Source organism: Mus musculus, chromosome 6, assembly GCF_000001635.26.
Source record: "Mus musculus strain C57BL/6J chromosome 6, GRCm38.p6 C57BL/6J".
Taxonomy (NCBI): Eukaryota; Metazoa; Chordata; class Mammalia; order Rodentia; family Muridae; genus Mus; species Mus musculus.
The window spans coordinates 51430141-51500680 of NC_000072.6; the positions used below are offsets into that span (position 1 = coordinate 51430141).

A 70540-nucleotide genomic window follows, 5' to 3' on the forward strand; every position below is an offset into this window, starting at 1 on the left:
GGGACTAAAGGTGTGTGCCACCACTGCCTGGTGGTATCTACCCTTTTAACTAATTAATTAATTAATTAATTAATTAATTAATTAATTTAGTCTTTCTTAGACAAAGGCTTACGTAACCCTGTCTGTGTTTGAACTCTTGCCTGATCCTTCTGCTTTTTCATCCGAGCTCCCGGGGTTGTAGGTGGACAGCAACCACCACATACATCTGTCCAGTTTATGTGCTGCTGGGAAGGAACTCCAGGACTTGGGCTGTGAATATGGCTCACTGGGGAAAGACACTTGCCACCAAAGCTGCTAGCCTGAGTTCAATCCCTGGGAGCTATTACGGTAAGGAGGAAACCAACCCTTGCCATCTGTCAAACCCGGGTTTGTGCATGCTTGTCAGGCACTCTACCAACTGAGCTACATCCCAACCATGGGGGAAATGAAACATTTTGGGGGCACCAACTATGTATAAGGTTCTGAAAGTTGCTACCATGACTGATGGCTCATCTATATTCTTATTTGGTTCACAGCATGTACTAGAGAAACCCATAAGTCACTTACATCACAGTGTTTTAGAACTCAAGTGCCATCCTTGTTTCTAAGAATTTCACAGATTTATATAAAGGGAGGAAGGGAGAGAAGGAGGGGAAGGAGGAGAGAGGGAAGGAGGGAGGGAGGGAGAGGAAAGGAGGAAGAAGGGAGAGCATCTTACGCCCCTAACGAGCTCCAAGCTACTGAGCTCAGGCGTCCCATCTCATATTCTTCGCAATCTCCAACAGCACACGAGGGAGAAAATCAGTCTATAAAAAGCTGAATGTGGCAGACATTTACTGAGCCAAGATCATCCCAGTATCACCCCCATCCCCATAAACGCACCCTCATTCCCAATCACTCAAGACTTAAAGCAGAAACACCTTCTGCCTGGCATGGCAGTACACTTCTTGTCATTCTCATACTAGGGAGGCAGGGGGTTGGAACATATGAGTCCAGCCAGGAATACACATTGAGACATTGTCTCAGAAAACCAAGGACTGGATATGTCTGTAGCTCTGGGCAGTCTATCCCTAGCAACTCCTAAAAACAAAAATCTTTGCTTCTACTTTTGCTGGACAAGATTTGTCATACTAGATAGCCCCTGGGGAGAGAGAAAAGGAGGAAGGGAAAGAGGGAGGGAGGAAAGGAGAGAAGGAGGGAAGAAGAGAGAGGAATGGAAAGAGGGAGGGGAAAAGGGAGGGAGAGACCTCCAGGAAGAAAGAGAGGGAGGGAGGGAAAGAGAGAGAGAGGAAAGGAGAGAAGGAAGAAAGGAGAAAGGGAGGAAGGGAGAGAAGGAAGGGAAGGAGGAGAGAGGGAAGGAGGGAGGGAGGGAGAGGAAAGGAGGAAGAAGGGAGAGCATCTTACAAATTTTCTAAGTTGACAAACCCTAAGTGGGGCTAGGTTCCCCAGGGGGAACCAGGAGGGCTTGGTAAAATCTCCACTTGCAAAGCCCATGTTGGGTACTGTGTAGGTACAAAGGTGAGCCAAACAGGTTCCTGGCCCTCAAGAGTTTACAAGAGTCAAGTCATACTAACCCTCGGCCTCTGTAAACCACAAAGTAGAATAGGCCAAGTGCTGCAATGCTGGCAGCTGGGGAAAGCTCTGTGGGAGAACAGATGGGAGAGAGATTAATCCCATATGCTGAATATTCAGAGGATGGAGCTTTAGGGGGCTACCCCTTAGAAGATGAGGGGGCAACAACCCACAGATAATAGAGTACTTCCTGCCTGTGCTTGATGGTTTGCCCGAATCTCCGGAAAGACACATAAAGTGAAATTTTGCCTAAGTTCAACCTAGAAAGCAGTGTTGGGGCTGGTGGATTTGAACACACACAAGTCCTGTAGAGCTGGTATTCTCAGCCCTCAGGTATGAAGCAAAAATGCCATGAGAGAAGACTAACAATTTGCAAAGTATGTCTAGGGAATAGTGAAGACTCTGTAAAGGTGTAGATATGTGCATGTGTCTATATAATATTCTTTCACTGAAAAGGAGGCTTGGAATCTGTATCGATTCCTGACTTTCGTAGATTTCATCTGATCTCCCTGAATCCCTATTTGGGGTACTATTCTCCTTGTTTTGCCGACAAGGAAACAGAAACACTGATTATTAAGAAACCCTCGCTGTCTGGTGATGGGGGTGCAATCTGAATTTAGGGTCTACTCCTCTTACCCTCCGTGCTGGCCAGTAGTTGCCCACCTGTGACCACTTGTGCTTAGTGCTCAAAACTGGCTACTTTCTCCCTAGTTTAAACATCCTTGTCTCCTCCCAACTTCTCCAACTTTCCTCCACTCCCACCCATAGGTTTTTTCAGCTAGAGTGGTCCAGGTCACTACCACAGGGCTGCCAGGGGCATCTGGGAGCTTTAAATCTGCTTCCATTCCAAAATGCTTTGAAACTCCTCCTATAAAGAGGCCTGGAGCCCAGAACAGATATGAGTGTGTCCCAGGGGCTGTGCCTGCGGCTCGGGGCGGGGCGAAGTTTGAAGGGGGCGGGACTTAACTGTGGGCGTTGCCAGGCAATGGGGCGGGTTCTGAGAGCTGGGTGTTGCAGGTGTCTCCTCCGCCTCTCTGGGTCCCCGGCCGCGCCAGGCACTGTGTGGGCAGCCGAGGGAGCGCCTTTGTGCCTGGCTGGGGTGAGGCTGCAACGGCCCCTTGTACGCCCTGGTCCATTGTCTTTTCGGCTGGTGCCACAGGGGCGGCTGTAGTGCCAAGCCGGGTGGACACAGGCATCCCCGGCGCACCGTGGGAGATGAAGCTCCCGAAGCCTTGGTGGGCGGGCGGCGGCCTCCTGCAACTCACGATTCTGTTGAGCTTGGTAGGGCTCCGTGTGGACCTGGACCTCTTCCTGCCGCCGCCGGCCGCCGCACTTTGGGAAGAGCTGCTCCCACTCTGCCCCACCCGCCCCGCCTCGGCTTCTAACCCCTTCTCGGCTTCGGAAGGCTGGGAACGCACCCCCCTGCTACCTGCCAAAGGCCGGCTGCTGCACGAAGTGCGCGCGCTCGGGGTCCCCTTCATTCCCCGCACCCGCGTGGACGCGTGGCTAGTGCACAGCGTGGCGACTGGGAACGCAGACGGGGCCCACGGGCTGCTCGGCACCGCCGCCTCGTCGGCCGTGGGAGACGGCGGCCAGTCAGCATCCGCGGGCGGCGGGGACCCCCGAGCGGCTCATAGCAGCCCTCTGGCCGCTGAGGAAGAGGAGGAGAAGGCGGCCGAACCGACGGCGCAGGTGCCAGATGCAGGCGGATGCGGGAGCCAGGTAACCTAAAAAAACGCAAGCGAGAAGCACGTCTACGCCCTCCAGGGCAGAAAGAACTGGCCCCGAGCTCTAGGGTCCCGATGACTAGGCAGGGTCACACCCGGGCTCTCTTTTCTCCCTACTCTAGGTAGTTACAGGTTGCGGGACAAATGTGCCCCGCCTCCTTTTGAATGAAGAGGGTGAGTTCTGGGGATTTGCTTTTAGGGAAAGTGTATGAAATCCATTGCGTGCAGAGACCACCCTTCCTTGTGTTTGATGGCTGTGGAGGGTATTTTGGTAATGGGGAAGCTAGAGGGAATGGTGCTGTCTGGACGTGGCCTTTAATCGTACCCCGAATGCATTAAGATGCCTTGATGGGGAACCTGTACCGGAGTAGAGAATATGAAGGAGGCCTCAGCCCCTGAGAAGATGTGCATCTCTCTGAAGAACCACGCACCTAAGCCGAGACACGATCCTTGCCCTGAGTTTAAACGTTTGTGGATGTGTTGTTGTGCTCCTGGACTAAGTAGGCTCGGTGTTCAGTGCAGGTGGTCTCTCTGTGATCTACCATCCCACCCTTGCCTGAGAATACTCCCTAATGGGACGTGTGAAATCCATAATTGACATAAACATGACACGTAGTAAGTTCCCTTTGGTTGCCGGTGCTCCCCTGCAGCTGAACTTTTTGTTTCTAAACAGTTCTGCAAGATCTGTGGGCGAAAACCTCAGGAAAGACCTGGCAACTAAAGCGCTCCTGTCTCCCAGGGGGTGCGGGTGGGGGGGGGGGGGAACTGGCTCCCTTTTAGGCCCAGTGCTTGAGGTTAACTGATGTCAATCCACAAGTGTTTGTAGGAGGTTGTTTTTGTGAAAAGCAGTCTTGTGCAAAATGGGAATTGGAACTAAACTGGTTTGTTTGCGGCTGTTCAAAATCACCGTTTGTGTAGGCAGTTGTCTGACGGGCTCCTCCACCCTTTCTTGGAGGGGTCATTGCGAGAGGTGCTAGTGATTCATTGTTAGGCTGTTCTGATCCCTTCCTCCTCTCTGGGAAGGGAGCTAATAGGGTGGGGGTTAGTGCTAGCGGTGATAGGCCCCTGATGGTTTAGAACTAACAGGAAGCCACTCCCTCTTCCAGTCTATGGATCTGAACTCCCAAGAGGGAAGGGTGTCACCCGAGGAGAGGCATCTCTCATTTTAGGAGAGTACCTGCTACCTCCACACCTTTTCTGGTCCTGCAAAGTGTGACTTTGAAACCCTGGGTGGATTCTGTACGAGGTGGTGCCACACCAGTCTCACAGCCAAATGTCATCCAGCTTGCTAAGTGTACAGACCTTTGAAGGGAATAGAAGATTTTCTCTCTGAAGGCTTCCTTCCTACCATTGCCTGGTTGATACCTATCTAGACTGGTGGGCTGGTTTTGGAGGCAGCTCTGATGGCCTGGGAACTGAAACACGGGTTTAAAAACTTGTGCAAGGTACCAGAACCAGCTAGTTATGGTGGGCAGAATCTGAACCCAGGCGTCCGGCAGCTCCTCCCTCTCCCTTCTTACCCTCTGTGTCAATGGTTCTCACAAGGACGACCTGGAGTCTGTCTTTCTTCGAGGAGGAGAGAACAAAGCCACGGTGGTCCCATGCCCTCCAGTCTTCCACCAGACCCCCAGCAACTCTCTTGACAGTGCCTTCCCAGGCTGGGCTGCAGGTGCTTCTGCAAGGCCAGGGTAACCGTGTGGGGGTTGTTTCTTTTCAGTCAAGCTGATCAGTTGCTGAGGCCTTTCCAGCGCCATGGTGGAAATGCCCTGTACTTGTCTGTCTGTCTGTCTGTCTGTCTGTCTGTCTGTCTGTCTGTTCTTGAGGAAACAATACCCAAAGAGGTCAGGAAACTCGGCTGAAGATATGCAATAGTTAATGGCGGAAGTGGACTGAGAACTGGATCTTCAGTCTCCCAGACTGGTATATTAATTAAGTACCATGCATGGGTTGCGCTCAAGCTCTCCCCATTAGAGTGCGTCTGCGATGGAGTGAATTAGCTTCTTATTCAGCCTGGCTCCTTGCCCCAAGACAACTGCTTTCTGGTGCAGAATTTGTTTGTGGTATGTTCAATTGGGGTTTGTTGTGGTGGTGGTGGTGGTGATGGGTGTTTTGTAATAGAATGTTGGTCTTGAACTTGCTATGGAGCCGAGGATGATCTTGAACTCTTGAGGTTTCCCCTTCCCCCTCTAATATAAGATTACAGGCACGAACCACACTAGCTTTATTGAGCATTATTGACCAGGCTGGCCTGGACCTCTTACTCCTCTTGTCCCAACTTCTCAAGTGCTGGGATTACAGGTGTGTGTCACCATGCCTGACTTGCATTTTTTTTTTAAAGACAGATTGTAGGCTGGAGATCTCAGTGGCTAAGGGCATTTGCTACCCTTGCAGAGGACCCAGGTTTGCGTCCATGCACTCACATGGTGGCTCACAACCATCTATAAATCCAGTTCCAGAGGGTCTGACGCCTTCTTCTGACCCCTGAGGACACTGCATGCACAGGGTGCACAGACAGACATGCAGGCACACCACCTCAACACATTAGGTAAAAATCACATACACAAACACACAGAAAGAGGGGAAAAGCGGGCTGTGCATTCATAATGAAGACCGTGACTCTGGGGGAAATGGGCTAGAGACATAATGCCATTCCCCATGGGCCCTTCGAATCACTCCAAGTCCCAGGGGCTCACTACAAGTGGGAGAGTGAAGTTTTCCTGGAGGGGAAAAGCAAGGGTTAAGTGCCAACAGGGTGTCTGAGTCGCCCTTGTTCTTTCCCCCTATATTTGAAATCTGCAGTTGAAAACATTTATTGTTCTCCTTCAGACTTGTCTCTATGCCCAGCTTGCTTATTAGGGAGTGGATGCGTATGGCCGACACCTGATAATTCCAGTGACTTACATTTGAGTCATAGAAGAGTCTTGTTTTAGAGTACAATTTTCACAGCTTTTATATGCATATACAAAAACATTTTAGAATAGGGGATTTTTCAAAGTATCAAAAGCAAGCACTGCTTTGATTTCATTTCTTAGACGGACAAATAATTATGAAAACAGACCCTGGAATTCCCCAGAGCTGACAGATACCTTTTATAACCATGGCTGTTCACTTAGAACTGACGAAGCCCAGGCTCAGCACAGGGAAGGATGGATCCTCAAGAAATAAAGCTATGGTGGCAGGAGAGATGGTACAGGAGTTAAGAGCACTTACAGCTCTTCCAGAGGTCCCTGGTTCCATTCCCAGCACCTACACAGTGACTTACAACTGTCTGTTATTCCAGTTCCAGGCGAATCTAACACCTTCTTGTTGCCTCCGAGAGCACTGCATACATTCCATGCCCTTAAAGAGGATGCAGTGGGTCCTGGCACTCACATAGTGCCTAACAACCATCTGTAACACCGTTTCCAGAGGATCTGCAGGTACCGCATTACATGCGGGGTATGCAGACATACATGCATGTCACTATGCAGATACCTGTACACATCAAAAGAAATAATAAAAAATTAAATTAACAGTTTTGTGGAGTTGAATATATATATCAAAGAGCTATATGTTTCAAAGAGCTATTGGGAAGTGAGTTAGCTTGTGGTCATCTTGTGGTTTCATCTCCTGTGACAGCAACCCTCTGCTGTGTGAGCGATCCTACCAAACATCCCAACTTCCTTTAGGATGGTTCCTTCAGGTCATAGACTCACTATAGTCCATATTTAATCCAAAATAGGAAGAGAAAGACCTAGCAGGTAGGCAGTTGGTCAGAGGTGGGAAACAAACACTTAGTAGTCACTAAGCTGTGGTGCAGACGTAGCCTCTGTTCATGGCAGTGTGCTTTCACACTGGGGTTTCCTTCTGCTAGTGGTGGACATTGTAAGGATACACTGTGGCCCCTTAGGTGGGAAAGAATGGCATTGGTCATGGGTCATTGTACCAGGATCCGCAAACTGGCTGCTTCAGTAGAAATCTACTGAGAGACAAGAAGGCCAAGGCCAGGTATCAGCTGGTTGATTGCTTCCAAGGGCTGACTGATGGGAGAGAGTTTTGGTAGTTTGCTGGGCTTGCTGGCATCCTGTGGCTTCTGCTCCCCAGCCTCTGCCTCCCCCCTCTCATGACTCCTCCCTGCATGTTTTCTTTCTATAGGAAGGGCAGTTACCCAGGGCCCACCAGGCTCTCTTGTTACCTAGTTACATTTGCAATGACCAGGTTTCCTAATATAGCTACATTCTTAGGGCTTAGGGCTTAGAAGTTAATGGACATTTTAGAGGACAAGGTCTATCCTATCACCCTTCTGTCAACTCTACTTGCTTCTACTGCAGCTCTTAGAAACTGAGTGAGTCAGTTCATGGGGCTGTTCGTGGCAGCGCTTGCTGTGTCCTGTTGAGAACTTATTTATTCCCCACTTTCTGTCTTCCTGCTTAGCTCACTTAGTAGGAATCCAGTACACAGGGCTCAGGATTCCGGGTAAGCCAGTCTAGGAATCAAGGTGCTGGAACCAAGCCAAGCCAACCAGGCTGTCTCCATTGCATGTGTGACCTGCCACCTACTTTCTCCCTTTCTGAATCCTGAGTTCTCTTTCCTGTAGAGTGGGTGCTAACAGGCTTGGGGAGCATAAATGACAGGGTGCCAGTCAAGCTGACCCGAGATGGTAAGCTATGGTCGGTCCTTCATGTTCGCTATCAGTCATCCAGCCAGGGTCCCAGAGTTCCTCCCACCCCCCACTTTGTTCTGCTGCCGGCGCTACTTCACCTACTTCCATTGAGGAGGCTCCACCAGCTTCTCATTACCTTCTTGTTCCATATTTTGTCATTCAAGGGTCCCCAGGTGTGGCCACTGTGACACCCTCCGACCTTGCTGAAGGAGTAGCCTGCTAACAAACTGCCTCTGACCTACTTTCCAGCCCAAACTGCCTTTCCCTCTTTTTCCCCAGACAACCCAGGATCACATTTGCCTCCCTTATCTTTGCCCGGAACGCCAGCCTTTCATTCCTCTCATGTTCAGTTAAATCCTCAGACTGGCTCCACTGCCACCTATCCACAAAACACCTCCTCTTCCAACACAGAGCACCCTCTGCTTTGAACTGCAGGATCTGCCCTGTGGCAACTGAGGATCTACAGGGCCACCCTGCTGGGGCTTGTACTTTGTGGATGCCATGGCTGTGACAGTTTCGGATCCTTCAAGGCCAGGTCATCAAGTAGAAAGTAGGTCAGCTCTGAGATCTTGACCATTTTGCACTGGCCACTAGAGTGCAAATAGGTCATTGAAGAGCAAACTTTCAAGTGTCACTATAATTGGGCCAGGTGGCAAGATTTGGGACTGCCTAAACTGATAGAGCAAGTTAGTGGCTTCGCCTGGAATAGAACTGGTTACTGTTCCTAAACACGGAGTTAGCCATGCCCCCAACTCACCCACCCACTTGGAAATTTCAAAGGGAAAAACAGGCTGCTGGCATTCAGGGCAGCCTCGTGTGGGAATGGCTCCGCAGAGGCAGCTATGAGGGATCTAGGAAAATTCATACACCTCTGGGCAGCTGGAGATGGCAGAGGCGTGTGTCTCGATTGTTGTGCTTGAGTAGCAGGTGGTGGCTGGCACAATGTGGCCGTGCCTTGGGAAGCCTCCAAGGGCTAGAACTGGCTTCCCATCTTCACAGCCAGGAGTTGTCGGGGAAAACAGAAAGCACAGAGTATGAATGAATAAACACACACACTTCTACAAATGAAGGAGTTGGCCAACACAGTTGTAGGAACTGGCAAATCCAGACGGCGGGACAGTAGAACACTCCGACAGCTCATCAGAGGTCAGGATACTGCCAGCTTTCCCCTCCTGGAAGCCTCAATGTTGTTTCTGAGGGTTTTCAATTGACTGGATGTGACTACTCAATTACTGATCATACTGAAAGTCAGCTGGTATACCCACATCTGTCAATTCCTACAGAGCATATAGCCTGGTATACCTACATCCATCAATTCCTACAGAGCATATAGCCTGTTCAGTTAATTGAGTCCATGGACACCAGAAGCCTTGACAAATAAAACCACTTCAGCCCCACCTCCTCTTAGGACCTCTGCAAACATGGCTTTCCAAATTGATGAGAAGGGAATATTAATGTCCTTTTGGGCGCATTCTTGTGCGGGATAAGGGGCATGTTAAAGATTCTGCTTGGTTCCTGTGTATTGATAGAAACCCTGAGTTCCTCGACCAATCTCCAGGAAACCTCATCCTCTCCAGGAGATTGCTGAAGCCTGTTGAACAGACTCCTTCCCTTCCTATAGAAGAACTCTTGCTTTTGTGAACTGGGCTGTTGGTGCTGAGGTCAGTCTGCCTGTGGAATGTGATTGCTAACTTTAGAGAGTCAAGGAGCTGCTTTGATGTATGAGGCAGATAGAAGAGAGGGAGGGTCAGAAATAGTGTGTCAGCCGACCAAGCAGGTGTTTTCAAGTTGAAACTCAATTTCTCAAAAATCCTCTGATGTCCCACATTTCAGGTAACATTTGCCTGGATGACAGTGGAATGGACTGAAGGATAAGGAGCTAGCTTGCAAATAAGTAAATACATCAGACAAGAGGACCTGAGTTCAGTCCCTAGGACCCTCATGATGAGAGGAGAGAACCGATTCCTGCAAGTTGTCCCCTGACTTCCACATGCACTCACACACACACACACACACACACACACACACACACACACACACACACAAATAGTAGATGGATAGATAGATAGATAGATAGATATCACTTTTGTTTTGTTCAAGGCAAGATTTCACATTGAAGTTTTAAAAATTTATTTATTATTATTTTGTGTTTTGCCTGCATGTGTGAGGGATCCACTAGAACGGGAGTTACAGAGCGTTTTGAGCTGTCATGTGAGCGCTGGGAATTGAACTCAGGTCCTAGAGAAGAACAGCCAGTGCTCTTAACCAGTGAGCCATATGTTTATCCCCCTAAGACAGGGTTTCTCTATGTAATAGCCCTGGCTGTCTTGGAACTCCATTTGTAGACCAGGCTGGCTTCGAACTCACAGAGATCTACCTGTCTCTGCCTCCCAAGTGCTGGGATGTGCCACTACATCTGGCTTTTAAATGTCTTCTTTGTTTTTTAATGTAAATTGTCAGAGCAGGAGAGAATTTTCTTAAGCATCTTATATCATGATTGGGGCACACGTTAACCAGGTGCCTCTATTTAACATAGTGAATAGCTGAGAGTTTGCATCTACATGTAAATCCTTTCCCCAAAACTGTGATCAAGGCATAATTGAGGGTTGGTGGAGTGCATGCCTAGGATGCAGGAGCCCCTGGGTTCATCACTAGCACCAACAAAGTGTAGAACTTCATGCTTGTAATCCCAATACTCAGGAAGTAGAGATAGGAGGATTGGGAGTTTAAGGCCAGCCTGGGCTACAGGAGATCTGGCATTTTGAGAACCAGTTGGGCTATTTGGCCAAAATAGTTGGAATAAACTCACGTTAAATAAATAGACAATAAAGGAACAACCCCACCCCCACCCCGAGACACACACACACACACACACACACACACACACAAACTCCCAATAAACTTCAGCCTGCAGAAGGGGCTGCATCTGAGAGCAATGGCTCTATTTAAAATGATCCCAGGGCTTGGAGCTCATGTCCTTGTCTTAAACATTCAGGTTTCTATTTGGAAGTTGGCCTGTATTTGGTTTTTGATTCCGGTTTGTTTTGTTTTGTTTTTGTACTGGACTTCTGGTCGTTAGCCATAGTGAATATGGGGCACTTGTGTCTTAGCTTCGGTTACCTAGAGGACGTCAGCTGTTATCAAGCTGGTTTATGGCCTCCTCCAAGGGCCTTCAGAAGTGGATTTGCATGCCTCGAATTTTACTACTGAAACCTTCTAACATAGGAGACCAGAGGAGAAAGTGGAGCTTAGGAAAACAAGCCTCTTTCCCACCATCCAGCATGTCTAGTTTAGAGAGTCCTGACTCGTTTGTAGCCCCTGCCTACACTGGCTTAACAAGGATGAGTTTAAGGGTCATACCTGGAACTGGAGGGTCATTAAGAAGCAGTAGCCAGGGGCTGGAGAGATGGCTCAGCGATTAAGAGCACTGACTGCTCTTCCAGAGGTTCTGAGTTCAATTCCCAGCAACCACATAGTGGCTCACAACCATCTGTAATGGGATGTGTGTCTGAAGACAGCAACAGTGTACTCATACACATAAAATAAATAAATTTAAGAAAAGGAGGAGGAGGAGGAGGAGAAGGAGGAGGAGGAGGAAGAAGAGGAGGAAGAGGAGGAGGAGGGGGAGGAGGAGGAGGGGGAGGAGGAGGAGGAGGAGGATCAGCATCCACCTGGGCAGTGGTGGCACACAACTTTAATCCCAGCACTCCAGAGAGAAAGGCAGGCAGATATCTGAGTTTCAAGGCCAGCCTGATCTTCAGAGTGAGTTTCAGGATAGCTGGGGCTACACAGAGAAACCCTGCCTCAAAAAACCGAAATTGAAAGAAAGAGAGAGAGAGAGAGAGAGAGGGAGGAATTAGTACCAGGCTTCTAGCTGGCTATGGCATGAAAATGCCCACAGCCAGATGCAAATCTTGTCACTGATTACTGTGTGACAGGCTCTTTGTCTAACTTCTGTGCCTCAGTTTCCTCCCCTCTGAAAGGAATGCTAACAGTACATACCTTGCCAGGATACTGAGCGGCTTAAATGAGGTAATAGCCGTGGGGCCCACAGTGAGAGCTCAGTAGACATGAGCTGTAATTATTGTAAACTGCTATTAAAACCCATCCAGGCCAAGCAGGACACAGGCTGTCTTTATCTGGCTCCTTGGTTCTCTCTTGGCCAGATGACTCCAGGTTGCCTGCAGCCTAGAGACAAGCCTCAGGATTCTCGGCTCCCTCTGATGTCAACCCACTCACAGACAATGCTCTGTTCTTTGTCTTTGAAGGTTCACCCAACTCTAAAAGTCAAAGCAGGTCTCATCACTCCCCCACCAGGTGAGGAAATGAAAGGGCCAGTTAAGCCAGCTGCAACTGCTCACAAAGGGCGTGACCGGCAGGAGCTCCACCCATCCCTCAGAACCCAGGACGGTGGAGTATGGCCAAACTGCCAGCACACAGGGTCTTCAGAGACTTTACGAGAGAAACAAACAAAACCTCATACAGAAAAGCCCAGCTTTGCATCTGTCTCCCCCTCATCCTTCTCTTCTCTGATACAGAAAGCCTTCCCTCCACGGACTGCTCCTGGTCTGGATGCCAGAGGCGGGTGAACAAGCAGCGTATGGTTATATAGAGCCTAGTAGAAAAGAGAAGGCCCAACAAGACGCCTAGGTGCCAAAGAGTAGAGCCTTAGCAGACAGGCTGGTCAGAAGGTCCAACCATGTTCCAATGGTTCACTGTACAGAATGAAAATGGGACATGATTGGGCAGGCCTTCCTCCAAACACCAGCACTGAAAATCACGTAAAGTACTACACACACACACACACACACACACACACACAATTTATACTGACTTCCTAGGACACACATGGAACCTTTCTTTCTTTCTCTCTTTCTTCCTTTCTTTCTCTCTTTCTTTCTTTTATTCTTTCTTTCCTTCTTTCTTTCTCTCTCTTTCTTTCTTTCTTCCTTTCTTCCTTCCTTCCTTCCTTCCTTCCTTCCTTCCTTTCTTTCTTTCTTTCTTTTCTTTCTTTCTTTCTTTCTTTCTTTCTTTCTTTCTTTCTTTCTTTCTTTCTTTCTTTTTCTTTTGTAGTGAGACCACAAGGGTAAGACTTAGCTACACACAAATAAAAGTAACTTAAAGACACATTTCCCTTGCCCATGCGGTCAGAGCTACAGACCCCCACAGAAGCACTCATCTGGGAGCCAGCGAGTCGAGAGAAGCCAGAGAGGGGAGAGGAGGGAGCAGAGGCAGTCACGCCGCCCATGACGGGGTCCAGCATCCATTGGAAAGACAGTTGAGGTGCTGACAGTGGTTAGCAAGATTAGCAAGGCTCCAGAATAGGAAGCTGTAGAGAGGAGTGATTCGTGTGTCTTGAAATGCACAAAGGGGGGCTGGTGAGATGGCTCAGTGGGTAAGAGCACCCGACTGCTCTTCTGAAGGTCAGGAGTTCAAATCCCAGCAACCACATGGTGGCTCACAACCATCCGTAACGAGATCTGACTCCCTCTTCTGGAGTGTCTGAAGACAGCTACAGTGTACTTACATATAATAAATAAATAAATCTTAAAAAAAAAAAAAAGAAATGTACAAAGGGGCATCTCCCCAATTACCTCAAGTGCAAATTCCATAATGGCCCCTTGTTGCAGAGTTCAGGAAACTAAGGGTCAGAGAGGGTCAGCAATTGGTCCAAGGTTACACAGCTGCTGGTTCAGGGTAGCTCCCTTCACTCAGCTCGTGGCTAAACCTGCCAGTACTATACCACTTGGGCCAAATTCTATCCTAGAGGCAGCTGGCTCTTTTCACTCTGTAAATACAAATACTGAAATGGCGGATCCTCTACCCCTCGGGCCCAGAGGCAGAATTGCTAGCTATCCCAGGTTTTGTTGTCTGGAAAGCAGACTCTGAGATCAATGTGCACATTTTAAAAGGGCACTCAGAAGCAAGGTGTATCAGAACAGTTCCACGCTTGAGCCATTATGGTCCTGCCTCTTCCCACCTTAACCTTCTCAGCCATAGGCCGAGGATGCCTGGCCAGCATTACCTGACCATAAATAAGAGAAGAGAGACAGCTAGATGTCACCAAGGTGCCCCAGGTCACCAACAGCCATTGCTAGCTAGTTCTTCCTTGTAGGGGATGCCTCCATCTTTATGTGTGTGCCACTCACTCAGGGTAATCCTGCCTGTCTTCATCACATCTGAGCAATGAGCTGGGTGAGTACACAGGATCTTCTGAGACAATGCCCATGAAATACCTATGGATGTGGGAGTGGGAGCCTTCCCAGCCCTGGTGGACATCAGTCAAGATGCTCCTGTCTGCCTTCCAGGTCTTACACAGTGGCTGGGCTCAGCGGCACATACCCGTAGCCCAGCACTTGGTTCTAAAGGCAAAAGGATCATGAGGTCAAGTCCTGTTTGTGCTACAGTAGTGAGATCCACGAGCTTTATTAATTAATTTATTTATGCAGATGCTTGGGGGTTTTTTTAAACTCTTTTTAAAAGATTTGCTTTATTTTATATGAATGAGTGTTTTGCCGTATGTATGTATGTATGTATGTATGTATGTATGTATGTGTGTACACGTACCAGGTGTGTGCCTGAGGCTAGAAAAGGGTATCTGATTCCCTAGAACTGGAGTTACAGATGGTTGTGAGCCACCATGTGGGTGAGAGGAATCACACATGGCTTGTTTGCAAGAGCAGCAGTCGCCCTTCTTAACAGCAGAGGAACCTCTCCAGCCCTTTTGTTCTCTTATAGAGTCCGTTTCCTTTCTTCTCTCTGCTGGTGCCGGTTTTGAGACTATGTCTCAGTGTGTACTCCAGGCTGGCCTGGAATTTGTGGCAACCCTCCTGCCTCTGCCCTATCTTCAGAGCAAAAAGTACTGTCTTGATCCATGTCTCCATCCCTTCCCATAACTGAATCCTGAAAGGATGGGCTGTCCAGTGGCATAATTATTAGTTGTCACCTCTCATTTTCTCTTCGCAAATGTCACTAGGCTTCTACCCTAAAACAGTGAAGGCCACCAGCCTGTTAGAAGCTCCCATTGGTACTTTGGGCTTGAGCCACCTTGAAGCATCACTGCAGCAGATCCGCCACCTCCTCCTGAAACATTCTTGGATTCCAGGACACTGTGATGAAGGAGAAGTTCTGCTTCGCCAAGGTCATTTTGCTGTCTAGGGCCTTTTAGGGCGATCCTTTCCCTCAAAACATAATCTAAATGTAAATAATAAGAATGAATATAACTTCAAACTTGAAACAGTGCAAGATCTGTGTGTGATAGTGCATTCCTTTAATTCCAGCACTAAGGAATTTAGGTAGAGTAGGGTAGATCTGTGGGTTGTAGGCCACCTTGGTCTACATAGCAAGTTCTGGGATAGCCAGGCATATACATAGTGAGACCCTGTCTCAAAAAAGGGAAGAGGGGTGGGTGTGAAGAGATGCCTCAGTGGTTAAGAGCACAGGCTGCTCTTTCAGAGGTCCTGTGTTCAATTCCCAGCAACCACATGGTGGTTCACAACCATCTGTACAGTCTAAAGGTATCCGATGCCTTCCTCTGGCCTCTGCGGGCATTTCCCACACATGGTGCACTTATACACATGAAGCAAAAATCTCAAAATAACTTTTAAGCAAGATTATTGAATAATGTCCTTTGCCCAGATTTTACATTTTCCCACTTGACCTTAATAACTATCCATATGTATAAATACATAATTCCTTTATGTTGTGACACATTTAAAGAGTGAATCAAAGCCATTTAATATCGGATACATTGTGTGTTTTCCTAGGAGTGAACTTTTTTTCTGTAACCAGTTGCCAAAGGAAGGACATTTTTCGTGAAGCTAGGAGTGTTGCCTTGCCTGTCTGTATTCTGAGTCTGTGCCCCGGTCCCATCGAACCCATCACACGCTGTCAGTCACCTTTATTCTGGAATGGCTTCTCCTCACTAGATTGAGATGATTTTTGACATAAAAACTACAGTTAGTACTGTTTTCTTCACGGCAGGGGGCATGGTGTCTATCTCCGGATTACTAAGATAGGCTTAGCCATTGCTTAAGATGGTATCCGCCAGGCTTGCCCTGTAGTGTTATTCTTTTTTGTAATTAACAAGTAATCTATAGAGTGACATTCTGAGGCTGTTTAAATGTCTTTGCATTATATTTAGCATCACCATTTTTTTTTTAGTTGTCATCTACTATGAGACATTTTTCCCCCACTCGTTTAGTTATTTTATACTTTTTTGTTCTTTGGTTTAGCTCTTTATTCAGTGAGTTGGGATCCATCATCATGTGACAGGACTCCTTCCGTTCCCCCTTTTGAGGTGGGAGGGAGTGGACGTTGAGATAGGATGTCACTGTGTAACCTTGGCTAACCTGGAGCTTGATATTGGCCTTGAACTCATAGAGATCCTCCTCCCTCTGCCTCCCAAGTGATGGAATTAAAGGTGTGGGCCACCATGCCTGCTCCCCCCACCTTCTATGTGTATGAGTGTCAATATACTAAGGAAGTCAATATACCAAGCTTGCCTGCATGTTTGCCAACTGTTAACCTCTTGCAACGGTATCCTGGTCATAGAGGATTTCTGTAACTTAAGTTCTTCCCTGAGTTTTCCAGAATGTCTCACATACATTTGCTACCAGCCTGTCACACTCTAAAAGATGACCCCTCCCCTACACAAACACACACAGAGAGAGAGAGAGAGAGAGAGAGAGAGAGAGAGAGAGAGAGCCTTCCCAGACTTCTGCCCAGTTTCTTTATGGGCTTGATCTAGCCTGCATGGGTTCTACATGATGGCATAGGCATGCGCTTCTGTTTACATATTTGTGTGGGTGTTCTTGTGTATTGAGTTACCTCACACATTTCAAATTTTACAAGTTCTGTCCAACCATAGCAGTTTTATAAACAAAATCAACTTTGTTGAGAATCTAGCATTTAGGGTTAACAAAATAAGACTTGCCTGGATGAGCAGTAGAGTAAATGGCAATCGGTAACTTCCTCCTCCTTCCTCCTCCTCCCTCCTCCTCCCTCCTCCCTCCTCCTCCCTCCTCCTTCCTCCTCCCTCCTCCTCCCTCCTCCTTCCTCCTCCCTCCTCCTTCCTCCTCCTTCCTCCTCCTCCTCCTCCAACACCCCCAATGTAGAGAACTCATCCCTGTGATTATGAGCAGAAATAATCCAAAAAGATTCCTCCCAAGTTCTAAGGATTCTGTGTCTAAGATTTGACCTCAACAGATATTTGCTAAAGAACAATAAGTGACAGGCTCTGGAGTAGACAGGAGGTATAGAGTCACTGCCTTCAGGAAACCACTGTTTTGTGCCAGGCCTGGTGGCTTGCTCACCTGTAGTCCCAGCACTCAGGAGTAGAGGCAGGTGGATCTCTGTGAGTTTAAGGCCAGCCTAGTCTACAGAATAAGTTCCAAAATAGCCAGGGCTATTTAGAGAAGAGACCCTGTCTCCAATAAATAGATGATTGATTGATTGATTGACAGACAGACATGAAAATAAGTTTAAAAGGGAAAAGAAAAGAAACTGCCATTTGGGAGCTGGGGAGATGGCTCGGTAAGAGTGCTTGTCCTTGCAGGGCAGTAGTGGCCCACATCTTTAATCCCAGCACTAGGGAGACAGAAGCAGGCTACTTGAGTGTAAGGCCAGCCTGATCTATAGAATGAGTTCCAGGATAGCCAATGCTAGCCAGAGAGACCCTGTCTTGGTGGAAGGGGTTTAGGGGGGCTTACTTGTCCTGCAAACATGAAAACCTGAATTCAAATTTCTATGTAAAAATTTGGGCACAGCCACTGGGCACCTGTAACCCAGTGCTGTGGGGAGCAAAGACAGGAGGAATGTGGGGGCTTGGCTTAATGGCTGTTAGCCTAGTTCCAGTTCAATGAGAGGAAATAAAGCAGAGAATGATATGGAGCAAGACACCCAACACCTTCCTCTGGCTTCTGTACACATAGGCATGAGTGCACATATGCAAAGAGAGAGGTGTGTGTGGGGGGAGACAGAGAGACAGGAAAAAAGAGACAGGAAGAGAGGGAGAGACAGAGAGACAGGAAGAGAAAGAAAAAATTACCATTCTAGTGGGACAGATAGCAAACAAATAAATATAGCTAGTACTAAATGGTACAGAAAACATGGCTAAATATTGGCTTAAGTTAAGTTGCTTTTTAAAAATATAGAGAAGGGCTGGAGATGGCTCAGTGGTTGAGAGCACTGGCTCACAGGCGATCTGGGCACACACCTTTAATCCCAGCACTCGGGAGGCAGAGGCAGGCATTTGAGGCCAGCCTGATCTACAGATCTAGTCCAGAACAGCCAAGGCTACACAGAGAAACCCTGTCTGGAAAAACAAACAAAAGAGAGTGTTGGCCGAGCTTCCAAACAACCTGTTTGATTCCCACTGCCCACATGGTGACTGCCTGCAACTCCAGCCCCAGAAGAACCCAGCACCCTCTGTGGAGGTCCATCAACACGAGGTACACATGCGGTACACAAACATACATGCAGATGAAACACCCATACACATAAAATAAAAAGTAAATAAATACTTAATATATCAGAAAAAGCTGGGCAGTGGTGGCACATACCTGTAATCCCAGCACTTGGGAGGCAGAGGCAGGCGGATTTCTGAGTTTGAAGCCAGCCTGGTCTACAGAGTGAGTTCCAGGACTGCACAGAGAAACCCTGTCTCAAAAAAAACAGAAAAAACAAAAAAAATTTTATATATATATATATATATATATATATATATAATCCATATATATCAGAAAAAAAGTGGGATTATATTTGAAGAGAGAGGGTGAATCTGAGGACAGAGACTTGAGACTTTACTCAGTTTAGAGATCTGAAGATGAAGAATCAACAACTTAAAAGTCCCTGGTAACTTAAAAGAAACAGATGGGGCTGGTGAGATGGCTCAGTGGGTAAGAGCACCCGACTGCTCTTCCGAAGGTCCGGAGTTCAAATCCCAGCAACCACATGGTGGCTCACAACCATCTGTAACAAGATCTGACTCCCTCTTCTGGAGTGTCTAAAGACAGCTACAGTGTACTTACATATAATAAATAAATACATCTTTAAAAAAAAAAAAAGACTAAAGTAGGGCATGGTAAAAAAAATAAAAAAAATAAAAAAATAAAAGAAACAGATGGGGTGCTGCGGTGCCAGATGTGGGAAGCTGTTTCCAGGAGGAGGCAAATTTATTGACAGGGTCCAATATAATAAGGATGCAGAGCCTTTAGATTTGGGAGACCCTGGAAAACTGTTTCAGGGGTGTGCCTGGAACAAAATTCCTCACTGGACTGGATTTGAGAGAGAACACACACACTGAGCGCAAATGATCACTCTTGGAGAATTTTCCCATAAAAATGGGCTGAGTAATGGGATAGAATCTAAAGGAGGGATATGGGGCCAAGGGAAGGGTTCTGTAGCTGGAAGGCTCCAGCCCCCAGTAGGTGGCTAATGGTGATTGTCCATAGATGGGAGAAAAGGAACAACCAATGACAAGGGAAGAAAGCAGTGGGATCGATCATCAGTGTCCTGAGAAAGCTTGCTCGTGGGGAGAGAAGCAGAGTACCACAGAGCCATGTACAGGTAGAGAAGCCAAGAAAATGGAGGGGGCCTCTAGGGCTGGTTTTCTGTCCTGCTCCCCATCCCCCACCCCCTGCTCCCCACATTGGTAGATCGTCATTTTGTTGACATTTCCATTTTTCAAACATTTCTATGCGTTGGTGGGGAGGTGGACCCTTGAGTTAGTCCTGTTAGCATTATGCTCCTGTAAATTAGAAAACCATCCTGGGATGGTGGCAGGTACCTGCAATGCCAGCGCTCTGCAGGTTAAAACAAGAGGGTCGCAAGTTCTAGACCAGATGAGGCCACATAAGGAGATCTTGTCTTTAAAAGGAGAGGCGAGAGGCGCGGGGGCAGCCTCTTGTCTGTGCTCCCAGTACTGGGGGCGAAGGCTGGAGTCTAAGGGTCAGCCTGAGTTCCAGACTACAGAGCGAGACCTTTGTTTCAAAAAGACAAAGAAATTGAAAACACATGTTTGAGTGATGTTACAGTTGAGCGAAATGTGCCTTTTGGTATCATGACTGAAAGTGTCAGTAGATAGTGCTTGCTTCACTGTGATGTTACAAGAGTCTCTCACCATTTAAAAACTTTCTTAGGGGCTGGAGAGATGACTCGGTGGTTAAGATCACTGGCTGCTCTTCCAAAGGACCCGAGTTCAGATCTCAGCACGCAGGTGGCACTGTGATTCCAGTTCCAGGGGGCCAGACACCCTTACACAGACATACATGGAGGCAGAACACCAATGTAAATTAAAAAGAAAAAACAAACTTTCTTAGATTAAGTAAATTAAAAGCGGTGTTTTCTGAGTAAATAGAAATATCTGAGCCAAATAAAAACCAAGTTTCCCTGATTGTACAAGGAATATATATTTGGTTTATAAAGTGAATCTAATCCTGTCCCAACCTGTCCCTTCCTCGTCTGCCTTCCAGAGAGAACATGATGCATGATTTTAAAATACCACTTCCTGGATTTTTCTATAAATATATACTATATTAATAAGTATTTGCTTCCAGTGTATGTGTTTGATCTGTTTTTAACTGAGAGCTAAATAAAAAACTGCCTCCTGGGAACATTGATTTCCAATTTTAATCTAATTTAATAGTTTCAATTCAGGGACATTATAAATATATATATAATTTCAGTTATACAGATGAACTGTCTCAGGAGTGCATCGGAAGGGCAGGGCATAAAACTGGCCTTTGTTTCAGCATTAAATGCTTCTTTGAGAAATGATGAAGCGCCAGCCTCAGCTGACAGCAACTGTGGGTTTCACCCAACACTAAGCACAGCGCCATTCTAAAGATGCTGCTTATTTGTAGATAATGGCTTTCTGCTTAGCACAGTTCTGGGTGCTTTTTACAGGAGAACGGGATGCTAAGAGAAAAGAGCGAAGCTGTGGATCACAGTTCCCAGCAGGAGGAAAACGAGGAAGGGGTGTCAGCCCAGGCAAAATCGCGACAGCAGAGTAAGACGGAGGAACACAAAATGGCGTGTGCCTCTGCCAGGGAAGCCGAGAAGATCACCGAGGCTAGGAACGAGGTAAGCCATGGAAGGTCCCAGGCTGGCCACCGGTCTTTCAGAAAGACCTGGTGGTGATAGTGAACTCTGCATGTAAGTATGCACTGTCCTTAGCAAATCTGACCTATAAAAACACACTTAAAGGTGTGTGTGTGTGCTTTAATTCCAGCACTTGGGAGGCAGAGGCAGGTGGATTTCTGAGTTCGAGGCCAGCCTGGTCTGCAAAGTGAGTTCCAGGACAGCCAGGGCTACACAGAGAAACCCTGTCTCAAAAAACCAAAAAAAAAAAAAGTGTGTGTGCATGTGTATGTTTGTGTATGTTAATTGTACTTACAAAGCAATTAAGCCGGGCTGGCGAGATGGCTCAGCGGGTAAGAGCTCTTCCGAAAGTCCTGAGTTCAAATCCCAGCAACCACATGGTGGCTCACAGCCACCCGTAATGAGATCTGACACCCTTTTCTGGTATGTCTGAAGACAGCTACAGTGTGCTTATATATAATCATAAATAAATCTTTGGGCTGAGTGAGCAGGGCCAACTGGAGCGAGCGGAGTTAACCAGAGCAAGCAGACGTCCTAAAATTCAGTTCCAAACAACTACATGAAGGCTCACATCTATACTATACTCATATACAGAAAATAAATAAATATTTTTTAAAAATAAATAAATAAATAAACAAATATAAAGCAATTAAACCATAGTATCGTTTTCTCTGGTTAAAGACAGGTTACTAGCAGCTTTGTTATTCCTGTTTGCCGAGACAAGGAGTAAAAGCCAGCTGGCATCCAGATTAGCCTGGCCAGGGCTAGGAGATCAAAGAACCAACCTTAAAAATCTCTCTCTCGATTTCCACTAAAGCTCAGACCCAGGTCTTCAGTCTGCTAGTGGGTCAGACGGAATCACTGGTGCCTGCTTCCAACCTAGGTCTTACCTAAGAGACCAGGGCCAGACTCCTGGAGGGCATCTTCCTGTACTTCTTTTGTCTGTACAGGGTGAACCCCAGGACCCAGGCTGAAGAGAGGGATTCTTTTTGCAGTCAGTGCTTTCCCCGGTTTCTTGGAGGCCATACCCTAGATTTGACTTAGCCCCCATATGGTCCTAGCCACAAGTTTGGCACAGAGGTGCTCCAGGTAAAACTGGTGGTTCACAGACACATAGGACACTTTTACCCGCACCTTGTCCTTGTCCTAGTGGTTGTTTTCACTGTGACCAGCCGCAGCACCTCCTTCTCTGGGAGATGGAGCCCAGGGCTCAGTCTGGAAAACCCTTAGAGGATGAGGAGCTAGGCCCTCATCACTATGTAACCTTACACCAAGGAGCTGGCTTTGCAGAGCTGTTGATGGAAAAAAACCACAGCTCTCATCTTAAAGGGAGTAAGAGTTCAGCCGGGCATGGTAATCCCAGCACTCGGGAGGCAGAGGCAGGCGAGCAAGAGACCAGCCTGGTCTCGAACTCAGAAATCCGCCTGCCTCTGCCTCCCGAGTGCTGGGATTAAAGGCATGCACCACCACGCCCGGCCGGAAGGTTTTTTTTTTGTATATAGGTGAGTTCAAAATTCATTCGTGGGTACGTCAGAGAGGCAGTGAGGTGAGAAGAGCTAGCTTTTCTATAGGTCCACACACATGCTCTCTGGACTTTTTGGTTGGTGGAAGCTAATTTATTAGCTCTCAAAAGGTTTTATCTGTTAGTCACAGAAGGTTAGTTCTGACACAGGTGGGCAAGCAATGGCTGTTCTGAGAGCTAGAAGTAGCCCAAGATCAGGAAGGTAACTACCTGTGGACCTGAACGTTGCGGTTTCTCCACAACACCAGAGTTGGAACCAGTCAGTCTTCAGATGCAGCTTCTTTGCAGGAGTTTTTGTTTTGCAGAAGATTTGCTGACTTGACTTGTTCACCACTCCGGTCCCACTTTTAGCCTGTTGTTTTAGGAACTCACTGTTTATACCAAGGTGAACTCAAGGCTGTGGCTTCCAGAGACTCTTGTTTAGACTGGATACAGGCCAGTGGTTGGACAGTAACCTAACACCGGGAGCCCCTAGTTCAATCCTCAGCGCTACTCAAAACCAAAAACCGAGAGCATTCTCAGGTCCTGGTCTGGTAGCAGCTGTTAAGAACATAATTAAACACCGCTGTCTCCTCCTCCTCCTCTGCTGCATCCTCGGACTGACAAATCACCTCCAGGTGGACCAGATTGCTCTCCCTGTGGTTAGGCTGTCCCCACTCCACTGGGGGAGACAAAGGGTAGAAAGAGCTTGGAAGGAAGTATTTGACTGCTAGCAGCAGGTGGAGTGTTCACTTACTGGTGGGGTGTATATAAAACTGTTGAATATTTATAGGCAATTGGTCCATATTTACGGGCATTTTTATTTGGTTGGTTCTCTGGGGGTCCCATTCCCTCCAAATCTAGGGCACTTGGCCTTTGCCCCCAGATGGTCATTTTAAGGTCTGTATGTCCAGTAGCATGCCCTCCCCTTTCCAGGTGGTCTTCTAAACCACTTAACAGCTGTCTAACATATGGCTCTGGACACTTGCTTTTTGCAGGGAACATTTGACTATAAGTGTCCTCCTTTGGCCGCATTTTGAAAGTAAGAACTCACCCAACCTCTGCTCCCTAACCTCTCTAGCTTCAACCCTCACTCTAAAATTGAGAAGCCCTGGTGCAGGTCTATACTCCCAGTGGCTTGCAAACTGGAGGCAAGACTGAAAGCTCCCGGGCAGCTGGGCAACTTAGCAAGACCCCATCTCCGACTGCAAAGATAAGTCAGCCCACTTTCCATAGTGTCTCAGTCACCTAAGAAAATGTTTTCTGCTGTTCTTTGATATGGCATTCTCCGTTACGATTTCCCCTTGCATGTTAGTGTCTTTCTCTTTACTCCCCCATTGGCCTTCCCAGGAATTTCTTTGAATTACTTAAATCGCTGTAAGACATGGTAGACTTCTTAAATAAAGCGAGGAGCTACAGTGTAAAACAGCAGTCTGGATCAAACTTTAATATGCAGAAACATAGCATATACCTGCTAAATGCTGGGATTATAGGCTTGTGCTATCATTCCCTGCCATGCCTTACCAGGCTTCTGCCCTTGGCCTGAGTCACTATGTACTACAATTGTACCCTTGTTCTCCTTGAGATGCTGTGTTGCTTATTAAGCTAGTCTCAAACTTGTGAGAGTGTGATCCACTTCAGCCTCCATAGTAGCAATATTCCTCAGAATAGCTCTGGCTTTTTTTCCCCTTCTTTTTAAATAAAAGCTCTGACTTTAAAACAAGTATGGGTGTTTTGCCTGCCTATATGTCTCTGCACCCTCTACGTGCCTAGTGCCTAGGGAGGTTATAGGAGGGCATCAGATCCCCTAGAACTGAATTTTAAAGCCACCAACTGCAGGCTGGGACTCTGCAAAAGCAGCCAGTACTGTTAACTGCCGAAACATTTCTCCAGCACTGTCTGCAGTTTTTGTGAACTTGACAAGGAAAAGAAGAGTCAGATCAGTAAGTCAGTTTTCCAGGCTCTTTATAAAAGAAATGTGGCCCGGACTAAGAGTGCAAACAGGTAACATGCTTTCCTGTGTAGATTAAGCGACCTGAAGACCAGCTCTTCTCACTTAAGAAAAATAAAGCTAGAGATGCTTACACAGGTTAAAAAAGCTCCATTAAAGGTTTCCTCTCCACATTTTTAAAGTCTCAATCTAAAATGGAACTGTTTTATAAGTCTAGGGAAAGGAATTTTAAAACTCGAGGTTCACATTTTCCAACAACATAAAATGAACTGAAAGTACCCTTTCAGTGTTTCTAGAAACAACTCAGCTGTCCATTACTTTTTTAAAATCCTAGACACTAAACCACCAAGGAACTACAAAGTTTGCAACTTTTTCCTCCCTGCAGACAGAGTCTCAGATAGCCCAGGCTGGCCTCATTTGCTATGTAGCCAAAGATAACCTTAATCTCCTGACCCATAATTGCACTCCTCACGTGCTAGGACGACAAGCCTGTATCACCACACCTAGTTTGTTTAGTGCTGGGGACCTAATCCAGGGCTTACACCAAGCAAGCACTTTACTAAGCTACATTCCCGGTCAAAAATGTTTCCTGTGGTTTTACTTAGATGGGACCTTGCCATTTGTGCCCTGGGGTTGGCCTTTTTAGTCTTTCTGTCTCTACCTCCCAAGTGGTGAGATTACCTCCCAACTGGTGACATTCCAGGAAAGCACCACTATTCTTGGCTTTATGTAATAGGGACAAATAGCCAACTTCTTTGAAGCCAAATGTCTCAATGTTGTATAGACTTTGGTGAAATTGACTATATTAAAGACAAACAAGGCCAGGTGTGGTGGCATGCCTTTAATTATAGCACTGGAGATGCAAAGGCAGGTGGATCTCTGAGTTCAAGGCTAGCTTGGTCTACATAGCAAGTTCCAGGCCAGCCAGAACTACATAAACTCTGTTTATAAAAGAAAAAGAGAAGCCGGGAAGTGGTGGAGCACACCTTTAATCCCAGCACTTGGGAGGCAGAGGCAGGCAGATTTCTGAGTTTGATGCCAGCCTGGTCTACAGAGTGAGTTCCAGGACAGCCAGGACTACACAGAGAAACCCGGTCTTGGAAAAAAAAAAAAAAAAAAAAAAAAAAATATATATATATATATATATATATATATATATAGAGAGAGAGAGAGAGAGAGAGAGAAAGCCTATGGTACTATGAACTCCCTAACAAATGTTTCATAGAACCCAATATATCTGACAAAGATAAATGTATTTGTGTATACTGTCAGTCCAATTCTATCTCTACTACAAAATCTTAAACATTTAGTGTAGATGTCATAAATAGCACATACTAATAGAATCCCGTGTATTCCAGGCACATGTGTGGAGGTAAGAGGACATTGTTGTGGGGTCTGTTCTCACCTCCCACCTTGACGTGATTTCTGGGGATTGAACTCAGGTTGTCATGACTTGTGCTGAGAGGGCTTTACTGTCTTTCCATCCTTGCTGAATATTTTAAAATAGTGATACAAGGATGAATTTCAGGTCAGAATTTAATTGAGAACTAAAATCAAAGGTTTGGAACCAGGTTTCAAGACAGATGCTTCCCACCTAAAATGTCAAGAAATAGGAAGCAGAAGCATTTGTCTACTAGAAATCCGAATCCTTAGATATAATCCCAGTACTGGGAAGGTGGAGGCAGGCTGATCTCTGAGTTCCTGGCCAGTCTGGTCTACTGAGTGAGTTCCAGAACAGCCAGGACTAAATGCCACCAAAACCAAACCTCTTTCAAGCCACAAAATTTGAGCCAGATGTGACAGTGCATTTCAGATTTCCCAGCACACAAAAGGCTGAGCTAGGATTGCCATGAGTTCCAGACCAGGTTTGGCTTGGTTACAAGCCCCTCTCAAAAAGGACAAAACAGAAAGGGGGGGGGAAAGCCTAAAACTAAGATTTCAGTGTTTTTCTGATGGTAAACATTTTCTGTTTATATACAGAGCCATCTACATTGGTCAGATACATCTTTCTCTTTGGAAGATTTATTCCAACTACTTTCATCACAGCCTGAACATTCTCTGGAGGTAAAAGGAACCTTGACTTGTATTTAACACCCACCCCACACTACCCCCAATAAGACCCTTGAATTGACAGACCTCTGTGGATTGAAGACTCTCCTACTTGGAAGACACAGCAATTTGCCAAGTACATTACAAAATACAAAGGCTTTTCATAGAAATAATCACTTTGGAGAATTAAAATGTATGCCATCTTGTCAGAATTAGACCATTGTTAACTTTGTTTTCCTTGTAGCATGAGTCTCTTAACACCCCATCCCAGACTAATGAGGACTGCTCATTAGCTTATCCTTGACCCTTCACAATGTGGGCTTTAGCTTCAAATGTATCGACTAAGAGCTGTATCTTAAGGTTACAATGCTTAATGTTTGAAATGATAAGCTCAACTCCCTAATTCAAGACCCTTTACCCCCAGGTTCATCAGCATATTCTGAGATAACATATTGTATCTCAAATAGGGAATTGTTCATAGTATATCTGTATTACAAAGAAATTTGACAAAAGTAACGTAAGACTATTAGCAATGGAACTGTTTGAAATAGTGTTTTTGTTCTTCAGGGCATCTCAGTGGAAGACATTCCACCTTTTCTGAGCAGTGTCTGTGAAAGTGTTAATTCCTCAGCACAGAACATAAATTTGAGCCAAGCTATAAGCCATGATGTCAATCTTCATGAAGCCATGCTGTTGTACCCCAACAACACATTTAGAAGAGATCCATCAGCAAGGTCTTCACAGGCACAAGAACCATTTCTGCAGTTAAATCCTCATACAAATCCTGAGCAAGCCACTCCTGCAATGTCTCTTCCACCGTTTGACAATCAAATGAGGAACCTAACAAGCCAAGATCTCCTGTATGACCTGGATTCAAATATATTTGATGGAATAAACCTAATGTCATTGGCCACAGGTTTCAGTCCATTGGAAGTTTCTCAACTTTTTGAAGAACCAGATTCCGGGCTCTCATTAAATTCAAGTTACAACAGCACCTCTCTCACAAATTCTTACCGTATTTATGATGGGACTGTAGGTTACAATAGCGACCTACAGTCTCTTTGTCATGATTTAGGTGCTGTAGGAGGCTGCTACCCAGAACCCCATAAACATTGTCATATGGACCATAGGACTATAGCTGGCTTTCATGTGTCCCTTGAATGTCAGCAAGTATTTCATGACCACACTTACCATTTACAGTCAGGTGCATCAGAGCCCACATCTGAATCTTTTGCATGGTCTGAGAAGTCGCAGAAAACCAGTGGATGCCTTGATAACCCAGATAGAAACTTGAGCCGTGATGAACAGCGTGCTAAAGCTCTGCACATTCCCTTTTCTGTAGATGAAATTGTCCGTATGCCTGTTGACTCTTTCAACAGCATGTTAAGCAGATACTACCTGACAGACTTACAAGTGTCTCTCATCCGTGATATCAGGCGAAGAGGAAAAAATAAAGTTGCTGCTCAGAACTGCCGTAAACGTAAACTAGACATCATTTTGAATCTAGAGGATGATATATGTAACTTGCAAGCAAAGAAAGAAGCCCTTAAAAATGAGCAAACTCAATGTAGCAAAGCTATTGACATAATGAGGCAGAAGCTACATGGCCTTCACCAGGATGTTTTTAATAGATTAAGAGATGACCAAGGTAGGCCAGTCAATCCAAGCCAATATGCACTTCAGTACAGCCATGATGGAACTGTTTTGATTGTACCCAAAGAACTCATCTCATCAGGCCACAAAAAGGAAGCCCCAAAGGGAAAGAGAGAGAGAAGAAACTGAATAGCTCCAGTGACCAGCATCACAAACTGTCCAACTATTTTAAGATTTTAAAAGTACTGGTACTTGAATCATTCAGTTAATTCTGATGTTTAGGAATCAAGATTATGCTTCTGTGAAGTTGGGAGAATCCACATGTTCCTGCACAATTCATAAATATCTATGTGAAGTAATCTCCAAGAACTACAGCCACCTTATAATACAGTGGTCACCTGAAAAAAATGCTTTAAGACCTTATGGCTTAAAATTGAAACAGCCTTAGTGTTTTCTGAAGGTTATTTTTAAATATTTAACTTGTGTGTAAAAATAAAATTTTGTATTTAAACTATTACAAAAATATTTTATTCCAACAAGTCCAAAGAATACTTGCCTTATATATTTAAAATTCTACTCAGAAGCAAACTATAAGTTTAATATGCAAGGTTAATAATCATTGACAAGCTTCTAACCAAAATACCCACATTTAAAATGCAGTTAGGTCACAGCCCTACATCCATATAAAAAATTTCCAACAGCAGTACTAGTCTGTGGTGACCCACTATTTTTAAACTCAGATGTTAACTGGAAAAACACCCAAGGCAGTGGTGACGCATGCCTTTAATTGCACAAGGGAGGCAGAGACAAGAGGATCTAAGTTCAAGGACAGCCTGGTCTACAGAATGGAGTTCTAGGGCCATATTGAGAGGGGGGGCAGGGAATAATGCACATGTACCACAAATAATCTTTAATACACGGACCATTATAGCAAGCTGCATTTTGTGGTACCTCACCTGTCATCAGTTTTAGGTTTTAAAAACTGCATAGCTAACATCCAAATAGCCTGTAACCAGTGTCACAGTCACCCAGTGCAGTGAGTCAATTAGTTTTTCCTAAATGTCAAAATGCTTGATGTTAATTGGACTGAAATCTGTGTGACAAATTTCAATTTTATGGTGAATCTAATTGTATACTATTACATTCAATGAGATGTATGAACTAGTGGTCCATACACTCATCAGGTGTGTAAATCCGGAGTACACTGTAGCTGTCTTCACACATCGGATTCCATTATAGACCTACCACGTGGCTGCTGGTTATTGGACTCCTGGAAGAGCAGTCAGTGATTTTAACCCCTGAGCCATCTCTACAGCCCTTACCTTTGTAAACCCAAGGTGAAGAGAGTAAGGGTACTCCTAGCATGTGAATGCCAGGTAAAAGCCAGGAATATTAAGCATTACGGCAAGCAACAATGGGTAGAATAGAACTGGGCGTTCACCAGCTGCTCTTAAAAGACCTAGCTTTATTCCTAGCATCTTTCATACATACACAGGGCAAATTTTCTTGATGGCCACCTGGTGAAACCTCCCATTTTTTCCTACTTTAGGCTAGTGTCTGAGTTGACTCTACAAGACCATTTGGACATCTGCCCTTCCTTAAACTAGTTCAACCTTGACTTCCAGATAGTGCCCTATTGGGAGACTTGATGTCATGGGAGATACATCATCCCAAAAGTTCCACACTATTTGAAGCCTACTTACACATTAGTATGCTCAATCTTGAGCACAGCTATCAGACAATGTGTGATTTATCCCTTGTAATACCAACTTAGTACTCTGGGCCAAAATTGCTTCAGAATTTGTGGAAGCTTTCATGATGAAAACCATTTGTTCCCAGTCGGAGCTCAACAGGTACCAGAATGCTTCCTGAATATTCCTGACAGTCAAGTTGGACTTCCATCAGTTTAATGAGAGCTACCATGTTAGCTCTTCTGCGTGACCCAAGCTCAAGTTTCCAGTGGCAGTTACAGACAGACCAACTCAAACCAACCTCCAGAGTATGCAAAACTTATGCGCAACTTACACTCGTTTGTAAAAGCTAAAAACCAGATGCTAAGACACCTCAGTGATCCCTCCACCCAGAATTTCCTTTTAAAGTAGCACATACAACAAGCACAGTACCATATCTCCCATGAGTCATCATTTTCCCTTTTATGGGACTGCCTTAATTTCACTGTTTAAAAAACAATTGTGTGAGACTTTATTTTGCTTTGAAGTCCAAAAACAAACTCTTAATGGCGACGGGTATGTGTATGAGACTCACATGCAGCCTTGTCTGGAACATAGCCTTTAACTTCCCAAGTGCTGGGACTGAGGGCATGCACAACACTACCTAATGGGTTTGCTAGCTTTTCTAGCCAAAAGCCAAGTATTTAGAATGACTGTTGATACACTTTACAAGATGTTAAGAGCTCACATTTTTTAGCCATTGACTTACCTGTATATATTGCTTTATTGGCGTAAGCAAATGAAGTTAACTCTGGTTGTTTTAAATCAATTTCCCATTACTCTTAAACCACAGTACCTTAACCACTGCTACCCATTCACAATTGGAATAAAAATCAGTGTTTTGGTGTTCTGCAAAAGTGGTAACTCAAAACACTATCTGGTTAAAATCCATGGTTTCAAAATGCCACCATTAGTGTTCAGCATCAAGTTGTAGCAGTGCACAATTCATAGTAAGGTATATTTTATTAGACAGTAAATAATGCCTATTAATGCTTTTTTCTCCTATTAGTATTGAATGAGAACTAAATGTATAGTTCTGTGCAAAACTAGTCTAGCATTTATAGTGTCGATCTTGTAGACAACTGATGTTGATAGAACAAGATTCACACTTATGTGTAAGCATTACACCAAGTAATTTGGATACAAAAGTATTTATTTTATAAAACTTGTATTTAAAATAGAGCTCTTATCTGTCTACTCACAAATCCTAAAACAATACATTATCCTTTGCTAATTTGATGTTACCCTTTACAATCAGCATTTTTGTAATTTTATTAAGAACCTGTACTAAATGAAGTTTTAAATCAGAAAACATTCCCTTTTCTTAAAAGTGCTTCTTAAATGAAGGCACCAACAAGAACTACTTTCAGATGGTACAGAATTTCTTATTTCTTGAAGACTCTGTGGTTGACCACTTCTTCATTAGTTACCTGCAGCAAGACACCTTCCTGCCAAAGGAAAAAAAAAGTATCTGAAGAAGTTTATCATGTTTGTCCACAGAACCTAAGTAACTTCAGTGGTGGGTTTAGGATTAAAGCAGACTCACTGATGTGTATAATAAGCGCTCAATATCACATTTCTGAAAAGGCAATAAAGCCTAGAAATCAAGAGGGCTGTTTCAGGAAATTTCAATAGCCAACCTACAACATTTTAGGGCAGGACAATGGGCAAAAAATTACCACATTTTACCCCAACTATTTAGTACAGGGTACATAGAGGGTTTTGCTGCTGCTGTTGCACAGAAACTTCTACTGTAAGAAAACACTGTCAGACTCATCCCTGATAAGCATGTATAGTTGTTACCACAATAAACACAATGCCTTTAAATGCCTAGTTGACTCAAACTGCTTGAACCAGGATAGGTGAATGAATACACAAGGGTGGAATGATAGGTAAATCTCATTTATTGAACTTGCAGCCTAACTTTTACCTACCATTTTACTACCAACACCACTGAAGGAAGCAAGAAAAGCTTTATTAATGATCACTTGGCTTGCCTCAGCTGTTGAAATGAAGCACTTTACAGTCTTTGTGGCAGCAGAATATACTTGTCCATGGTTCATATCAATGCTAAAATTCCAGCAGGGAAAAAAATGATATGTTAAGCACCTGAATCTTCATGGAAAGGGAGGGGGTGAGAAAGAAGGAAAAAAAGGGAAAACAACCAAAATAATTTAAGTAAATGACAGATTGGAAAACAGGGTTTATAAAATTATCTTGAGTTTATTGTTAAACTCAATTTATAAGCTATGTTAAACTACATAAGAACTATACTGAAAAGACCATTGAAGAGTTTATTAGTTTATCTTTTAAGGGAGGAAAATTAAGAAAGAAAAAGTAAATAAGTTCTTACCTAAAGAAGTTTAACTGAAGCTTAGAACTACTTTGCTCTACACCCTCAGCTTTCGTTGGCATCCTTATCAACTACTGTAGTTAAAGCTTTGTAGATACAGCACAGTTTTTTAAGACTGGCTGCGATTAGTCGTCAAGAGTTCTCTTGTACTAGACCTGTGTCCCTGAAGAGTACCTCGCTGGGGTTATTTCCTTTCCTTGCATTGAAGAAGCAGCATCTAAAAGATCTAAAAAGGTGTTTCTCTTTGCAGAGATATCCCTTAAGTTAACTAGGTAATTTATTCCTGATGAATTTCAGACAACACACTTAAATCTGACCAGCATTTTTATCTTACACAAATACAACAACAGCTTTGCAATGGACCTTAATTATACTACCCACTCCTTAACTTATTTAAAATAAAAAGTCTATAATTACACAATTTCCTTTAGAATTATTTTATTAAATCATAAATGTACAACAGCTTCTTAACTCTACACACGCACTTAAAATTTTTAAAGGAAAAACGTTATGTCTTATTACACCATGATCCTGGCTAATAGCTTTTCAAAACTTTTGAGAAAAATCTTAAAAAAGGTTTCACATGTCACCTGAAACTTACAAATTTAACATTATCAAAGAAGGAATGCTTCTACACTCTTACAAAGACCACTAGAAAGAAACAACAATTAAAAAGCTAAGAAACTGTCTCAAAGGCATTTTTTTTTACAATCCTTCCTCCACAGTAAGGTAATGTTATTAAATAATCCAATCCATTCACAAAATGGCTGTCTGCATCTGCTCTGGTGTCTTCTGCCATACCACTGCATATTTATGCATGACTGAGATAAGAGTTTCCTTAACATTGTTATTTCCATAACCTGAAGCTGTTCTGTTACCTCTGGGCTCTCATCCTCTCCTATTTATACAGTGAAGCCTGTTTCAACAGAAGTAAAGAGTAAAAAAAAATAGGTTATGAAATTATCCATCTAACCAGATTTTAAGGAAAGATAACATGATCCTAAAATGCTTTTAACTCCTGCAGCTAGTTCTCCCAAGATAATAATAATTGTAAAACTTAAAAACTACTTACCCATGGTAAGTAGGAAGAAGCTTAATATCTGCTCCTTCCACCATAGCCACCACTTCCTCCACTTCCTCCAGGACCATAGTTCCCTGCAATGATTGAAACAAGAAAGCACACTTAGAACATATATAAATCTGAAGGTTTATGTCTGTATTGTGGAAATTAAGTTCTCTTTCAGCCTTGTGATAGTCTGTACACAGACCTGGCTGCCCTACAATGTAAATAAAGTGATTTTACTCCTTTTGAGTACTAATGATTAAAAGCACGTGAAAAGTGTGACACACCTTTCTAAGTCTACTACTTTCAAACACAAGCAAGCTTAAAATAGGTTGGACCTTATGAAGCTAAATGGCAGAGCATATTTGAGACATGATTTCATATGAAGGACAAGGAAGACTGAAAAACATGATCTCCATCTCCCCATTGCCAGGATTACTGGGAGTAAAATGATTGCTAAATTCAAGAGCTAATCACTAAATTGGGTGTGGTAGAAATCCTAGAATAAGAGACCCTATCTAAAAACAATGCCCCTCCAACCCATACTACCAACAAAAATCATTTAACAGTTACACGAGGACACTCTCCTTAGCTAGCATCTATTAGATTCCTCGCTTTCTGAGATGCAGAACTGTATGGACTTCCATGACTTCCCAATCACCCAGAAGAACTGTGTTTAATAATTACCTCCACCATATGGTCCTCCCATGTTCCTGCTACCCCCAAAGTTTCCACTCTTCATTGGACCATAGTTAGAAGGCTGCTGGTTATAATTTCCAAAATCATTGTAACTTCCACTTCCATAATTTCCTGTAAAAGAATTGGAATACCAGCTAAACCTCTGAAAAATACAAGCATCGAAGCCAAACTAATGTTTAATTTTTAAGACAAATATTTTCCAAAACAAAAGTACACAATACCTATCTATAATCCTACAATTTAAGAAATCTATCTAATCGACAGTAAAATAAATGTCATTAATTCTAATCCAAATTCCAACATAAAGGTTGTAGATGAATTTATTACCTCCTCCATAGTTGTCATAACCACCTCCGTAGCCCCCACCCTGGTTGCCATATCCAGGTCCTCCACCACCATATCCTCCTCTTCCTCCTCCATAACCAGGGCTACCTCCAAAATTGCCACCTATTATAAAATAAGCCTTTAAGTAATTGCTTAAATTTTTCAATTCCATTTGAATTGTCTCTATTACACTCATTTCTGGTTTTTCAAAACACATAAGATATTTGTTATATAAAGTCTATTCTAGAATAGACTCCAAGGCAAAGTAAATACCTATCCTTGGGTAAACACATAAAGCAACTTAAGATCCCAGAACTCTCCTTTGAATTGCTAAGTATTTCAAATTCATATGCTTTGTAGTTTTGAGGAAGAAACTCTGGCAGGCAGACCTGCATTTAAAGCCAATATGGACTACATGAAACCCAGGACTATCTAAGAGAGAGCTCCTAATATTGGTAACTTGTATTATCCCATATCACACCATATTCCAATTCCAATATTCTAGCTTTTTTTTCTACAATGCACAGGAACTCCTCACCTAAATAATTTTAAGTTTTATGAGATGAAACTCACAATTTTACACTGGTACAGTAGTTAGGCAAATTTGTTAATAACTCAAAAAAAACAATCACCTTCCAAAGCCAAATAACCACTTTGTTAGGCAAAACAAGTGATATACAAATTTAACCAAGCACCAAATGCAATGTTATTAAATATATCAAGATACATAAATCAAAATTTAATTAAAACTAACCTCCAGGTCCTCCTCCATACCCATTATAGCCATCCCCAAATCCACGTCCACTTCCGTATCCATCTGTTTATAAAAAGTAGTAAAATTAAACTTAATTTTCTCCACATTAGTATCTATCCCGGAATGATGATGACTGGGATCTCACTAGTTGATTTGTTGGGGACATTGAGGGAAGGAGGGTGTAATATTAATTCAACTCTACTACCAAGGCAACACATTTTTATTAATACTAAGTTTAGACCTATCAGAAAGCCTTACTTCAAACTCAACTTTCTTAAAACGAAGAAAGTATACAAAGTTTTATCATACCACACCACATTCATTTATATAAACTGAACCTAAAAACACTTCTGACAGCATTTTTAGACAGGGACTTATAGCCTTAGCTTGCCTTAAATTCAATGTACATCTATGTGTGTGACCTTTTTCTTTAATCATCCTGCAGCTTGTTACCAATTACTACTAAAGTTGCAGGTTATCTTGTCTGGTTTTCGGATTCATCCTTGGGCTAAGTGCATGCTAAGCACTATATATGCTCATCATGTGTAACCTATATTCAGGTCATAATTTCCTCATAATTTCCAATGTGTGTACACGTAGCTGATTCCTGTGAGCCTTTAGGACCCTGCTATTTCTTTTGGCTCTTTTTGAAAGTGTCTTACTTATATATATCCCATACTCTCTGTCCATTTCCAGAATGCTGAGAGCTCAGGCCTATGCTAACAACATCCAGCAGTTTAGAACTGCTTTAAAAAATTTTAACCTTATTGGTGTGTTGACAAAGCATGAGTACACTACATGAATCAGTTTACATGATGGTGGTCAGAGGGCAACATCTTAACCTTGTCTGAGCACAGGGTCTCCTTTCTTTCTCGCACTACACACTACAGGCTAACTGCAAAATTTATCTCACTGAAGACATTCTATTCAAAATGCAATCACACCCTTAAGAAACAAACTTACCAGATCCCCCCCTAAAGTTGCTTCCTGGTCCTGGTCCAAAATTGCCACCGCCACCACGAGAATCCCCAAAACCAAAGTTTCCTAGAACATAGTAATCTAATTAGCAGCAAGAACAAGACAATCACATATACATACATACACACATAAATAAATAACATTACCTCCTCTTCCACTCCTAGAACTTTGGACTTCCTGCATTTCTTGTCTAGACAATGCCTTTCTAACTTCTGCATTGTGACCATTTATGGTGTGATATTTTTGCACTGGAATAAAAACAATACCAACAGTAAGCAATTCCTATAATGTAAGCAACATTTTTTTATACAAAGCACACCTCATGAACAGACACTTACAGACAATTTTATCCACAGGATCATGGTCATCAAAAGTAACAAAGCCAAAGCCTCTTTTCTTTCCAGACTGCCTATCGGTAATTATTTCAATAGTATCAATTTTTCCATACTCTTCAAAGTAATCTCTAAGGTGGTGTTCCTCAGTATCTTCCTTAATTCCACCAACAAACAGCTTCTTCACAGTCACATGGGCTCCTGGTTTTCCAGACTCCTGCAATAATTACAAAGTTATCCTGACAGAAAAAAACCTTGATTACATCTAACTTGTATTTGTACATCTTAGGACGAATTCCTCCAGATAATAGGTTTTAAGAGGTTGGTCTTGGAATAACATGTACCCAAAAAAAAACAAAACAAAAAAAAAAAAAAACAGTACAAGAAAGGAGATCAATGTGTTTGGGTTTTCCTTACCTCTCTTGCTACAGCACGTTTTGGCTCAACTACCCTGCCATCAATGGAATGGGGCCTTGCAGCCATGGCAGCGTCAACCTCGGCCATGGATGAGAAAGTTACAAAGCCAAATCCTCTTGATCTTTTGCTTGCAGGATCCCGCATAACCTTTAAATCCAAAAGATAAGCATTTAATTTCCCGGCATTAGGTAGCAATATAAATTAGAATGTATTGATACTGGTATTCCCTAGTATTCACACCCAAACATACAGCCAGACTTTCAGAGTTAACGTACGTACCACACAGTCTGTGAGCTTTCCCCATTGCTCATAGTAGTTTCTCAAACTTTCTTCTGTGGTTTCAAAGCTTAAGCCACCAATAAAGAGCTTTCGGAACTGTTCCTTTTCTCTCTGCAAAGGGAAATACCATTTCAATTTTTATTTACACTTTCTTTGTATGCAGGAAATTAAATTCTTAAATATGAGGTGACCTGCTGGTAGAGTACCTTTTTCCTCTCCAAAGGAACAGTTTCTAAAGTTTTCTGGGGGGGAGAAAAAAAACTTACATCAAATTTAAACCATATGTTAAACTGCATATTAGTTGTGTTACACCAAAAATTGCCTGAGCTATACAAGTTTCAAAGTCACTAATATTCGATCTAACTTCTAATTCACGTAAACTTTCTTAGATTTTCTTCAAAAAAATTCAGAAAAACCATACCCAGCTCTTAGGTCATTTAAAGGGTATTAAAGAATTCTTTTGTAATTCATTAAATTCTACAACCCAAGTCCAAAATTTACTACTTTTTAGATTTAAAAAAAATTTAAAAAACCTGTTTCCAAATTCACCACTTCCAAGATTCAGTTTCTGAAAAGTGGCATATTTGCTTTTCCCTGAGCTGCCCCCTCTGGTGTTAATTGTAAGTATCTCAAGATGAAAAAAAAAAATCCTGCAACTCTGAAACAAGCTCCATGAAGAATGCTGAAACTCCAGATATCACCTTAAATCTGGTTTTGTCAGGCACTTAATACTGGCTTTCCAATAGCTAAGTACAAAAACTTATCAAGATGTTCATAAATTAGGTCATACTATCCAGGACCTATGACTGCACAACGAAATGAAAAAGCAAAATTATAAAACAAATCCGTTATTTTACTGTATAGCCTAAATTTGTAAGTTTCTCCAAAATGTGCTCAAAAAGCCAATGTTTACAATTTTTAGGTTTTGAAATGTTTAATAAAAACGACCAAAATTGTTTTAAATAGTCAAAATAGTTACAAAAGCCTTAATCAGGACTCCAAATAGTGTTTCTGGTAGCTCTACTAAAATGTCAGTAAATTGGCTTTCCTTAAACTAAGTTGCAAGTATTAAATACACCTTGTTTTTTCATATCACTAACGAAAGCAAAAGCTCTTTACTTACCTCGGGTTTTTTCCAAACTTACCAGACGTCCACTATCGATTATAAACAAGGTTATTTTATTTATAAGTGTGCTTAGAGTCAAAGAAAATAACCAAGGAGACCCCTTTCAATTCGAAAGCTAATGCTTATCAGTGTAATGATGCATCATAATTTCAAACAAATAAAAAATAAAAAAACCGAATGACCACGCTCAAACACTGTGACCCCAAACTAAGTTTTTATATAGCCAGGACGTGGATTTTCGTCCACTGAACCAGGCTTTAAGCGAAGGCTAACTATGAAAAGTCAGCTATTTCACTTCCTTAAAGTGAACACCACGTGCTAAGGATCCGTTGACTTTACCAACAAATTCGAAGATTCCCTTAAAAATGCTTATAATTTGAATTATTTCGATCCGAGGATCCTTTAAGCAGATAAAAGTTCTGCAATAAAAGGAAAGTAACCCTGCACTCAACATAGCCTCCCTAGCTTCCTGATGAGCGCTCCCATTTTTTCCACTTTGACTTCCTCCTACTATACTAATGCTCAAGTGCTTTACTACAGCACCCGTAATCTTACGTATTATGAAAAATAAAACGGTCTCTTTGCAGCGACGCTGCCTTCAGCCACCCGCCCAGGCCTCGGTTGTACTACGTTCTCTCTGCCTGTTCCAGTAAAGCTCGTGGAGCGCCGCCACCCCGCCCCCACCCCGCGCCTCGGTGGCTTCAGAAAGCAATGGCGCCATTTCGTCGAGGGGAAGGCAGAGAGCCTTTAGCGAGGTGCGCAGGACGCTGAAGACCCAAGCTCAAAACGCTAAATCCACCTCGAAACGGTATGAAGACTTCCAAAAGAAAGGAAAATCGCTAAACACGTCTACGCAGTGGTGAAAAAAGAAAACCAAACTAGTAAACCTAAAGCGTTGAAAGCAAAATCGTGGCGAGGAAGGAGACGGGAAAATGGCGGCCGCCAAATCCGGTTCCCGGGAGAGGGGGGAGGGGAAGCTTCGCAGACTCGCTCCGGGAAGCCGGGGGGGCCCCAGAAACGTTCCGCCGCGAACACAACCGAGCCCCTAGGCCCGCGCACATCGAAAGGCCAGCGATGGCCCGCTCACGCGCTACTTTAGCGGTCCAGCCCGGTCGCGGCGGGCACTTCCCATCCCCCACCCCAACTGAGGGAAATGGCGCCGGGCGGCTGAGGGCGGGGAAGGCGGTCGGACAATCAGAGGCCTCCTCCAACGACCCCTCAGAAACTCGCCAAGGCCAACCGCCACTCGAGTGGCCGCATCCCCTCCGCCGGACCACGGAGGCGGGTGGCCGGTTTCCATTGCGGTGCCTACGGCCTCGCCATGCCATTTTTAATAACTCATTGATTTCAAACCCGTTACCTCCATCGCGGACTCAGTCGCTTCAGCCCGATTTCCCGCAGCCGAGCGAGATGAGAAAGACCTCCGCGGACGGACGCGCACGGGACTCGTCCTGGCGCTGTGGGGAGAGCAGGCGATGGCCAAGAAACTGGGCCGCAAAGGAGCTCCTGCACACGGGACCGGCGCCGCTGCTACTGCCGCTGGAGCCGAGACCGCCGCTTTTCTAGAACCTTCCCCCCACTAACGCGTCTCCGCTTACGTCACGCCGTTACGTAAACGCCCTAACCGCCGCCAATGGCGGGAAGGGCCTACACTCTCCTTACGCCAAGTACGTGACACTCCCCCTTTAGGTACAGCGGGACTGCTTTACATCACTTGCGCAACTGTGTTCCGTGAATTGCGGAAGGCTCGCGCTCGGCGTGTTACTACGTCCGGAACTAGGTCCGGCCCCCACCTCCGCGTAGGGAGCGGAGAAACGGTCGCGCAGTTTGAAATAACGCCGTCGGGAGGGGCTTAGGCCGGCGCTGGGGCGTGCGGCCCTCTCCACCCAAGCGTGCTCTCTGCAGCTACGCCTTTGCCAAGCCCGTCCGCACAAATATTCTCGAACCACACAAATATTTCTACACGTCCCAAAGGGGTTCTCACTCGGTCCCTCCCAGAAGGACTTTTAGTCCAAGTACCACCCCGGATGCCACAAGCCTTGGGATCCCGCGCCTAGTGAGAGGTGGTGCTTAAAGAACCCCGCTGTTTATCTCCCCGGCCTTCAAGATCCGGGCAAGGAGGTGGGTGGAGCCCCGCTTTGGCGCGCTCCGAGACGCAGAGAGGCCTCCGCGGTCCTTCCTGCCCGCCTTCCCCCCCCTCCCCCCAGCCAGGAGACCCCCTGGGCGCCACGCCGCGGACGGTGAGCATTGCGCGCGCCGCCCCCCGCAGGACGCGTTCCCGGCGGGCCCCGCGCGGCCAGGGCGTGGGCGGTGCTCCCCCTCCCCCCCGGCGGAGCTGCCCGCGCCCCCTCCCCTCGGATGTGGCTGAACCGAAGCGCGCAGGCGGGAGACTCTGCAGGATCCGCGGCCCTGAGCATCGGAGCGGTGAAGTTCGTGCCTTTGCTTTTTTTCGATCTTGCGTGTGGTGGGGTTTAGGATGCTCCGTGCGTCCGAGCTTGCGGGGAGGCTGCGAGCCCCGTGGGCCGCGGGCTGCGGGAAACCGGCTGGGGCCTCGCTGAGGCGGGCGCCGCGCCGGTGCGTGGGGGAGATGGGACAATTGTGCATGAGGGTGGGAGCCGGATGACAGCTACCGAGACTCCAGACAAAGCGCGGGCCTCCCCTCCCCCAGCCTCGTCGCAGGCCCGCAGGGAGAGAGCGGTTCAGGCTCTGCAGCTGCGAGGCCCGAGGCTCCGGGCTGCGGCGCGCTCCCGGCTACGTGGCCGCCGCCGGATGGGGGAGGCGCGGGCCCGTGGCGCAGTGCCCTTGAGCCCCCGCCGCCGCCTTTGTTTCTCCCCGCGGAGGCGCTGACCACGAGGCCCGCGCTCTCGGGTGGGGGACGGGCTCCCGACCGGGGAATGGAGCTGGGAAGGAGCCCTCCTCGGAGGGGAGCGTGAAGGAGGTCGACTCCTTCTATCCTTATCAGGACAGTACTTGGGAGCTTGAGGCTGGGGATTGCCAGGCGTTGAAGCCCAGACTGGACTATAGAGAGTGATTACCGCACCACCACCCCCGGAAAAAAAAAGCCAGAAAATAGGACTGGGACATCTTAATGTGTTCCTTTTTTTATACCGTGATTGAACAGGGAGGGCCTCTGAAAAAATAAGGATGGAATTATATGAGCTCCTTGGAGTATTCAGAAATCTAAAGAAAAAGATCTTATGGTAATTTGCTAACAAAAGATAGTCATTTCCTTTCATCCAAAATAAACACTAAAATTGTTAAAATTCTATATGGATTGGGAAAGTAACAATCCTCACCATGTAAAGTTGTCTGAGGTACCAGTGTTTTAGTAAGATTATTTTCACTAACATACTGAAATTATTAGTAACATACTAATAACACGGGAACTCAACTGTTTTCCTGCATTTTTACCCGAAATTTACATGTTGAAATCCACACAAAACTTGTAGCTGCCTTTTGTGTGTCATGAAATTTTAACTGTCCTACATTTTTTTTCTTGCAATAGCTCTTCAAGTCTCCGATTAAATTTAAAAAATGGCCTCCAATAAAACTACATTGGTAAGTTTGTGAAAACCTAGAACATAAGAATCTTAACTGAAGGATTTTTTTTTTTCTTTAAAATTACAATTAAGAAACCATGTGGTGGTGGATCTCTGAGTTCGAGACCAGCCTGGTCTGCAGTGTGAATTCCAGAATAGTCAGAGCTACACAGAAAAACCCTCTCTGGGCGTGTGGGTGGGGGAGCTAGAACCTGTGGTGGACATGGTTGTGCCTTCCTTTAATCCCATCATAAGTGGGTGAATTGCTGTTAGAAGCCAGCCTACCTAAGTCCTTGTATTTACCAGCATTCTAAAGAAAAAGGAATTAACACTAAGTAAGGCTTTTCTTAAGGAGGATCACAATACATTTTTTTGAAAAAGCGTTGTACAGTTTTTGCTGGATGCTTTTGAGGTAAAAAATGCATGTTTGTGGGTTATAAAACAGCTCAATCTTCAGAGCCCAAGGAAAAGTGGAAAGAAAAAACAAGTTTCTACCAGAGTGTGCCTTGATTTCCACACAGGAGCTCCATCATATTGTTAATGAGCTGAATGGGGGAAGAGTCGTGGACAGCTCTATAAAAGTCTTGTGGGTTGGCATGATTACCCTGGAAGCTGTGCTGTTCTGGAGACACTGAGCATTCATTAGTGCACAGAGAGTGAGTTAGATAGAGCTCACGTTGCCATGAGCAAGAATTACAAACTGTCTAGGAGTGATCTAAGACTGTTAGATCAATTCTGTTTCTTTTCAGCGATTTCTGACTGTTGCTAAATCCAGTGTTAGTTTTCTTGGGATTTCTAGTAAGTTAGACAAATTTATTTTTGTCAAGTTATATTTAAAATAAATAAAACTGGGTCAGCCAGGCAGTGGTAGCCCACAACTTTAATCCCAGTACTCCAAGACAGAGGCTGGTAGATAGATCTACACAGCGAGTCCACGGACACCCAGGGCTACACAGAGAAACCAAAAACGGAGGGAGGAAAAAAAAATGGGTCTGAAGGTGTATGTTTGTGATCCAGCCTGTGAGAAGCTGAAGCAAGCAGATTGCCTTGAGTTTGAGGCTAGCCTGGATTCCAAAATTCTGGGTAGTCGGGGCTGCATCCAAGACCCTGTCTAGAAAAAGATTCATGTCAAAAGAGTGAAATTTACAGTTGTGGTTTCTACATTAATTAGGACACATTGATCTCAATCATATGGAGGTGTGCATTAACAAAACATGGGTTTTTATCCTTGAATTTCTGACCAAAATGAGCAAGAGGGTATTTCTATCTCATATAGTGCATGACTTCAACTGGTCTGCAAAGTGGACTAGATTCTGTGATCAGAAGCCCTGATGGTCACTCTTAGATGACCCAATACAGTGATAAGCATGAATCATCTGGTAAACTGTGGAGATGCTGTGAGTGTGGGTATGGCCCTGGATGCTGATGGACTGAGTATCCTGGTTCTGAGGTGCTGCTGGTGATTTTTTTTTTCCTGCGTGATCCTTCACTTGGTGATGGTTAGAGGGACTAGGCATTTGATAGGGGGTTATTTTTGTGATTCCTTTAAAAAATTTTTAAGTAGCATCTGTAGTTACACATGGTGGTGCATACCTATAATTCCAGCACTGGGAGAAGCTGAATCAGGAAAAATCACTGCAAGTTAAAGACTAGACTGGGCTACTGTCTCAAAAATGTTAAAGGGTGCATAGCACTGTTGTGGAGGTGAAATGCTTGGGCATATAAATAGTGGGTTATTTTGGTATCCCATGGGGACTTCTAAATAACCATCTCAAGGTTTTTAAAAGCACTTCTTTAACAAATCCATCCACCCCTGATAGAATAAAAAAGAGACATTTTTGGTTTGTGGGACAAGGTTTTTCTCTAAAGCCTAGGTTGGCCCTGAACCCATGATAGTCACCATATTTCTATTTCCTGGATGCTATGAGTGTGTGCCGCATGCCCCTCCTCAGAGTGAGCTTAAACCCTAGAAGGAGAAAATAAACCAGTGGTGATATTTTAGCTTTGTTGAGTAGTCAGGAAAATTATCTAAATGTAATAATTATGGGGAAGCCAGTCTTATCCCTTTTAGTTTATTTGTGGTCCCCATGGTTGAGCCTGTAGTTGATGCTAGAACTCTGATTTTACTTTACAATTAATTTTTATCCTTGGGATCTAATTTTATAAATTGATACTGGAAAAGGGATGTCTGAGGGCTGAAGTTTTAGGTTTACCTTGTTGCACTTAGTAAGACCAATCATTTAGTGGGGTATTGTGAACCAAGCCATTCAGTACTTGAGGTATAGATTCTAGAGGAATGGGAATTAGGGGTCTTCTTCAGTTATATAGTGAATTTGGAGGCTAGCCTGGGCTACATGTGACTCTGTCTTGGGGTTTTGTTGTTTTGGTGTGTGTGTTTGCTTGCTTGCTTGCTTGTTTTTAACTATCATACTCCAGTCATAATTGCTGTTCTATTGCTGTGATAAGCTCCCATAACCAAGGCCACTTCTAGGAAAGTTTATTAAGATTTCCAGTTGAAAGCTGGGCGTGGTGGCGCACGCCTTTAATCCCAGTGCTAGGGAGGCAGAGGCAGGCGGATTTCTGAGTTCAAGGCCAGCCTGGTCTACAAAGTGAGTTCCAGGACAGCCAGGACTATACAGAGAAACCCTGTCTCGAAACCAAAAGAAAAAGAAGAAAAGAAAGAAAGATTTACAGTTGAAGAGGGTGAGGCCATGACCATCCTGCTGAGAAGATGGCAGCAGGCATGACATTTGAAGCAGTAGCTGACAGGTTGTGTTTGATCCACAAGTACAAGGAAGAGCTAAATGCAAACAATATTGACTTTTGAAACCTCTTAAGTACCCACCACCCAACCCTCCCACCCCACCCCCACCCCCCATCCAAGAAGGCCACGTAATCCTCAAACAGCTCTACCTACCACCTGGGGACCAACCATTCCTACATGTGAGCCTATAGAGGCCATTCTCTGGTAAAGTACTACTACTAATAGTTACTCAGCTCTCCATTGTTGTCTCATGTTTTCTAGTTATTTGACACTATGTTGTGATTAAAATGAGTGGTGACTCTGGTAATTTGGTCATGTAGAATCCTGGGAATAAAGCTGGGAAAGGAGAAGATTATTTCTCAGATGGTTGGGGTTTTTTGTTGTTTTGTTTTTTTATTGTATTGGTGAAGGGTATTTGGTTATAAATGTAAATCGGTGAAGCAGAACTTTTGTTTTATTGTCTACTGACTTTCTAGGAGGTGCTTACACTGGATCAAGGAAGTTTAAAGGGATAGAGGGTTAAAAGCTTAAAAAATATATGTGTGTCAGATGAATGAACAATTTGGCCTTAAAAATGTACAAGTTTTAAATTTTTCTTAATTTCTCTTTTGTTTTAGCAAAAAATGGGAAAGAAACAAAATGGAAAGAGTAAAAAAGTTGAAGAGGCAGAGCCTGAAGAATTTGTGGTAGAAAAAGTACTGGACCGTCGTGTAGTGAATGGGAAGGTGGAGTATTTCCTGAAGTGGAAGGGGTTCACAGAGTAAGAAACCTCAGTGCTTCATTTCTTACAGTTTTGTCGTTTTAAGCTAGGATGTCTCATGTAGCACAGACTAGCCTTGGACTCATGTTTCTTCTCCCAAGTGCTGGGATTATACTTGGTCACTATGCCTCATTTATGCATTTATTGTTTGTTCTGTTGTGATAGGGTCCCATGCGTCCCAAACTGGCCTTGGACTTGCTATATATATATGATAGCCTTGCCGAGCGTGGTGGCACACGCCTTTAATCCCAGCACTCGGGAGGCAGAGGCAGGCGGATTTCTGAGTTTGAGGCCAGCCTGGTCTACTAAAGTGAGTTCCAGGACAGCCAGGGCTATACAGAGAAACTCTGTCTCGAAAAACCAAAAAAAAAAGAAGGATAGCCTTAAACTCTGTTAGTCTGGTTCCACCTCCCCAGATCATAGGCATGCAGCACCACAACTGTGTTACTTGGACCTAAGAATCAAACCCAGGGCTTTTGTGCATGCTCTACCTGTACTCTACCACCTGCACCCTCGGTCCTTAAGTTAGTACCTTTAACGGTGCTTTAGAAGAGCATTACGTTTTACGCTTAGCTTAAATGGTGAACCAGTTTGATTTGTTTGAGGTTTATTTAAGGCTTTGAGGAATCTAGAGAGATAACTTGGTGGTTAAGAACACTTTTTCTTACAAAGAACTAGGGTTTGATTCCTAGCACCTACGTGGTGGCTCAAAATCATCTGTAGCTCAAATTCAAGGGTATCCAGTACCACCTTCTGACCTCATGATGTACCAGGCACACACATGATGAACATGCATGCTTATATGCAGAAAAACACTCATACGCTTAAAAAACTAAATTAGAAATGGTAAGGTTTTAGCAACAGTTGAAACCTAGCATTTTAGAGTTTATTTCTATGGACAAGCAAACTTAAAAAATTAAAGTACATTAAGGCAGAATTTTTAAAGTAAATACAGAGGATTAAATGTCATTGTGACATTTTTAAACAAAGCATGTTGTAATGGAGTCTCCTTCCCTTTTATCTCTCCCACCTGAAACAGCTTTTCCTACTTAGGACTTAATGTGGTCTTTTTCTAAAACATTTTAATGTTGTATTAAACATACTAGTTTGAATATCTATGACCAAGAACCTAACATTTACGGTATATTTGTAGTATAGAAGATAATACCGCAAATACCACTAAATTTGAGACATCGGCCCTCCTCCCCAAATTAAGTTTTGCCAATGTTCTGTTCTGAAGATATCACCAGAGCAAGTGACTGAGCCCAAGATATAATGGCACCGTTCCTAGGATCCCTGAAGTCACTCATTCCATCTATCTATAAGTGTATTTATGACCAGAGCATAAGACATAGTGAGTTTGTCATACTTCCATGTTTGTGAGGTACTAGTTTTCTTCATGGCTCTCTGGCTCTTGATGGGAGTGGTTACTTCAGCTCTGCTGAGGTGGGGCAGGAGTGGCAGTGTCACCGCAAAGCTGGTTTAGGCTTTGTGTGCCATTCATTGACTTGTCCGCACTACCTCTGCATGAGAGGCACAAAGGCAGCAGTAGATGGTACATTACGAGTCACCATGTAGGTGCTGGGAATCCATACTATGAGCCCTGGAAATCTTTTTTTTTTTTTTTTCCAAGAAAAAAAAATTGGGGGACTGGGGAGATGGCTCAGAGGTTAAGAGCACTGACTGCTCTTCCAGAGGTCCTGAGTTCAATTCCTAGCAACTACATGGTGGCTCGTGACCATCTGTAATGAGATCTGGTGCGCTCTTCTGGCATGCAGGCAAAATGTTGTTTAATTAATTAATTAATTAATTAGAAAAAGAAAGAAATTGGCCTGGGCATGGTGGTACAACATAGGCCACTGTGGAAGATGAGGCAAGATTAGGAGTTAGAGGGCGACTTAGGCTGTATCGTGAGACATTATCTTTTTTTTTTTCTTTCTTTCTTTTTTCGAGACAGGGTTTCTCTGTATAGTCCTGGCTGTCCTGGAACTCACTCTGTAGACCAGGCTGGCCTCGAACTCAGAAATCCGCCTATCTCTGCCTCCCAAGTGCTGGGATTAAAGGCATGCACCACCACGCCCGGCTTTTTTTTTTTTTTTTTTTAATGTATACGAATACACTGTTGCTGTCTTCAGACACAGCAGAAGAGGGTATCAGATCCCATTACAGATTGTTGTGAGTCACCATGTCATTGCTGAGAATTGAACTCTGGACCTCTGGAAGAACAGTCAGTGTTCTAAATGGCTGGGCCAATCTGTCTCTCCAGCCCAGAGAGTCTGTATCTTTAAAAAAGAGAGAGAAAAGGAAAAAATAGTTCTGATGCTTTACAAACCATGCAATAGGCTAGATTTGGCTTTTGTTTTTGTCAGTCTTTGATTTATATCATTTCCCAAGTTGAAAACCAACCAAAAATTGAATACATTTCACATTTAAGAATGTCTTGGAATCTTAATTTTCAAGACATCATTGGAGATCCCATATTGGAAATTTACATAATATCTAAGGAATTAGGAATCACTATTTTTAAAAGTCTTAAAGTCCCAGTACTGAGAGTTCATAGCTAGCCTATATATATATAGTACATGTGAACCTGTCCCTTAAGGAAGGAAAGAAAGAAGGTTAAAACACAAGGGATTGGGGTGTAGCTCAGTTGGGAGGGTGGCCTGCCTGGTATGCACAAGGCCTTGGGATAAACTGTGATAGAGTGCTTTTTATCCTAGTACTCAGGAGGTAGAGACAGGAGGATTAGAACTGGATTACATACAGTTTGAGGCAACTAGGGTTAGCATAAAGTGAGTTGCTTATGGAGCAGAAAAAAGCATTCAAGTGCTTTTGAGGTAAAATAGCAGATAGCTCACATAGGGATTGAAAGTGGTTGTGAAGAGAAGTGTAGACATTTTAAAGTAATATAGGAAATGGGAGGGCATTCCTTTCTAGTACTATTATTTTGTTAGTATTAGCCTTTGTCATATGGAAATTTTTTCCCCTAGATAGTTATAAACAGGTCCAGGTAATGGCAATGTTTTAATTGAATCAACTTTTTGTTTTCTTTAACTGAACACAGTGCTGATAATACTTGGGAACCAGAAGAAAATTTAGATTGTCCAGAATTAATTGAAGCATTTCTTAATTCTCAAAAAGCTGGTAAAGAAAAAGATGGTACAAAAAGGAAATCTTTATCTGACAGTGAATCTGATGATAGCAAATCGAAGAAGAAGAGAGATGCTGTAAGTATGAAGTACTGCCCATTAGACTGGATCTTATCAATAGTCACTGACTTAAATTTTAATTGTTTTGAACTTTTTTTCCAAGTAGAATACTTTTTATTTAGTTCATATTTTATTCTTTAAGTTAGCATCCCAAGTGGTGGGTTTCGTTATGGTATTTTCATACATAGTTACCATTATACTTTGTTGTAACTCATCTCCCTATCCCTTCCCCTTTGTTAGTGTTCTTTTGAGGGGTGGGTCTCATGTAGCAGAGAGTGGCCTTGCACCACTCATCCTGTTACCTCTGACTTTTGCTTAAGACTAGGTGAGGTGTCTTAAAGACAGGGTTTCTCATTGTAGCTCTGCCTAGCTTCAAAGTCAGAAACCTGCCTGCCTTTGCCTCCGGTGTGCTGGAATTAAAGGCATTCACTTTCATACCCAGCTCAGATGAGGCCCTCTTGGCCTGTATATCTGTATAGCTCATGCATGCTCAGTGTTCCCAGAGGCTAGATAATGCTATCAGATGCCTTGGGAATGAAATTATATGTAGTGTGGACTACCATTGTAGGTGCTGGCAACTGAGTCTTCCGTAAACGCTTCTAGCTGTTCCAACCCAAGGATACTTTTAAACTCTAAGGGGGGAGGAGGGACACACCTTTTATAGAGCGAGGCATGGTGTCACTGATATGGTAATCTCCACCCTTAGCTTTAAACAGATTGAACTTACCCTCCTATTGGCCTAGTGTGATCATTGGAGGAAATTAGACAAGCATTCAGCACACATTAAGTTGGTAAAAGACTGAGTTTCAAGTGTGGTCATATCAGCTAGGTAACAAGAACTTTGTGTAGAGGGCATTAAATCTTAATGTCGACCCTGTTGAGTCTAGATAATGATTCAGTTGTATGGATGAGAAACAAGATTGACTACACTGGAGATCTGAAAGTAAAGTGTATGCATAAGGGAGATATCTTTGTAGTAGTGCCTAAGCTAGGTTGAGCCAGCAGTATTCTAATACAGCCTAATTCATATTGATACACTGCCAGAAACCTATGACATAGGGACTAATTGTTCCTGATAGATAATAAACCTGAACCACAGAGCTTAATTAACTTTCCTAGACCTAAAGGGCTGGAGTTGTTAATCTAACCCAGTCTGACTTTAGAGTCTCGTTACACTGATGTGAAACTTCAGTAGTTTTAGTTTGTTGATATCATCACTTCTCAAATATTTATACTCAAATTACATAGGCTATAATTATCAATATTTGTTGTTTTAGAAATTGAAAAACAGCCAGAGTATGGGGCATGGCTTTAGCTCCAATACTGGGAAGACAGAGGCAGGCAGGTCTCCTGAGCTCCAGATCAGCCTGGTCTATAAGGAGGACCCCTAAGGGAGTTGGGGGCAGACATTTTAGGGCTAAAGGACTGGTTAAGAGCATGTTCTGCTCTTCCAGAGGACCCACTTGGTAGCTCATAGCAGTCTGTAACTCCAGTTCCAAAGACTCCCACACATTGATTTTTCTGACTTCCATAGGCACCAGGGACACACAAGGTACACAGACAACATATAGGTAAAATAATTAAACACATAAATAATTTTAAGATAATAGTTTCCAAGTACTAGTAATTAAAGAACATGAACTACTCTTGTAGCACTTATGTGGGTACTCAGAATTGTCTAACTCTACCTTCGGTTGGGGGAGGGGGGCTGGTTAAGTGCCCTTTCTGGTGTCCAAAAGCACCAGTACTTACAGGTGCTCAGAAAAGTACACATGGTTTTAAAAAAATAAATAGCAATACCAAAAGAAAAACCTAAACAAAATAATAGTTTATACAAATACAAGCATGCATATAAATAAAACCTATTGGGTATAGACCATGTAATGGAAAGGAGGAGTCTCTTCAATGCCTAGTTTAAGGAAGACAGGGTTAGGCATGATGGTTCATACCTATAATCCTAGCACTTGAGGGACTGAGGTAAGAGAAATGTGTTGAGACTTTGAAGCTAGCTCAGGTTTCAGAGAACTTGTCTCCAAAATAAAGCGATTATGGTTTTGAGACAGTCTCATATAGCCCAGGCTAGCCTTTAACTTCTGATCTTCCAACCTCCATCTACCAAGTACTGGATCAATAATGATTTGTTTTGTTTTTGAGGCAGGGTCTCTACATAACCCTGGCTGTCCTAGAACTCAAACTCAGAGATCCATCTGTCTCTGCCTCCAGGGTGCTGGGATTAAAGGCTTACATCACCATGCCCAGCAATAATGATTAGTAGTACGTTAAAAATGTTAACGGGGTAGGGTCTGAGTGTATGTATGTATATATACACACAGCTGCCTCAGAAGTCAGAGGAGGGAGCTGTCCCCTGACACTGGAGTTAGAGGTGGTTGTCAGCCATCATGTGGATGCTGAGAACTTAACAAAGTTCTCTACAAGGCAATTGCTCTAACCACAGAGCCATCTCTAGCCCCTTGTGGGCTTTTTATGTGTATATTTTTAAGACACAGTCTTGCTGTGTAGCCCAAGGTGCACTTAAACTTACAGTATTCCTGAGAACTGAAATTACAGTCTTGTGCTGCTATAAGTAGCTGCATATTTATTCACTTGCTTTTTTTTTTAATTGGTGGGTGGTTCTTGGTCAGATTTTACTAAATGGTCTAGGCTAGCCTTGAACCTCTAAAGGTTCTACCTTTAAAGTTCTAGGTTTATGGGCATTTAAATTTAATTTTCAAGAGTGCATAATTGCTCAGTGTGTTGTCTCATACTGTAGTTCTAATGGTCAATAAATTGAAGCAGGAGGGTTGAAATTTGGAGCTAATCTAGGCTATATAAAACTTTTATTTTATATTTTAAGAAAGGGTCTTGTCTAGCCCAGGCTTAATATTAATTCCTGCTGCTTCTGCCTCCAGCTACCAAGTGTTGGACCAAGCCCAGGATTTCTTGTATTTTAGACAAATACTCTACCAATAAAACTACGTTCCCGGTCCTAAGCATGTTTTCAAGTCAAACTGTGGTTCTTGTTCTAGTTGTTCCTGGGTTACTGTTGGGAGTTCTGATGAAAGTTGTATTTCATAAAGAATTTTTTATGCTATTTGTTGTGCAGAAATACTTAGTTAAGCTATTACCTAACCCTGTATACAGGCTGACAAACCAAGGGGCTTTGCCAGAGGTCTCGACCCTGAACGAATAATCGGCGCCACAGACAGCAGCGGAGAGTTAATGTTTCTCATGAAGTGGTGAGTGTGCGGCCAGTTGTTTTGTTGGGTTTGCTTTTTATTTTATTTTGGGCTTTTATTGTTGTTTGTTTTGTTTTTGGTTGTTTGGAGTTTTTTTTGTGTGTTTTTACCTTGTACTGTGTGTGTATATATGCATGATGGCAAGGGGAGTGTGTATATCAACGGTGTACGTTAGAGGACAGCTTTATGGAGTCCCAGTCTCTATCTCTGGATGTGGATTCCTGAGTTCAAACTTCAGGTGCCTGGCTTGTGTGCCATGCATCATTAACTGCCAAGCCTTCTTACTGGCTTTCATTAAACATAAAAGAATAGATAGGTTAGGGGTGTGTGTGTGTGTGTGTATTTTGGGGTAAGTAGGAATTGGCAGAGGTTAAACAGGGTCTCACTGTGTAGCCACCAGTGCCCCCCGCCCCAGTATGAGGGTTAGAGGCTAATTCTGTGAAGTTATATGAAAGGTTTCTTAGGATGGAATGTAATTAGCCAAGCTAGTGACTCATTCTTGTTTTGAGAAAAGAAGTTTATTGAAGTGTAACCTCAACCACCATCCAACCCTCTCGAGTAGCATTTAACATTGATTTGGATCTGACTATCATGTATTGAATGGATCTGAGTTAACTTACAGAATTTAAATGCTTAACCAGTTTATTTTCCCTCACAACAGGAAGGACTCGGACGAGGCCGACTTGGTGCTGGCAAAGGAGGCGAACATGAAGTGTCCTCAGATTGTCATTGCCTTCTACGAGGAGCGGCTGACTTGGCATTCTTGTCCTGAAGATGAAGCACAATAATTGTTTGCATTTATATATATATATTTATATATATATATAAAATCTGGATCTTGGGTTTTGAATTACTAGTGTGGAAAAAAATAGCATTCTAATGAAAATCAAGTTTGATATGCTGGTTTTGAAAGTATTGACAGTAGTTGGGATATTTTTGGTTTTTGTTCTGCATCAAAAGGCACTGATTCCTTTGAGCAAGTAAGAGCTTTCTGTAGTTGCTTCCTTTAACAATAGAATATTTGATACCATGTTGTATTTCCTCAGCTTTGAAGAACAGCTTTTCTTAAACGCTGGGGAGATTTTACAGTTATTACTCAAGTCAGAACTTATTTTTAACTGGGACACAGAAGGACCATTCTGGGTTTTTTTTTGTTTTTTTTTTTTTTTTTTTTTTGTTTCTATGTGGTGTATGCATAAAACACATAACTTGTTTGTTTTGTTTTGTTTTTAACTGAAGATGAAAATACAAGTTGATGAGATTCCCTCCTTGTGAACATTTTCCTGAAACCATAACCTTTCAGATTAAGCAGATTCTGTGATTTATTGGCTAGTTTAAAGGCAACAACATCAGAATTGATGTATTATCACATAAATACAGTGGTATATTTACAGAGTGTTGTACATGTCCCCTTTGGAAAATGGAATTAGACTAAGTAATAGTGTGATTTAATAACAAGACTTGGGCTAGAGGCAGATAGAGCTCTGACCTAAGAGGCCAGCTGAGAGGCAGAGGCAGGTCCAGGTCAGCCAGTCTATGTAAAGGTTCCTCTGGTGAACTTTGTAGAAAGTTAAAGTCTGTACTAAAAGGTTATGATTTATGGAATCTGTTTGATGTGGAAATAGAATCGTGGCTGGAGCTGACGTTGGCAATTTAAGACCTGCTAAGTGAGTGAACAAAATTTGCTAATATCAATTAATGACCTGCATGCTTTTTCTTTACCCTGACTCATTCCTTACTGGTAGGATCAGTCTTTTCAGTATTTGGGTTATGGTTCAATGAGCCAGAAAAGTAACTTTGTAGTATCAGAATGTCATCCAACTGTATATTTACTTTATTGTAAATAATGGTGAACAGTGGTCAATAAATAGTTTTATATTCCTTTATGTGATGACTTTTTTTTGTCATTGTCTGGTTTACTTTGTAATAAGGGCTGGAAACATCTACACAGTTTATCCTTTATTTGTTTTTGAGTCAGGGCCTCTTTGTATTGATGCTCTCCTTGAACAGTCATACTCTCTCAGCTTCCCAAGTGCTAGGAAACCTCACATCAAGTTAGGCTTAACTTGTGTGTTCTTGCTTCTACCTTATGAGGACTGGAACCACAGGCATATATCATGGCACATCATATTTACACACACATTTACTCACTGTCAGTATGGGCTGGGTAGTCCCAACAGTGACTATCCTTGCAGTAGAGGCTTCATAAAGCTGGAGCCATCCTGGCCTGGTGCTGAAGACGTTAAGAGGCCCAAGAAGCTTAGAGTGTGAGGGAGCAGCTTGGACAGGCTGACGAAGCCGGAAGCAAGGTTGGCAGGCAATACTTCATTTTCTTTGAATCTTCCTTTTTTTTTTTTTAAGTTTTTTGAGACAGGGTTTCTCTGTGTAGCCCTGGCTGTCCTGGAACTCATTTTGTAGACCAGGCTGGCCTCAAACTCAGAAATCCGCCTGCCTCTGCCTCCCAAGTGCTGGGATTAAAGGCGTGCGCCACCACACCCAGCTGGTTGAATCTTCTTAATGAAGATTTTGCTTTTAATTACAGGGGCTGTGAATGCCAGTACCTTATGGCTGGGGGACAGCTCTGGTATCTGGAGTTACAGGCAGTTGTGAGCCACTAGAGTGGATGCTTAGGACTGAACTCAGGCTGTCTGGAGAAACAAAGAGTTTCTCACTGCTGATCCATCTCTCCAGCCCACCTTGGACCTGTTTATATCAGGGTCACTTTTTTTTTTAAAGATTTATTATAGCCTGGAGGTGGTGGCGCACGCCTTTATTCCCAGCACTTGCAAGGCAGAGGCAGGTGAATTTCTTAGTTCGAGGCCAGCCTGGTCTACAAAGTGAGTTCCAGGACAGCCAGAGCTATACAGAGAAACCCTGTCTCGAAAAAAAAAAAAGCCGGGCATGGTGGCACATGCCTTTAATCCCAGTACCCGGGAGGCAGAGGCTGGCGGATTTCTGAGTTCAAGGTTAGCCTGATCTACAAAGTGAGTTCCAGGACAGCCAGGGCTATACAGAGAAACCCTGTCTACAAAAACCAAAAATGATTGATTTTTTTATTATTATATCTCAGGACACTGTAGCTGTCTTCTGATGCACCAGAAGAGGGCGTCAGATCTCATTACAGATGGTTGGGAGCCACCATGTGGTTGCTGGGATTTGAACTCAGGATCTTCAGAAGAGCAATCAGTGCCCTTAATCATTGAGCCATCTCTCCAGCCCCCCCCCTTTTTTTTTAAGATTTAAGGGGAGTGGGTTTTAGTGACCATTTTTTTTTTCTATTTCTGACATCTCAGCTTTTACTTGTCTCAAATATATCACACTCAATCTCAGCCAGAAAAGGCTAAGAGAAGACATTTAATTTTTCTGTGACTAAAAAGAAAAAGGCTCGCTAGGAGTGGTGGCGCACGCCTTTAATCCCAGCACTTGGGAGGCAGAGGCAGGCGGATTTCTGAGTTCTAGGTCAGCCTGGTCTATAGAGTGAGTTCCAGGACAGCCAGGGCTACACAGAGAAACCCTGTCTCAAAAAAGCAAAAAAGAAAAAAGGCTCATTTAATACAACAGGCATTATTGGGGGTAGTTGTATGTGTGTATGCCATTTATGGTAGACATTAGGGTTTGAATAGTATCTTCCTTCTTGAATGCTGGTTTAAAGGTGTGTGTGTGTGTGTGTGTGTGTGTGTGTGTGTGTGTGTGTGTGTGTGTGTGAAGAGTTTTTATTATAGATAGGAAAGTACAGTGAAGGTCATCTGTAAGAGCCTAGAAAAGAGTGTAGACTGGACCTGGCCAGAGCTATCTTCAGACAGGGAAGAATGGCAGGGAATAGAAAATAATGAAAAAAGCCAGAATAGCTGGACTATGAGGAGAACTAGAAGCACATGGGGGAGGGAATCCCATGAACTGGATGGAGTTTGTAAAGGAAGAGTTGAGAAGGGCTAAGATGTAAGCTAGCATGGACTTTAAATGTAACAAGTACTTTACATACTGAGGAAACCTGGTGGCCTGCATGTGCTTTGATATGCTGATAGGCACCATAGGTAGTCCTATCCCTTCCGCCAGAGGGAAGGGAAATGACTCATTTAGCAGATGGGAACCAATTTCACAAGTTTCTGAGGAATGTTGTCTTATCTAACTGCCAGAAATCCTCTACAGTCCAGGTTGAGCCCATTTCTGGATAGGAAAGTAATTTGGTTTCAAGTACGACTATACCTGACTTCAAATTATACTACAGAGTTAAAATAACAAAAGCAACATGTAGTGACACAAAAACAGAAACATGGATAATAAATAGAACAGAACAGAAAATCCAGGCGTAGATCTGTGACACTGCAACCACCTGGTATTTTACAAAGATGACAACATACTAGAGAACGTTAGAGCCCAGACACTCCAGATGCACTGTCCCCTCACAGCTGCTACAAACAGCTGACAAGGTCACCTCCAGCTGCCGTCTACCTGTCTGCTTTTACCAATATACAAGTATTTCTCTGTGCTATCCCAGTTTCTGGGAGTGGGCCCTTTCAGATACAAAGCTATAAACAGAAGAGCCCCCAGCAAGGACAAGCGACCTGTCTTCACATAGTAACTAAACTCATTGTTCTTCCCGATCCCCTTATCCTGAAATGTGTTTTGAGATCTTCCTTCAAACCCTAGTCTCAGCGGAAATACAGGAAACAAAATGTCTCAGCCTGATTAGATAATGTCAACTGACCTTGACTCCATTTTCTGTGGCACAACACCTCCCCCGCCCTGCCCCATTCCCCATCTCTCAAAAGGACCAGGTTCTGTTGTCCTAGGGCAGGCTGAAGCTTTTTGCTTCTGAACTCAAAATTATATCTAAATCTTACCCCTGAAGAACAACCCAACTTCATGTTTCTCTGGAACCCTGTTTCTTCCTAAACACCTAACAGATGGTTCTGAAAAGAATTGGATACCAGCTGCCATCCTGGTTTGCTTTCAACATGGGACAAACACCACAACCCAAAGCCACTTAAGGGAGGAAAGGGGTTTGGTTTGGTTTTTGTCTTTTCAGCTTACAGGTCACAGTCCCTCACTGAGGAAAGTTAGAACAGGGACTCAAGCAAGAACTGAAGCACGAGTCATGAAGGAATTCTACTTGCCGGCTCATGCTTGGATACCGCGGGTTCTTGTACAACTGGAGAGCATCTGCCTGGGATGGTATGACCCACAGTGAGCTGCGTCCACCTACATCAACTAGCAATCATGACAGAGTGCTGCAGACAGGCCAACCTGATTCAGGCAATACTCAATTGAGACTCCTTCTTCCCAGGTTATTCTAGGCTATGTCAAGTTGACGATAAAAGCTAGCCAGCACACCTAAGAGTAGAATGACACATGACCCTTATCTGCTTCTAAACAAAAAATAAACTCTTAAATAGATCAAGGAACCCTCTAAAACTGCTAGAAGTAGAGAAGTTTCAAGATGTAGGAAGGAGCAGGTGAAGTATGATTTATGTTGGGTTCCTGGCCCTGTGTCTCCATTAGCTTAACTAACTGACTCTTTGAGAATACTTAGCTGTTAGAAATGCTTGACCCTATGACCTTCAGTATTGGTTGCCTCTTGGACTTCTGGGAACAGGAGAAGATATAAAAAGCAAGCAGAAGCTAATATAGCAGAGTACAATGAGGGTCAGAGGAGAGTAGGCTCCAGTTGGCACAAGAGTAGGTTGCAGGAGACAGAAGAGTAAGTAGGGTCCATGTGTAGGGTTTGAGACGACAGGTGGTGGGCTGGAGAGATGGCTCAGTGGTTAAGAGCACTGACTGCTCTTCCAGAGGTCCTGAGTTCAATTCCCAGCAACCACATGGTGACACACAACCATCTATAATGGGATGCCCTCTTCTGGTGTGTGTCTGAAGAAGATAGCTATAGTGTACTCATACCAATAAAAATAAGAGAGAGAGAGAGAGAACAGTTAGTGATGGTTGAGACAGGAGAAGCTGAGCCAGAGAAGATATTATTAGGAAACAGGAGGAGAAGAACCCACAAAAAGTAGCGAAAAGAAAAAAATGATGAAAAGCTATATACAGGAAGAAAGGTTTTTCATTCAGTAGGAAAGAAAACTGTAACTTGTAGTTTCTACTTTAAGCTCTTGGGGACCACACTACTAGCCATTGTCCTGGTTCCCTTGGATCAGAGGATGAAACACATACACATAGCTCTTTTTTTTTTTTTTTGGTTTTTCGAGACAGGGTTTCTCTGTATAGCCTTGGCTGTCGTGGAAATCACTTTGTAGACCAGGCTGGCCTTGAACTCAGAAATCCTCCTGCCTCTGCCTCCCGAGTGCTGGGATTAAAGGCATGTGCCACCACACCCGGCCCCACATAGCTCATTTTTAACCTGCCTCATAGCTCAGGAGCTGGGCTCTTCTAAGCCTGTCCTTTACTCCTTGCTCAACACCCTAAATCTGCCCTTAGCTTAGTTGTCTTATTACCTTCTCCTTGATCAACACTCTACATCTGCCCTCAGTTCAGTTGTGTTTCAAATCTCCCATCTTAGGAAGCCACCAATGGACACTCTGTCTGTAAGACCCCACCCCTCAGTCAGTGGTACTTACTGCGAGATGCCCCCAAGTGAAACACCTGGACGAAGATAGATGCAAAAGCGTCTGGGCCGACCCACCCTCAATCAGTCCCTCAAGGCGAGTGACGAGAAGGCAACCCCAAATGGCTATTACAAGCAGTTTTTATACGTTTTAGGGGCACAGGTTACATCAGCAAGGTTACAGTTCAAACTTATTGGCTAAGCATATTGACCTTTAAATCTATTGGCTAGCAAGCATGATACACATTTGCGTTCTACTCAGGACTTTCCAGAGGATCAGTCAGTACATTCTGAGAAATTTTAACTCAAGAATGTTCCTGTGGGTGGAGAATGGAACTTGGTCTAGCCTTGACCCCAGCCCAGGTAGAAAGGGGAAGCTATAAGGAGGTGGGGGGGGGGGGTATAGGAGTGGAAAACCCCTTAGGATCCTTCACACCAAAGATATCACATGACTGGTGAGTCGTCCCGCCGCCCTCCCCCCCCCCCCCCAAGCAAGGCGAATTTCCTTTCCCCTCCTGCATCTACTAGCCTGCCTCTGGGAGCCTACAAGTCCCGCCTCTTCTGCCCAGCCATTGGTTGCTGGCATCTTTATTGATCAATCAAGAGCTAACTGGGGAGGGCTGGCGAGATGGCTCAGTGGTTAAGAGACTGCCCGAGTTCAAATCCCAGCAACCACATGGTGGCTCACAACCATCCGTAAGGAAATCTGATGCCCTCTTCTGGAGTTGTCTGAGTACAGCTACAGTGTACTTACATATAATAAATAAATAAATCTTTAAAAAAAAAGAAAAAGAGCTAACTGGGGAATAGGACCGTCATCATCTACACGCAGATTCCCAATGAAAGCATCAGAACCATCCCATACAGAAAACAAACGTCATGGAGTTAAAATGCTTTCTTAGCAAAGGAGACCGTTTAACTTGAGATGATAGCGTGGGGTGAGTGGATGGTAACACCAGACAGAAGACCAGGAACTAACTAGCTCTCTCTCTCTCTCTCTCTCTCTCTCTCTCTCTCTCTCTCTCTCTCTCTCTCTCTGGTTTTTCTAGACAGAGTTTCTCTGGGTAGCCCACTCAGAAATCTGCCTGTCTCTGACTCCCAAGTGCTAGGATTAAAGGCGTGCACCACCACTGCCCAGCAGGAATTCTCATAATTCAGAACAGCAGGCTTTAGAACCAAGGTCTTCCTGTGTCCTGGAACATGTAACTGTGACAGCCCGTTGACAGGGTCATGACAACCAGTCACGTAGTGTTTCCCCATACAAATAAAACATCATGGGAAACATCTACCCGGGATCCCACCTTACCTGCCCCCCCCCCCAATGTTTATAAGGTCCCCATCCACATGGAATAAAGTTCACGAGTTATTTCACCAAGAATTATTCGAGAGTGGCTGTTTTATTAAGCTATAACACTCACTCCAGAGAAGAATTTTCCCTCCTGGAGCATTCCGTCACTAGACCTTGGCTCCACCCAGCAGGTCAGGCTTGCACTCCAGCCACAGCCCCTGGCTGCTGAGTCTGCTAGCTGACCTTTGTTCACTGCTAGTTGCAACCACATCCCTCCATTCACTGCCAATAAGCACTGGAGCTGCTACAAAAAAATAGTGGATCTGCCTGCCCTGCCCCGGTTCCCCTCTGAGTGCTGTCACACTTTGGCAGTTCAGGCCAGGCCAGAGCCAAGGCCTTGGAACCTTTCTTTCTGGCCTGGCTAGGGATCCTCAGAATGCTCCCTGTGTCCCCTGAGCAGCCAGCAGGCTTTGCTCCAGCATCCTAAGGGTGAGGCAGGCACACAGCTCAACAATGAAACAGAACACAAAACAGAGATCTCCCAGTTATATCTGACACAGGATTCATGTCTAGAATATACAAAGAATTTGAAAAACAAGTCCTAAACAAGCAATCCAATCAAAAAAAAAAAAAAAAAAAAGGCTAAAAATCTAAACAGAGTTTGTAAAAGGAGAGATACTAGCAGGGTAATGGTGGTGCACACCTTTAATCCCAGCACTCCAAAGGCAAAGACAAGGTCAGCTTCATCTACAAAGCTAATTCCAAGACAGACATGGCTACATAGAGACATACAAAATACAACAGCCAATAAAGATTTTGGGGAGATGTTTTACTCTTGTTTGATTGTTGATTGTTTTTTGTTTGTTTGGGTGGGTGTGTGCTTTTGGGGGGGGGGCTTTGTTTGGTTGGTTGGTTTGTTTCTTTTGAGACAGGGTCTCACTATGTAGCCTGGGCTGTCCTGGAACTTTTGGTATAGACTGCGTAGACCTTGAGTTTACAGATATCTGCCTGCCTCTGTCTCCAGAGTGCTAGAATTTAAGGTGTATGCCACCATTGGCAGCCAAATAAGTATTTTTAAAAGTGTTGGGAATTCCTAGCTACAAGGGAAATGCAAATTAAAAATACTGTGAGATTTAATCTCACCCCAGTCAGGCAGAATGCAGTCAAGAAAACAAAAGCAGGTGTGGGGGCCTCCACCTTTATCACTCAGGAGGTAGAGGCTGGTGTTCAAAGCTAGCCTGTTCTATGTAAGAGTTCCAGGCTCCCCAAAGCAGAATACATATTTATATATATTTGTTGCTTTTCCCCCTCTTCTTTTAATCTAATACATTATGAACAATTGTTACTGATGGCCAAGGTCCAGGCTAGGTCTTTTCAGGTACTTTTTATCCAAAACACTAAAAATAAGGACTCAATTAGAGTTGTTGTGTGTGTGTGTGGGGGGGGGGGGGGTTGCGAATCTCACTCTATAACCTTGGCTGACTATGTAGACCAAGCAGGCCTTGAACTCACAAAGATCTACCTGCCTCTGCCTCCTAAGTGCTGGGGTTAAAGGTATGCATGCCCAGCTACCTTACAGATTTTTAAAGGAAGCAGGAAAACTTTATTGAAAGTTAAAGGAAACTACAGTAGGTTATATAGATGGACACAAGGGCAAGGCTGGCATCAAGCCATACAAGAGTACTGAAAGCCTGATGATTGAGGCTTCCTTTTTTTGTTTGTTTGGTTTGGTTTGGTTTTTTTTTTTTTTTTTTTCCCGAGACAGGGTTTCTCTGTGTAGCCCTGGCTGTCCTGGCACTCACTTTGTAGACCAGGCTGGCCTCCAACTCAGAAATCTACCTGCCTCTGCCTCCCAAGTGCTGGGATTAAAGGCGTCTGCCACCACTGCCCAGCTGAGGCTTCCTTTTATTGAGTTCAACAGAGGGCAGGGACTGCTACTAAGGAGTATAGTGATGGTGTTTCTCTGTTTTAATTGATAGGTTAGGTTAATTTTTCCTACTGCATAATGCATTTGGTTTTATTTAGATCAGAGATGTGCCAAGTTAGGCATAGGCATAAGATTGCAATAGGGATTCTCCCTAAAAGGTTACTTGATACAACTTTAACTCACTGGGTATGGTGGTTCAAATGGAAAATGTCCTCTATAGACCCATGTATTTAGATGCTCAGTCCACATCTGGTGGCAATGTTTGGGAAGGCTGCGGAAGAAAGAAGTGCATGACTGTGGGTGGGCTTTGAGGAGGTATAGGCTTCCTTTCCAGCCCATGCTCTCTGTTTCCTGCCTGTGGAGGGGGATGTGCGCTTCCAGCTTTCATGTTCTGCTGGCCCCCTGCCACACCTCCCCGGGCACTGTGGGCTCTCCCACTGAAACCATAGCCTTAAGACACTTCGGTTTTGGAGCCAGGCGGTGGTGGAGCAGGCCTTTAATCCCAGCACTTGTGAGGCAGAGGCAGGTGAATTTCTGAGTTAGCGGCCAGCCTGGTCTACAGAGTGAGTTCCAGGACAGCCAGGACTATACAGAGAAACCCTGTCTCAAAAAAAAAAGAGAGAGAAAGAAAGAAAAAGAAATATGATTTTGGGGCTGTAAAGGTGGCTCAGTGGTTAAGAGCACTGACCACTCTTCCAAAGGTCCCGAGTTCAAATCTCAGCAACCACATGGTGGCTCACAACCATCTGTAACAAGATCTGACTTATTCTTCTGGGGTGTCTGAAGACAGCTACAGTGTACTTACATATAATAAATGAATAAATCTCTTTAAAAAAAAAGAAATAGGATTTTGAGTAGGCAGTAATAGTGCACGCCTTTAACCCCAGAGCTCAGGAATCAGAGGCAGGTGGATCTCTATGAACCTGAACTCATGTTCAAGGCCATTTTAGTCAACCTATCAAGTTCCAGGAAAGCCAAGGTGACACAGAGAAACCTTGACTTGAAAAACAACAAGCCAGGCAGTGGTGGTGAACACGCCTTTAAGCCCAGCACTTGGGAGGCAAAAGCAGGAGGATTTCTGAGTTCAAGGCCAGACAGGGCTATACAGAGAAACCCTGTCTAGGAAAAACAAAAACAAAAAAAGAGGAAAAACAACAACAAAAAAGAAATATAATTTCTTCAACAACAACCAGGTATGTTAGGATATGGCTTTGTTACCCTAAAAATCAGAAGGCTGAGGCAGGAAGATGTCCAATTTGAGGCCACATTAGACATCCATAACAAAATTCTATCTCAAAACAACAATCTGGGTGTGGTGGCTCAGGCCTTGTTATCTTAACAGTCAAAGGAAGAGGTGGAAGGATACCGCCATTCAGACCAGCCTAGTCTACAAGGTGAGTTATAGGATAGCCAGGGCTTTATATGGAAACCCTGTCCGAAGAAAAATGAACCAAGCAACTATTTTTTTTTTTTTTTTTGAGACAGGGTTTCTCTGTATAGCCCTGGCTGTTCTGGAACTCACTTTGTAGACCAGGCTGGCCTCGAACTCAGAAATCCACCTGCCTCTGCCTCCCGAGTGCTGGGATTAAAGGCGTGTGCCACCACTCCTGGCTCCAAGCAACTATTTTTAATGGTGTTATATGCTGGATAGTTTTATGACAACTTGACATAATCTAAAGTCTTCCGAGAGGAGAAAACCTCAATTAAGAAAAGGCCTCCATAAAATTAGGCTGAAGGCAGGCCTGTAAGGCCTTTTCTTACTTACTGATTGGTCGGGGAGGGCCCAATCTGTTGTGAGTGGTGCCATCCTTTGAATGATCGTCCTGCGTTCTATAAGAAAGTGGGCTGAGCAATCTGTAGAGAACAAGGCAGTAAGCAGTATTTTCTATGGCCTCTGCATCAGCTCCTGCCTCCAGGTTCCTGACTTCCTTCACTGATTATGATATGGAAGTGTTAGCCAAATACACCTTTTCTTTCTAACTTGGTTTTTGGACACTGTGTTTCATATAGCAATAGAATCCCTAAGACAATATATGACAACATATATGGTATAAGTTACATAAGTAATCAATCATTTGTTATTATCACTTAGAGCTATGTTTCATATTTGTGCATCCATCTAGGCATATGAAATTAGTTTGTTTGTAAATTCCCAGAAATGCAAATACTGAGACTAAGAACAAAGATAATGAAACCTGCAGGGTAGCGGTGGCGCACACCTTTAATCCCAGCACTTGGGAGGCAGAGACAGGCGGATTTCTGAGTTCGAGGCCAGCCTGGTCTACAGAGTGAGTTCCAGGACAGCCAGGGCAATACAGAGAAACCCTGTCTCAGAAAAAAAAAAAAAAAAAAAGATAATGAAACTTCCGTTGTGTATGGCTAGATTATCCACAGAAACCATGGTTCTCTCCTACATGGTATGAAGACTTCTTACTTCTCCACATCTCTTCTAAAATGGGCACCCTTTAAAATAAAGTTTTGCAGGCTGGTGAGATGACTCAGCAGTTAAGAGCACTGGCTGCTCTTCGGAAGGTCTTGAGTTCGAATCCCAGCAACCACATGGTGGCTCACAACCCACCTGTAATGAGATCTGATGCCCTCTTCTGGAGTGTCTGAAGACAGCTACAGGGTGCTTACATATAATAAATAAATCAATCTTAAAAAAAAATAAAGTTTTTTTTGTGTTTTGTTTTTTTGTTTTTCGAGACAGGGTTTCTCTGTGTAGCCCTGGCTGTCCTGGAACTCACTCTGTAGACCAGGCTGGCCTCGAACTCAGAAATCCGCCTGCCTCTGCCTCCCGAGTGCTGGGATTAAAGGCGTGCGCCACCACGCCCGGCAAAAAATAAAGTTTTGCTCATCATCTAGGCATAATGGTACTTGCCTGCAACCCTAGTATACGAGTAGCTATAACCAAAGACTTACTGTGAGTTGGAGGCCAGCTTAGGCTATACAATAAGACTCTATCTCAAAAAGCAAAGTAATGGAGGTTTTTTTTTTGTGCAGTATGTTGTGAAGTGGAAATTTCTGGTTTCCTTGGAGACCCAGTTGTGTCATGTGATGTTTTTCTGGAAACTGTCTTCTGAGAGGAGGCTTTGTTGAAGCTTACATGTAGAAGGATGTTTTGCTGAGAGCAGATATGTGATGTTTTTCTTGAAGATGACTGGAAAAGGGGCAAGCGCCACCACTGCCCGGCTCAGGCCTGACTTTAAAGGGAAAAGTTATCTGTTCCAAGAACTGAGGAGAACCCCCCCCCCCAAGTCATCAGTCCCAGAAACTAGGCCATAAGTCACCAGCTCCAGGAAAAGACCGTCAATCCCAGGAACAAAGCCATAAACTCCTTCATCCAAGGAGTAACCTGGAGGTAACCACACGGGTGGGAAAATGTCTTATCTCAGGATAATGGGCTCTCTGTGCTGGGCAGCCTTGTATGGACTGAGTATCTCATCCTGTGGTTAAACGTTCATGGCACAGGGATGCAGCCCACTGACCACATGTACACAAGCCAATCAGAAATCGACCCATGTAGTATCTCCAGCACCCACCAGTGAAGTTTTAGATTGCCTAACCTAAAAAATTCCCCTAGTTCCCTATAAAAATACCAGCACGCCCTTGTCTGGCCCTTGTCTTACATTTTTGTAAGTGGCCGTCAACCCAGGAACGCAGGCTTCTGGCTTTCATGGAATAAAAACACACTCTCTCTCTCTCTCTTATTTTTTTTTCCCTGAGACAGGGTTTCTCTTGTATATCTCCAGCTATCCTGGAACTCACTTTGTAGACCAGGCTGGCCTCGCTGGCCTCAACTCAGAAATCCACCTGCCTCTACCTCCCAAGTGCTGGGATTAAAGGCGTGTGCCACCCCCGCACCCGGTTGAATAAAAACACTCTTGCCAATTGCCAAGAGAGTGGTAGTCTTTGTGTGGCGCTTTGAGACTTAGCACATGTCTTTAATCCCAGCACACTGGAGGCTGAGGCAGTTGAATCTCTGTGAGTTTGAGGTCAGCCTTGTCTACCAGAGAGTTGCTCCCCATCATACTTTTATAAAGACATGATCTCACAGTATTCCAGGCCGACCTAGAACTCACAGCAATCCTCCTGCCTCAGTTTTCTGAGTATTGCGAGTACAGGCATCAGCCACCACACAGAGCTCTTTTTTGCCCTGGTTGTTGATAGCGGTTTGTTTCTTGTTTATTCTAAGACAGTGCCTCACACTATGAGTACAGGCTGACCTGAAACTCATCATGTATACCAAGCTAGTTTCAAAATTGAAAATTTTTGCCTCACCTTTGTCTTAGTTAGGATTTCATTACTGTGAAGAGACTCCATGACCAAGGTAACTCTTATAAAGGACAACATTTAATTGGGGATGGCTTACAGTGTCAGAGGTTTAGCCCATCATCATCATCGCACAAGCACAGTCACATATAGGTAGCCATGGTGCTAGAGGACCTGAAAATTCTACATCTTTTTTTTTTTTTAGGTTTATTTATTTTATATGTATGCACACTGTTGCTGTCTTCAGACACACCAGAAGAAGGATCCCATTATAGATGGTTGTTAGCCACTATGTGGTTACTGGGAATTGAACTCAAGACTTAAGGAAGAGCAATCAGTGCTTTTAACCGCTGAACTGAGCCATCTCTCTAGCCCAAAAATTCGACATCTTGATCCTTAGGCACCAGAGGAAGACTGAGTGTCACACTGGGTGGAGCTTGAGCATATATAAGACCTCAAAGCATGCCTCCATAGTGACACACTTCCTCCAACAAGGCCACACCTCCTAATAGTGCCATTCCCTACAGGCCACGTATCCAAACACATGAGACAAAACACATGGGCCAAACCTATTCAAATCAGTCCACACTCTCAAAAGCTGTGCTTAGAGATGGGAGCCATATAGGTCAAGATTTGTGCACGATTGAAGCCAACTTGGGCTGCCTTAGACCTTGCTTATAAAAACAGGAGCTGAGCATGGTAGCACTTGCCTTCAATCCCAGCACTCAGAAGGCAGACGTAGGTGGATTTCTATGAGTTCCAGACTAGCCTGGTACACAAAGCAAGTGCCAGGACAGCTAGGGCTGTTGCATAGAAAAGCCTGTCTTGAACTTTCCTCCCCCGACCCCAAACCAAAAAAGAAGAAAGTAATGAAAAAAAGATGATGCTAGATGGTGATGGTGCACGCCTTTAACCCAAGCACTGGGAAGGCAGGTGAATTTCTGAGTTCTAGGCTAGCCTGGTCTACAGAGTGAGTTCCAGGACAGACAGGGCTATACAGAGAAACTCTGTCTTAAAAAAAAAAAAAAAAAAAAAACAAGAGAGAGAAAGAAAGAAAGAAAAGAAAAAGAGAAGAGTCTTCGTCTTCGAATGTATTAGACCAAGAATGAACCCAAATTTAAGTTCTCCTTGTGTCATTCATCTGCCTGTATTTTTTTGTGTCAGTGCCTGTCTCATGTCTGTCACTAACAAAAGGTTTTTGTAGGCTCAGATTTTTAAAAACCTACTTTTAATAAGGGTTCACAAATGCTTCAACCCCCTACTAGCTCACCATCCAAAGGTAGGGAAGAAAAGATGGCAAATAGGACAAGGGGATGTGGACCTGTTTAGAAGTAGTTCCTTGGGGCAATTTCAGTCTCCATTTGTTTAGCAGTGTCAGGGTACCAAACATGGATCAGCGCCGTCCAGCAGAAACAGAAGGGCTATAACAAAACGGCGCCAGTCAGTGGGAGCAGCCAGAATCAGCCCAGATGCCAGACGTTCTCTGCCTTGCCTCCCTCAACAAAGTGAAGATCAGCGACCAAAGACTTGAGACCAGGGAAGCTTTGCAAAGCCAGCTATGCGAGTTCACCTTCACTGTCCACTGAGTCCTATTTATACTCTCTCCAAACATCACGTGGCCTCCCATGAGTCTTGACCTAGCAAAACACCACGTGAGTCTGCATCACATGACATTTCCAGAGACTTCCACTTCAGGTTTTGTTACCTATTCATTGAATATCACAGAAAACAAGGTGTGGGAAAGGAATGAGGGGTACTTTCTACAAAATCCTTTAACAGTTTTACCAGGGAAGAAGCCATTTAACGGACCCAGAACAGCACCCAGAACCATAAACAGATGTTATCAAACTATCCACAGGCTGCTCCCTATATTTATGGTGGATAATTATCCTAAGGTTACTTTCAACCTGTTAACTGCTTTCAGTAAGGGATTATGTCAACACACACACACACACACACACACACACACGCATACACACACTATTCTGGACCAGGGGCATGGAAGACTAAATAGTTTAAGATTAAGGCTAAGAAGTTATGGCTTATCAGTTCTAAAAGCTGATTACAGGGTGTGCTGACTGCTTTTATGTCAACGTGGCACAATGCAGAGTCATCTAAGAGGAGGGAACCACTATCAGATGGGGCTGTAGGCAAGCTGAAAAGCATTTTCTTAAATAGTGATTGGTGTGGGTGGGCCCAGCCCATTGTGGGTGATGCCACATTTGGGCTGGTAGTCCTGGGTTCTATAAGAAACCAGGCTCTATAAAGAGTAAGCCAGCAAGCAGTTCTCCCTCATGGCCTCTGTATCAGCTCCTGCCTCCAGGATTCTGCCTGGGTTGAGTTCGTGCCTTGGCTTCCCTCAGTGGATTGTGATTCAGGATATATGAGCCAAACAAACCCTTTCCTTCCCAAGTTGCTTTTGGTCAGGTGTTTCATTGCAATGCTAACCCAACTAAGACCCGTAGGTCAAATGCACAGTAAGGTTGGTTATATTATTTTCTTAATGCAAGTTGAAATTAGAGTACACAGTAAGAAGACAGACTGAGAACATAGTATTAAGTGATCCCAAGGCACATTGTAAACTTAGTTGCAAAGTCTGGCAAATGCTCAATTTCCACAGTTAACACCACCAGGGCTAGGATGACTGTGGTCCTGAAGGGAGATTTTCTTCTGTTCCAGAGAAACAAAGGTTCCAAGGGGCTAGCCTGGGAGGGGTTCCATACCACGTGACATAGGCCACCTGCCCAGAGTCTTAGAGAAAAGAAAAATTCTAATCCGTCCAAGGTGTCTTGGACCTGAGGAGGAGGTTGGGACTGAGGATGTGAGTTAGATTCCGAGCCCACATCCTTTTTTTTTTTTTTTTTTTTTTTTTTTTTTGGAGACAGGGTTTCTCTGTATAGCCTTGGCTGTCCTGGAACTCACTTTGTAGACCAGGCTGGCCTCAAACTTAAAAATCCACCTGTCTCTGCCTCCCAAGTGCTGGGATTAAGGCATGCACCACCACCGCCCAGCTACATACACACACTCTTATGGGCATACATCCTTGGTGCATGCATAAACACACACACACACTGAATAAGTAAATGTAAATGGTTTGCTTTATTTTTTTTAAATAGAGTCTGTCTTTGTTAGGGTTTTATTGCTGTGAAGAGGCAACATGACCATGACAACTCATATCATTTAGTTGGACCTGGCTTACAGTTCAGAGGTTTACTCATTAGCATCACAGTGGGACACATGGTGGCATTCAGGTAGACGTGGTGCTGGAGGAGCACCGTGAGAGTTCTACATCATCTCCATCCACAGGCAGCAGAAGGAGACTGTGTGCTATTCTGGGCGGGGCTTCAGCATATATAAGACCTCAAACCTGCCCCCAGTGACACACTTCCTCCAACAAGGCCACACTTCCTAATAGTTCCCCTTCCTATGGCCAAGTAGTCAGACTCATGAATCTATGGAGGCCATTTCTCTTAAACCACCACAGAGTCTGTGTATCCACTGGCTGTCTTAGAACTCACTGTCAACCAGGTTAGCCTCAGACTCACAGAGATCAGACTGGCTCAGCTTCCCAAGTGCTAGGATTAAAGGTGTGAGCCATCCCACTATGCTACTAAGTGTAATAATTTTTAAGTTAAAAGTCAAAGTCTTTAATCCCAGCACTTGGGAGGCAGAGGCAGGTGGATTTCTGAGTTCTCCGCCATCCTGGTCTTCAGAGTGAGTTCCAGGACAGCCAGAGCTATAGAGAAACCCTGTCTCAAAAAACCAAAAAAAAAAAAAAAAAGATGGAGGTTACAGAGATAACTCAGTGAAATTACCTTCAACTCCAGATCCAGGGACCTTGGTGCCGCTTCTGACCTCTTTGAGAACACACACACATGGCACAGACACATAAATAAAAAGAAAAAAAATCTTAAAAAAAAAAACAAACATGTTTGAGAGTGAAAGATATCCAGTACACCACGGCTGGGGAGGTCACAGACCCTAGTGGGGAAGGTTCCACAGTTGTTTTCTTGAGTGGATATGTTGTATCCATCAGAATTGCCTTCTAAATATTCATGTCCATGCCCACACACACACAGGTGCTGCATCAGTTTGGGTCAGGGCAGCTTCCTGGGCAGTGACAGTTACTGCAGAGACTCCCAACTAGTCAAAAGTCTGAGAGGAGTGGCTAGTGGATGAATTCTGGCCCTGAGGGGGACATTCATGTCACCCAGCCAAGCCTCAAGCTAAGGTTAGGTTACCTACCGCAAGGATTCTCTAGAGAAACAGAACTAACAATGAGAATATATATTAAATGAGGTGTTATCAGATTGTCTTACCCTGTTAGACAGCAGGAAACTTCTAACTTCAGCAGGAAAACCTCCGCTGCACCGAAACAGGCGGCAAAAACAGAGTGGAGGGTCAGGAACAGCTTGCTACAGCAGATGTTCAGGAGTTGTCTCTGAAGCTCTGAGCAACGGCACAGAGGGTTGTCTCACTTATTTATTTTGTTTACAGAATGTATAGGCTTTTCAGCGTTATTTTTAACTGCTTCACCATTGGAAGGGTTAACTCTCCATCAGCCTTAGCGGGCCCACAGGACTAAGATCCAAATGAGGACTCTCTTGTGGTCAGGCATGGTTACCGAAGCAGATAGAGTGCTGAAGTTAGGACATTTTCCCTTCTAGTAAGGCATGGTAATTACAGGCAGCTGCCTCCCCAGCTAGCTGTAAGTAATCGTTCCCTCTCTACAGTTTTCTCCTTTCATTTGTTTTGACTTTATTTCCTCCTTCAACACAATATGGTTGATATAGTCAAGAATTAATCCAGCAATGGC

At 44.0% G+C, this 70540-nt stretch overlaps 3 protein-coding genes across 25 annotated transcripts; 2 read left to right on the forward strand and 1 right to left on the reverse strand.

Moving 5' to 3' along the window:
• The first annotated feature begins 2528 nt into the window (after window positions 1–2528).
• Window positions 2529–28632, forward strand: Nfe2l3 (nuclear factor, erythroid derived 2, like 3). Its single transcript, NM_010903.2, has 4 exons — window positions 2529–3273; window positions 20827–21003; window positions 26454–26537; window positions 27090–28632. The coding sequence occupies exons 1-4, from the start codon at window positions 2767–2769 to the stop codon at window positions 28302–28304; spliced, it is 1983 nt and encodes a 660-aa protein (NP_035033.1). The 5' UTR covers window positions 2529–2766; the 3' UTR covers window positions 28305–28632.
• A 1661-nt stretch (window positions 28633–30293) lies between these two features.
• On the reverse strand, window positions 30294–39908 carry Hnrnpa2b1 (heterogeneous nuclear ribonucleoprotein A2/B1). 21 transcript variants are annotated; one of them, XR_868866.3, is made up of 14 exons: window positions 39531–39756; window positions 37251–37286; window positions 37045–37155; window positions 36766–36912; window positions 36355–36565; window positions 36163–36264; window positions 36002–36082; window positions 35039–35101; window positions 34288–34407; window positions 33949–34071; window positions 33271–33353; window positions 32199–33114; window positions 31780–31915; window positions 30981–31293 (listed from the first exon to the last, which is right to left on the reverse strand). XR_868866.3 is itself a non-coding variant. In NM_001374745.1 (12 exons), the coding sequence occupies exons 1-11, from the start codon at window positions 39534–39536 to the stop codon at window positions 33292–33294; spliced, it is 1062 nt and encodes a 353-aa protein (NP_001361674.1). In that variant the 5' UTR covers window positions 39537–39705; the 3' UTR covers window positions 30294–31293; window positions 33271–33291. The 21 variants fall into 21 exon arrangements, 9 of the variants coding, with proteins under 9 accessions (NP_001361674.1, NP_058086.2, NP_872591.1 ...); XR_377483.4 differs by lacking the exon at window positions 32199–33114 and having other exon boundaries at window positions 30790–31293; window positions 31843–31915; window positions 39531–39744; XR_377482.4 differs by lacking the exon at window positions 32199–33114 and having other exon boundaries at window positions 30790–31293; window positions 39531–39744.
• A 105-nt stretch (window positions 39909–40013) lies between these two features.
• On the forward strand, window positions 40014–53564 carry Cbx3 (chromobox 3). 3 transcript variants are annotated; one of them, NM_007624.4, is made up of 6 exons: window positions 40476–40599; window positions 41676–41728; window positions 45091–45233; window positions 48298–48460; window positions 51584–51678; window positions 52340–53564. In NM_007624.4, exons 2-6 carry the CDS (start codon window positions 41705–41707, stop codon window positions 52464–52466), a joined length of 552 nt encoding a protein of 183 aa, NP_031650.3. In that variant the 5' UTR covers window positions 40476–40599; window positions 41676–41704; the 3' UTR covers window positions 52467–53564. The 3 variants fall into 3 exon arrangements, with proteins under 3 accessions (XP_017176863.1, NP_031650.3, NP_001341931.1); NM_001355002.1 differs by lacking the exon at window positions 40476–40599 and adding an exon at window positions 41112–41370; XM_017321374.2 differs by lacking the exon at window positions 52340–53564 and having other exon boundaries at window positions 40014–40599; window positions 51584–51682.
• Window positions 53565–70540: the final 16976 nt, after the last annotated feature.

Coding starts and splice junctions, on each gene's coding strand:
- Nfe2l3 (NM_010903.2), top strand. CDS start 2,767: ATGAAGCTCCCGAAGCCTTGGTGGGCGGGCGGCGGCCTCCTGCAACTC. Junction 3,274..20,826: donor CAGGCGGATGCGGGAGCCAG/GTAACCTAAAAA, acceptor TGCTTTTTACAG/GAGAACGGGATGCTAAGAGA. Junction 26,538..27,089: donor AGCCTGAACATTCTCTGGAG/GTAAAAGGAACC, acceptor TTTGTTCTTCAG/GGCATCTCAGTGGAAGACAT.
- Hnrnpa2b1 (NM_001374745.1), bottom strand. Junction 36,566..36,765: donor AACGTGCTGTAGCAAGAGAG/GTAAGGAAAACC, acceptor TAATTATTGCAG/GAGTCTGGAAAACCAGGAGC. Junction 34,408..35,038: donor GTATGGAGGAGGACCTGGAG/GTTAGTTTTAAT, acceptor ATTTTATAATAG/GTGGCAATTTTGGAGGTAGC.
- Cbx3 (NM_007624.4), top strand. CDS start 41,705: ATGGCCTCCAATAAAACTACATTG. Junction 45,234..48,297: donor AAGTGGAAGGGGTTCACAGA/GTAAGAAACCTC, acceptor AACTGAACACAG/TGCTGATAATACTTGGGAAC. Junction 51,679..52,339: donor TTAATGTTTCTCATGAAGTG/GTGAGTGTGCGG, acceptor CCCTCACAACAG/GAAGGACTCGGACGAGGCCG.